General features: G+C 31.6%; 1 protein-coding gene and 1 long non-coding RNA gene across 4 annotated transcripts; both read left to right on the top strand.

Annotated features, from left to right (window-relative positions):
* The first annotated feature begins 9,177 nt into the window (after positions 1–9,177).
* Positions 9,178–25,883, top strand: LOC143258241 (uncharacterized). Its single transcript, XR_013032220.1, has 5 exons — positions 9,178–9,328; positions 13,580–13,672; positions 15,290–15,375; positions 17,587–17,656; positions 24,525–25,883. It is a non-coding gene; the product is annotated as an uncharacterized LOC143258241 (long non-coding RNA).
* A 2,557-nt stretch (positions 25,884–28,440) lies between these two features.
* Positions 28,441–41,262, top strand: LOC143257267 (3-oxoacyl-[acyl-carrier-protein] reductase FabG-like). Of its 3 annotated transcripts, none has more exons than XM_076515701.1 (10): positions 28,441–28,821; positions 29,116–29,195; positions 30,417–30,556; positions 32,905–32,997; positions 34,615–34,700; positions 36,271–36,364; positions 36,731–36,800; positions 37,768–37,804; positions 40,005–40,059; positions 40,903–41,262. In XM_076515701.1, the coding sequence occupies exons 2-10, from the start codon at positions 29,138–29,140 to the stop codon at positions 41,056–41,058; spliced, it is 789 nt and encodes a 262-aa protein (XP_076371816.1). In that variant the 5' UTR covers positions 28,441–28,821; positions 29,116–29,137; the 3' UTR covers positions 41,059–41,262. The 3 variants fall into 3 exon arrangements, with proteins under 3 accessions (XP_076371816.1, XP_076371818.1, XP_076371819.1); XM_076515703.1 differs by lacking the exon at positions 28,441–28,821 and adding an exon at positions 28,910–28,928; XM_076515704.1 differs by lacking the exons at positions 28,441–28,821; positions 29,116–29,195; positions 30,417–30,556 and adding an exon at positions 31,944–32,609.
* The last annotated feature ends 24,150 nt before the right edge of the window (positions 41,263–65,412 follow it).

The raw sequence follows: 65,412 nt of genomic DNA on the forward strand, positions 1-65,412 counted from the left end.
GTTTGTTACTTTATTTAGTGTTTTGGTGTTTTCTATGGTTATGTTGTGGTTATTTGATTTTCAGTGTTCGGAAACATGTGAAGGTCACTTTTTTATTTTTTGAACCTGGTTTACGTTTTTCTTCTTTTTTTTCCAACATAAAAGTCGTGTCAGTTATCACATTGTATTTTATAAATAATGTTGGTGTGGTGTTTGTCAGTGGAGTTTTTACATAGTATAGACCTCAGTTTTGTGCCTGGTTTTTGAATAAATTTGGTATTAACTGAAATGTCATGTTTAGTCACAAGATTTTGCCAAATGTTGTTTATTTTTCTCCTGATGTTGGGAATGTATGGTGAGCAGCCGTGTATGGTTTCGTGATTTTTTAATTAAATTTAAATGATTTTTTAAAATCATAGGTTATATATACTTTTGTTAGTTGATTTTTGTCTAGGTGTGTGCCTATAATGTTTTATACGCTTTGTGGAGGGAACTTATTGATGTTGATGAAGAATTGTTTTATTTTCTCTACTTTGTCGTTAATTTTATCTGGTGAACATAGTTTTATGGCTGTGTTTATTTGGTATCTTAGTATGTTGAGTTTTTGTTTTGTTTCATGTATTGAGCCCTTATGAATGTATAGTCTAGTGTGGGTAATTTGAAAAAATTAAGTGTGTGTTTTGTGGATATGAATCTCTCTTCATATCTGTACCAGTAAAGTGGTGAATGTAATGCTGTGTTAACTGCTCGTGTGTCAACTTGTGTTTAACGACAAACGCACCAAACTTACTTTAAGTGTTCAGAGATAGGACTTACGATACCTAAAGTCATCTCTTTTTACCATCAATCTATGATTGGATACTAACAATCACACATACTTCCCTTTGTTTTACAAATCCAATCTGTGATCATAAGACTAATTACAGTGTGCTACACATACTGTACTGCCCTCTACATTCAGCAATTTCGTTGTTCCAAATGTTAAAATATTAAAAGTGAATCTTTCTTATATTTAGTACACAAGGAATTACACTTTCTTCTTATTTTCTAACAAATATTAATTCCAGTAGTTTTTATGACCATGTTAATGATAGTTAAGCGATAAGCCTGAAAAGTTATAATACTAAAATTCAGGAGTCGATTCCTATGGTGACAACAGTACAGATACACACATCAGCAGATTCCACCTTAAAAATAAAAAAGCATTCATTTGTTCTAGAGCAAGAAAAGTAAACCAAACGAAGTTTTATCTCTCTGTCTCTATCTTGTTTTTTTTTGTAATATTTTCCCGTTATTTGTTTTTATGGGTTTAATCGTTAAGCATACTTTGTAAGTAAACACGCCTGCAAGAAAACTAAATCACAAAATATAAACCAGTGTCTTGAAGCGTAAAACAATTCAGAACCAAAGTAAGAAAGTTGAACAAAATAACATATTTTTCATGTCTTTGTTGAAATATTTCACAAACAGTTTTATTTCGCTGTCACTAGATGTCAGGAAATTAAACCAACTTTTCCCCGGAGCTCCATAATTGTTTGTTGGGTTATTGTTCATGTTATTTTGTTGTTGTTGTTTCATTTTTGATAATCTTTTAACTGCAAAACTACACAATGTACTATTTGTCTTCTGACAACGGTTGGAATCAAACACTTAATTTTTGCACTGCGAGTCTAAAACCTTATTGCTTTTACTGTGTGGGAAACAGCTCTGGAACCTGCATTAACAATTTTGGATCGTGGTGTCCTTATCTATGCCATGTCATGAAACATTAAGACGATTTTAAAAGGTCAACCAGACATGATGTAAGTCTCGAGTAGCTTTTAAGGGTCGTTGCTTGTAATTTTCTGCATCCGAAGACGTCATTTCCCTACCTCACTCAGATTACGCCAGAGGTACAAAATTTGACACACGTTTCCTATTTGTTTTTTTTTTTTATGGAAACAACAGCACTTCTTCAGAGGGTATCTATAGGAGTAATTAACAGATACTAATAATAATGGTGTGTTTGCTTTGAGTCGTATAACATATTTAAAGACATCCTTACGTGAGACTTTCTCGTACCCTTAGTAGCTTTGAAAGAATACATTTATTGACTGGGTATATTTGATTTCAAAACCATAAGAAAATAGTACTTTTATATTAAGTTGCAAAAAAACAAAACAGATTATTTTCCATAAACACGAATAGTGGGCATGTTACGACACATGTGTTGTAAGTTCAAGTTGCTCCTCGCATGTTCCAAAGTCTTCACATTGTATGTTTTCTCAGGATATGTAGCAGTTTCGAAATAAATTATTCATTTGTGAAACAACTTCCACGGTATTCTCAAATCTATACATTACTCACATGCTCAGGATTAAAGCATTGGTAACTTCTTTGTCTGTAACTGACATGTTCGGGGTTTCAGTGTGATTTATTTTGTTTGTTGATGACATACCTTTGACTTCATATGGGATACTTTCTTTGTATGCTGCTGAAATATCCTGGGTTCCAATATGGGATACCTTATCTGTTGCTTACATGTTTAGCATCCTCCAAAAGAAAACCATAACTTTTGTTTTTAAGTGACATGACCTTGATCCCATGTAGAATACATTGTTACTGACATATTAGGGGCTCCATAAGGAATATCTTAGATAGCCAGAATGTACTGGCGAGGGTGCGATATCTTGTGTGTTCTGGTGGTATTTGGTTGTCAGATTATTTTGGTGGTATTGGATAGCCAGGGCGTTTTTGTGGTACTGGATAATTAGGTTGTTGTGGCTGGGATGGATAAATTATTGGATTATCTGTATATGGATTTTCAAAATGTACTTTTCCAAGTTTTTTGTTCTCGTGGAAGAAGAAATAAGAAGACTTGGAGTCTACAGAATATTTATAATCACACGTCAGGATCTGCTGGTTGGACACTGTACCTGGTGGACAGTACACACTTTCCATTCGGCCATTTTGACAAACATGAAAAACTTGAAGTTTGAAGGAACAGAAAATAATATTAGTAATATGTCAGTTAATATAATGATATCTCTAGATAGCTCGACTTCGTCGACAAACTCGAAACTGAAAACCAAATACCTTTAAATTGAAACGAAATAATTTTAATTTTAACTCTTTATTGGAAGAATAGACTAAAACTTAAAGTAAAAATAATATAATTATCAAATAAGAAATGAACTAATGTAGAAATTCGGAAAAATTTGTTAATTTGTTATTAAGCCTAAAGGTGCATAATGAACTGTCTGAATTTTGGCTGCTGTGTTACGAGACCTTACACTTAACACTAACCGTCAGGGCCCAGTTTGATGAATATATCCCCCCTCCCTTTAAGAACTTGGTTCTATTGTTATTTATTCAAATTTATTTGTCAAAACTAACACAGTGCAAATGTAATATGAAAAAAATAATAAATGGATTTTAATGGATTTTGTTTTTTATGTATTTGGCTTTTTCGCCCACAATACAATTTTGTAGAACAAGAAAATAATTAACATTTACAACTGTCCCGACTTTTATTTAACTATAACATTAAAAATAAATACACGACTCTAGGTCAAAAAATTCAACACTGGCAGAGCTACTGTTTGTTAGGCCCGGCATGGCCAAGTGGATTAAGGTGTTCGATTCGTAATCTAAAAATTACCAAACATGCTCGCCCTTTCAGACGTGGGGCGATATATGTGTTGGTCAATTCCACTATTCGTCAGTAAAAATGTATTCCAAAAGTTGGCGTTGGGTGGTGATAACAAGTTGCATTCCCTTTAGTTTTACACTGCTAAATTAGAGACGGCTAGTGCATGTAGCCCTCATGTATCTTTGCGCGAAATTCAAACAAATAAATTGTCTGTCAACAAAATTATTTTGTATCATTTGTTTGTTTTAAAACACTCAAGTAAAATCATGATACAGAAAAGTAGTGTATTGTTATATCATTAACTTATTCTTGTTTTTCCTATTTTTATACTTTAAATAAGTGAATGGCTATAAAATATTATTCATGCCCTGTTAAAATATGATTTTAGGTTTTGCTTTAAATAGGAAAATGATAACATATATTCTATCATTTTAAAGCTACACAAGTTCAAAGCCATGAAAATAAATGAATAGTTTTCACTCACCCAGCTTGTATTGGAAAGAGATAATATCTCTGCAATATATTTTAAACAAAAATCATTAGATATATTTCATCAATTATCAATAATGAAAATTTATATAACCCAACTTAAAAAATAAAATATTACTTCAGATGTTTGTTATTAATTATAAATAATGAGCATTTATATAACCCCAAATAAAAAAAAACGAAATTATGTTAGATACTGGTTGTTAATTATTATAATGAACATTAATATATTCCTTTTTAGAAGTGTTGAATTACATTTGATGTCCATTGATATTTATTAAAAGAAACGTTTACATAACTCTATTTAAAAATACAAATTACGTTATATACCGGTTAATAACTATTAGTAATCAATGTTTATTGGTTTAATTCACATGTGTTTATAATATTTATCTTAATTTTGAATTTGTGAGAAGTGTCGTAATGTGTCAGTGTCGTGTTTTTTACTTGTGAAATACGGTACATTACGTAACCCTAAGTCAGTAGACAATGTTCAGAAAGCCTAATGTGTAGCTTTACACTAAAAAATAACAAGAAGGAGAAGGTGAACATGAAACTTTAATTCTCTGGTAATTAACACTAAAATGCCATCCATTTGGAGGTTTGCTAGGAATATAATTATTTCTAAACTAGTGACTTAATTTTAAATGGTGGTAAATTAACAAAGTCGTTGTACAGTTCAGTCTCCTATATCCTGCTTTAGGCCTTATTTACATACTTGTGCAGTCAGTTTTATTTTAATATTGTATTGTTGTTTGTAACTTTATCTGTTAAACAACTAAGTTATTTGCTTTGTTATATCACTAGTTCTGATTTCTATTATCACACAAATCTATAGTTAGTTTAATGAACAATATTAATATTAAGCTTAGTTTTAACACATTTGATGTATAGGCGTGTTAAAATTTCAATAACAGGTTGTTGCCGTCTTTTAGTTAAAAAAAATACTTTACCTAAATTATCTATCAGATAATTAACAAACTTATTTATAGCCTCATATATCTTATAATAATGAAAAAATCTCTTGTAAGTTCTTATAACAATACATGAAGTAAATAATTCAGATACTACTGTGAGCGTTTGTATAATTTTTATACAAAGGTAATTAAAAAGCGGAATATGTTTCCATGACGTCGCATGGTATGGATAACATAAGTTATACAATTAGTGCAAAAACGGTCTGAGTTAGAAAAAAAAACAAACAGAACAACTTGTAGCGAATTTCAAAAGAAGGAATTTCAATGATATGATATTCTGTTTCTTGTAAGCACGTGCACTGGGTGACAGCCACTAAACGTACTCTAAAGGTGTCGAGCATTTGAATAGCCATACGTTATTTTTCAGTTCCTGATATGTATAATATATTTCTCTAACTCTCTGAGAGCTTCTCCGAACAAGTTTCGTGCAATGGGGGTGTTTTGTGGTGATCTAATTGCGTAAAGCTGTTCTGAACACAATACTTGCCGTTCTGAGGACCCAGAAACCGAAAATATAAGGCGCTAAGTTAGAAACTGTATTAATTTAATCACACTTGGATTATGGAAAAGACCCCACATCTTTTTGTTTCGTGCCAGCTGTATTTCTTGAACACTTGCAAAATGCAGGGTTGCAATCACCCATCTCTACTGAGAGCCTTGAAACATAGTTATTACTGTACTCTGTGGTCTGTACTAAGAAACAGTAAAATTACTCTCTGACATTTTTCACAAGTTACTTACAGTAAGTATTAACTAAGTATCCTTATCTCATAATTCTATTCCACTAATTTATTACCATCAGTTCCACTGCATATATAACAACAATCGTTTAAAGTTTGTATATACAATATAAACAACACTTTATTGGTTTACGTTTTATATTATTAAAATTAGGGTTCGATTCCCTTCGGTGGGCTCAACAGATAGCCCCATGTGGCTTTGCTATAAAGAAAACACTCTTACAATAGAAAATGTGATTTTGTTGTTACTTTTGTAAAGTTTGAGTACTTGACAGAAATGATGAACGTGATGGAATTTCACGCAAAGTTACACGACAGATATTTGCGTTATCCATCCTCAAAGTAGCATTCTGAAGCTACTCTTGGGCTACTCTTTTTCCCAACAGTATCATAAAGTAGCATTCTGAGGCTAGAGGGAAGGCTACTCTTGGGCTACTCTTTTTCCCAATAAATAGTGGTATTGACTGGCATATTATAACGCTCCGACGGCTGCAAGGGCGAACAGACTCGGTGAGCCGCGGAGATTCGAACCCGCGACACTTCGATTGTGAATTGAGTACATTAACCACCTGACCATGCCGGGCCTTCAAAACTGGAGAGTTAGCAGAGTGCATGTTGTTTAATTAGTTTCGCTCAGTTTACAGTTAGGTAAGACCTGCTAGTAAGATACTTTGTGATAACCCAAAGTACCATATAATTCCTCTTCTTAAACACGAGGCCGACCCTCATGTGTCATCTTAGAGTTGAAAATGAATAATAGTTTTACTCAGGTTTCTCTTTTGGTAATTTCAATTTTTTTGTTATTATTTCATCGGCTCGGATTCGCTATCGTTAATTTAAACAAGAATTTGCAAGAAACAATTTTTAATTTTTTACAAATTTTGTTAATGGTCATTACTCAAACACTACATTAATTAAACATGATTTATCATAATTTAAAATGACCTCTCTTACGTCTTGGAACACGCGGTGTGATTCTGTTCTTAGGTCCCGAAAATGTTGAGGTGCTATTTTGAGAAGATATTTTAAATAGAATACCTAACACAAAGGGAGGATATAAGAAGTACGGGCGGACCCGGTGGTATATGGGGAAAACACTTTTAATATCTTAAAAACCCTAACTTTACCAAAGTGTGAGATTAATAGTACAGTAACCTGTTTCACTCTCCCTCTTGTAACCGGACAAGTTCAAGATTTCGTAATACATGTGTATTATGGTTCTAAATGTTCTTGTTATTAAAACGATTTTTATTCAATCTCAGTAAGTTAAATTCATTTTCTGTAGACTTCTGATAGTTTTGTTGTAATATATGTTATGTAACCCTCATCGTGACTCTTACCCTTTATATTACAGGTTTAGATACATTGCCAGCCCTACGATTTTTAATGACCATTGATACTTTACAAAATAACGAACAAACTAACCCTAAAAAAGAGAATAAGAATTACAATTAAATTTTGAGTACACGAACATATGAATTTCGATTAATAATAATTATTGATAGACATCTATTGTAAAATGTTAAGTTGGATAACTCAATATTTAATATATACTTTGGGAGATCTAGTAATATTCCTAGAAGTAGTCTCATAACAAATCGACCTTTCCTCTGACAGACAGTTACTGTTGCCATATGACTTACCTGCCAATATACAAGTTCATCTAAAACATTTAGATACACAACGATCAAGTTAGAAAATCATAATTACTGTTATTTCTTAACACACTGTTATTATCTTAGTGGATAATCCCATACTGACTATCGTAGGTTGTTGGATCTTCAGCATCTATATACAGGTACAAACTGTGACTTATCTATACATAAAAACGTGTATTTTTAATTGAATTATTCAGAGGTTTGTTATCAATAATTTTTAAAGGATATTTAACGTAATTCAGTATTTTTAATTAAATTATGTAATATATCATAATAATACTCAGTTTTTATCTGAACTGAAAATACTCATGCACGTACACAATAGGTATATGTAAAATTAATTGTGATAGACGTTTTGTAGAACATCATGTTGAAAGTTTTTTTTAAAAGTTTAGCTATCAGTTTTGAAATAACATAATCAATTTATTTATTGCTAGTATTACATACTATAATGTTTAGCCCCAGTTAAACTAGCACAAAACACGAACACAAATTGATAATGACGTAATTGATGTTAGGCCTATGACAAATTGACTTATATATTTCGGTGTGTGCGATTAGAATTATTTTGTATTATTCAAGAAATCACGTATTTAAAAAAGGTTTATTGCAATAAATATATTAATTTAATATAAATGTAAAATGGTTTGGTTTTTGGAATTTCGCACATAGCTACTCGAGGGCTATCTGTGCTAGCCGTCCCTAATTTAGCAGTGTAAGACTGGAGGGAAGGCAGCTAGTCATCACCACCCACCGCCAACTCTTGGGCTACTCTTTTACCAACGAATAGTGGGATTGACCGTCACATTATAACGCCCCCACGGCTGGGAGGGCGAGCATGTTTGGCGCGACTCGGGCGCGAACCCGCGACCCTCAGATTATGAAGTGCACTCCTTAACGCGCAAGGCCGTGCCAGGCCCTTAAATGTAAAATGTAGTATTTTATGTAATAATATATAAAGATTGATTACTGAAAGTAATAACAAGTATCTGATGTATTTTTATATGATCCTAGCCTGCTTCGTGTACAAGATATTTATTTATTAAAATAAAATTACGTATTATAACCTAGCTTTGCTGGTAGATAGATCTATGTGACCAGAAAGTTACCACATACAACAACATCTGACTGTGTAGAAGTGCTTGAATGTTTTGGTTAAATTTTGCAGGTTCTATGTACTGTTATTATACACCTGAAAACAAATTAAAAGCTGGTAGACCAGAAAACTGTCATATGTAACCACAAACAGTGTAGAAGTATTAAACTTTTCTCAGTTAAATCTTGCATGTCGATCTCTCAGAACAGAATCAAGCTTATGTTCACTTCAGATGAAGATGCATCATATCCTGGTGGTGTTATTTACAAACTATATACACCTGATTAGTTTACACTGGTGACAAAGAAATATTAATTTACAGATATAACTGAAATCACACTATTGAACCCTTAATAATTAATATTAAAACAGATAATATTTAAAGGAAGTTCCCTGTTACGTAAAATTTAAAACTTATTTGTTATTAAATATTAATGTATCCATCCGCCACATTTTGTGTTATTTCGATCACCAGCTCTCAAGGTGCCAGGTTATTCTGGTGAAAACGTTGTAATTATAACTATTATGTACTTTATATTCCACAATAAAATAGTTCAAAGTCATATTTTATCAGTCAATTGGTTTGTGAATGATGTAGATCGAACGGAAAGTTTCAAAAACAGACAAACATTCTGGGATGAACCTAACCAACCAATGAATAACTAGAAGCTTGCCTGATTAACGAATCAGCAACCAGCAGTTTGTCTGACTGTAAAGGTAAAGAGATCTACAAACAGTCTGAAGTCCACTAATTCCTGGTAAGTCTATATTCTGCATGAAATAATGTGATATGTAAATGTGCTTCAAATAAAATTTCGCTGAATTGAACGAAGCTCATATTTTTAATAAAAATATTTTATTTGTGTGAAAATTTGTTTATTGTGTTTTTCTCTCTGCTATAGGTATTACATTTGTGTTATTGTTTGAAGGTTATTTATATTTAGCGCAATATAATTAAAGCAGTGTGGTATTTTTGTTGTTGTTTTGTTTTCTCAAACCATCATTTTTAAAACGGAGTCATACGTTGTTGGGACCTGTGAATAAAATTGTATGTTGCTGTTTGTATCTAGATTACATGTATAAATATATAGGATGTCAACCTCTATACCTACGGATAAGAAACTTGACCAGAACGTGGCGATAACCACAGTATTGTACAATTATATAATAAAATCATATATGTTCCCTTACCCTTTCAATTCCAACTATACATCTGATAAATATTTCTTTTTCCATTACCAATTAATCAATAATATTTTACAATCAATGTAATATATTTTTATTTTTCCTATTTGTAAAATTCTATGAAAAACTATTTTTCTTCTTGTAAAACAAACAGTCTCGTTTGGATAATAGGAAACAATATCTAAACGTTTATTTAGATAGAATAATTCAATTATTTTCTGCTTTTTATGACTTTAGTGACTGGTTGCAAGATCTCTGTGAGCGGGTGATAATGGCGCGAAACCGTGTGACTAAACTGAGTGTTGGTATAATATACCGAAAATAAAGATGGTATCACACAGCCTAGAAGGAGTAAATATATCGATTCTGAATTAAGTTATTTTCTGTTATATCAAAAAATTTTTGATAAAAAATAAACCTCTTTATTGAACATTCGTAATAAGAAATCAACAAATATTTTCAATTTCTCATGTGTATATATTTCACATAGACAAAATACAATATTAGGTTATACTTTTGTACGCAACGTAACATAACAGCCATTTTTGGAACAGTCTTACCAATCCTGATGCAATTTAAGAAAAACTAACTTCACTCAAGATAAATATAAATGAATACCTTTTTATTTAAACCAACGTTTCGCCTTCAGACAAACTTATTGACTTTTATATATATTGGGAATTGTTAATCTACAAGATGTTTACAAATTATTATTCATTGAATACGTCATGAATTTGTTTCATGAATGATTTAAATTTTGTTTGAGTCACAGATGGTCAAGCTTTATTTCACAAAATGTGTTTATTTCAGTAAGGTATGAAATGTAAGGTTAAGGTAAGCTGTGGGGTTGGGGAGTTTTACCTACCTCGTCATTTGTCACGGGCTGTACACTAGTAACAAAATAAACGTTTTATAAAATAAACAACATTCATATTAATATTGATGAACTAAGTGTTCATTGTTTACAAGTTTGTTTAAAGCTTTAAACTATTTTTTCTTCTACAAATTAAGATACTTAAGTGTATATCTAAACATTTAGGTGCTAGTTCAGGAATAGGTAGAGCCACTGCCGTGTTGTTCTCACGCCTGGAAGCGAGACTAGCTTTGACTAGAAGGATTGTTTTGGAATTTCGCTACTCGAGGGCTATCTGTGCTAGCCGTCCCTAATTTAGCAGTGTAAGACTAGAGGGATGGCAGCTAGTCATCACCATCCACCGCTAACTCTTGGGCTACTCTTTTACGAACGAATAGTGAGATTGACCGTCACATTTATAACGCCCCGACGGCTGAGAGGGCGAGCATATTTGGCGCGACGCGGATGCGAACCCGCGACCCTAAGATTACGATTCCCATGCCTTAAGGCGCTTGGCCATGCCGGGCCTGAGTGGAAGGAACCAAGAAAATTTGACATAATCTGCTAAAAAATGTGAAGCAATTTCACGTTATAATCTAAAGGTTTGACCAAATATAATATACCGTGGAAGCATTTAATACCTATTGTAAATGTGTAACCAACACTAGATACCATAGAAGTATTTAATACATAATCTACATGTTTGACCAATCATTGTATAACATAAAAGTTTTTAATACATTAGAAATGTTTGGATAAAAAATCTGAAGAAAACAACCTTTACCTTCATATATCCATATATATATTTATTTTAATCAATGTTTAATATTCAAACAGTTGTGTACATTATATCTGATGAAGCCGCAAAAGCGAAACATTCGTTAATACATCTATATGTATATATATATGCAGTGCATAGGTCGTTTTTTCTTGAACTTTTTTATAAAAATATGTAAATCCCTTCAGCATGTACTACCTAAAATGTATGAGATATTTACATAACAAATATTGCTCATTTAGTAATTTATAAATGACGTGATATTAGTTTTTGATTGAGCTAAAACATGTTCTTATAAATTGGAACTGTTGTTTCACGGATGTAGAAACTAATCAGAAAGTCTGTCTTAGTTTGACCTTTAGTTGAGTAGCAAAATAAAATATATATATTTGATACCACTTCGGTATTATTCTGGGTCTGCGAAGAAAACACATGGAAGTATTCTCATATCGTGGTTCTATAATGTATTCTTTCAAGTTTACTTAAACTACTTTCGACTCAGATTGTTTGTTTACCATCAGACAAAAAAACACCTGCACATTAGAAATCAAATTACTAATAGTTTCAAATATTCGATTTCCAAACGTCTAAATCTAGTGAAATGTGGTTAGTATACAAAAAGTTTATAGTAATTGAAACTTAATAAATAACAATTAATACATCATGCATTATAATTAAAATGCTCAATTATAATTAGAACGTAACCAAATATAATTGGAACGTAATAACTCACAATAAATCGTAAATAATTTAGTTTTCAAAAATTGTTATTTTTACTTAAATCTCTACTTCTTTAAGTAAACACCAGATGGCGAAAAATAATCAATCACTTCCTATGAAATTATTTTTGATAATATAAAGTTTATTTATTTCAAATGAATTCCCAAATATAAATAAGAACACATCTTCACTACAATTAAGTCTGTTGTATTATTCTATTCTCTGTTTATTTTATGGTCTCTGAATTTATTTTGTGCTTTTAATATGTATTCTAATTAATGTTATAGAATGTGTAAACTTTATATCTGTATCTAATAATACATTATGTTTAACACAGCTTGCTGGAGATTGAATGTGTACATTCCATAAACTAAATGTTTTTGTCATCGTTCTTGAGTTCATCATAAAACTTTGAATCCCGTCGATTGAATTTGTTGCTAAAATATTTGTCTTTATAAATACGCTAATTATCTATGATAACGTTGCATGGTAACTATGTATAATACAAGCAGAGCCTATAACAGTACGTTGTGTTAACTATTATACTTCCAACAAAATACACTGTACTGAGGTTGACAACACAAGTAACATACTCCTGCCGAGTAGTATATCGGATGTTTATTTTATGTGAACAGTTTGTAAATTCTGTTGATGTTGGTACGCTTGCATATAAAGCAACGAAAAAAAACAACAAAAATTACAAACGGAAAGTTGTTGATTTGTATGTGTGCAAAATACGTTTTATTAGCATATAAGGTGTTTCATGGCTTAATGTTTTTTTATGTTAAACACAAACCTAAACAATACTATCGAAACTCGATTTTTAGCGTATAAGCTCTCGAACGCTACCTCCGAGATAAACGGAAAGAGCCACGTGACGTTATTAAAGATTGTTAACTTTAAATTATTAATTTTAACTTCAACAAAACGTGATTTCACGTGATCTTTAACAATGTTGGTTTAACGTTACCATGATATCACGACTAACAATACTTTGATTTGTTCACTATCTGTATGGTAATTTTTGGACAAATAATCTTGAAACTCTCCTTATTATTATTTCTTTTTCAAACATTCATTCATTACCAGAGTTTTATTCTATTTTAATGATCCCCGCCCAATAATATGGTCTCCAGATCTTTCAATACCTGTGGTGACAAGAGCACCGACAACCATTGTGTAAGTTTATTATAAGCTTCTAAACAAATCGGATTTATTTGAAATAATTTTATTTCTTGATTTAGTTTTCATAACTTACTACATTTAATATAACAATACAAGCGGTAAAATTGTATAGCTATTATGTAGCTGTGTTTTATATTATTTAAGTATGAAATAATGTTCTTGGGGTTCCTTTGTTACAGAAATTACATCATACAGTAATTTAAGGCAAAAATTTAGTTTGATACATACGGCTGAGTATTTTTATTCCTGTTTTCTAACTTAAAATGTTCACTTTATTTTGTATTGTAGCCTTTGTGTATCGTCGGTGATTTAACCATAGAATCAGATATTGAACGGATTATGAAGTCAACAATTGACACCTACGGAAGACTGGATATTCTGGTGAGTTTAGTTATTAGAAAAAATATAGATTAACATATTACGTCTATAACGTTTTCTTCTTTCCTTTTCAGTACAACACCTAGAAATTTGAAGGCTAGCGTTCCACGATACAATGTAACACAAATTTTTTCCTGGATGGTATGTGTTACTTCTTAATTGCTTATGTTTTAAAAGTACAGAAAATGACCATTATTCCCTTCAAAATTTGCTCTCGTGACCTGGATAACGAAATTTAGAAATTAATCTATTTTCTGTGTAAAAACTGGCAATTTTGCACATTTTTATTTACATAAGGTGTGAATAAAACAACATGTGAATCAATATTTTTATGTATTTATGCTAAAGTTATACAAAATTGAACAAAAATGTTTAGAAGTGAGTAGTTTTTCGAGATTTGCGACTGTAATGTAAATCACTTTCACGTATCAGCCCCCAGATATATTCTCCCATCATATTTTCGTTATACGCTTCCAGGTCACAAAAGTAAAGTTTGAAGAGAAATATAGGTGTTTTCCATCTACTTTAGGCATAAATAATTGCGAAATAACACTTTATGCCCGGGAACAAAATAGCAGTAAAAATTTTATGACATAGGGTTACTATTACAAGTCAAAGTTTAAGCCTAGCAGATATCTTTTAACAGGCACATAAAAAGATCAGCACTCTCATTGAGAAAACTAAACTAGTACAGTTTTTAGATAGAGTATTTATGCTTAGCCTCTAGTTACCGATTTTTTTATGTATTATAGTTACGTCCGAGTAAATGTCCCATTTTTCTAATTATATATTGTATTTTATGTAAAGTTGGTAGTTTTATTTATAAATAATAACCATAATGTAAGTTTTGTTAGAGTTCCTTCACTGAACACATACATTGTCCAAAGCGACGACCTAATTGTATGACCCAATACCAGCTGCCCTTCCGTCACCTTTGTTATGTTTTGTAGAACCTTTAGAACGTGGCTCCTGTTACTTTTTTCAGTCTAAATGTCGATTCCTACTTAACCTACAAAGTACCAAGACGTTCTTGGGTTTCTTCTGTTACACAAAGAGCAAATCGTTCTGGAATAGCCAGTGTTTTACTACTGTACTCAAAGCATCTCTTGTTTAACGGTACAATTAAATATTAAAGAAAGTCCGTTCGTTGAAGAGATGAAAATCTTTTCATACTTTAATAAACAGGAATAAGGACACATTCTGTAATGTAATATACCCTGAAATTCATCTGTACTTGTAAATCACTTCTTTTTAATTGAAGTGACACAAAAGGATCAGAGATTCCAGGCTAAGTGATTGCAGATTATGGAAATTCTTACTTAGATATATATATATAATAATAACGATCTGTACTCACTAAAAGTAAGAGGTATGGAGAAAATAGAAATTACCTCATGTGAAGAGATCATCATAGCGAGTGTTGCGTAGTAACAAACTCAATCAGCTTCAGAAGTTTCAGTTATAACCCTAAGAGCTAGCAAAGCACTAGAAACCAAAATGTCTAAAGTTGTGTGAAAGAGTTAACATTTTACATGACTTTAATTTTTCATTCTTAAAGGTCAAAATAATAGGAATGTAAGAGGAAACTTGGAACATTAAAATGTGTTATTTTTGTTTTAGGTTAATAATGCTGGAATAGTAGCACTGGACTCAGCTTAAGATGGTTCTTTAGGGACACTAGATTTGGTGTGGAAAACCAATGTTCGGTGAGGAAGCTAGCATGTAGTAGTTATACTGAGAAATACGGAATACATACACATAACAGACACACACACACATATATGTAATTCGACAAACAAAGAGTGGACTGTGTATATTTACTATTTGTATTCAATACTGTATGCACATAGTAGAATTTCTTTCTAGTTAAGCACAAAAACGATATGTCCTCTAATCATCCCAGGTTTCAAACCCAGTTTATAGTGTTGTAATTCTGTAGGCATACTTCTATGCCACTAGACGGTATATTGTACTTGTATAAAAAAACAATGAAACATTGTACATTAAATAAAAACTAGCTGTGTTACTCAGTGTTGCAGAGTTTTCGAAAAGAAAAACACCTTACTTTCTCTGTTTCCCCGTTCCATATTTCGATAGGTAGAAAAATATTTTGTTTATTTATGAAAAAATTTAGCGTTAATTTTAAAAATAAACCATGAACCTGTTTTAAATCATGCTTTCCTCATAGACGATGATTTTCATTTTTTCTTTACTAGTAAGGATAAATAGGCCCTTATAGATAATATTTTGATTATATTGTACACGTATGAGTGTCCGTTTCAGTGAACAGGATAAGCCTAGTTTTATCCCCCATCCACCGTCATCCCTCCAGGAATATTAAAATTTCAAACGTAAATATTTTTTTTATATTATGTTTAATTTGCTTTAATGTTTATTTGATATAATTTTATGAATGCGATACCGTTTTCACATTTTGAAATTAATAAATAAAAACATACTATAAACAAAATGCAATATTTACTTTATAATGTATCAAAGAAAAAATCCGTTTCCAGGTATTGAAGCATCCGGAAGAAAAAAAAATGTAGAATAATATATATCAGTTGATTTGATTTTAATCACATTTTACATAATAAATATTATAATGTAAACCTTTTTATTTTTTACATAGTCTGTTTTATGGTAGACATTATGCTTATATTTTATAGGTTGGCTTTACTGTTTGTTTTTTCTCATACAACATTCTAATTCTTCATGTATCTCTTCCGTGTTTGAATTATATATATGATGAATTAGTAGGTATATAGTTAATAACTTTAACTAATTGGGCCTGTAATTAAATATTAGCTCAAACTTACCGAAAAAGTGCCAAGTGAGCAAAGAAATTATTCGTGTTAAATATATGATGACGATACAATTACTGCTTCGGGTAGCAGACGACAGATGAGTATATCAACATAAAATTGTTGTTTGTGCACCTTCACGAGTGAGAAATATGACGTGCGCAGAAAAGCATGAAAAGAACAATGAATCAAACAAACAAACAAACACAGATACTTGGAGCATTATATGTACAAAATGAAAGAACGTTATACACATATTATGTGTAAAGATAAAGAAAATATTGTAAGGCTGAATTTTAAAAGTTCCAACCTCTAGTTTGTTTTGTACAAATTTCGTTACTTTTCATGTATTAGAATATTGTTTTTTCTATTAAAATAAAGCAATATGTATCTTACGTTATAATTCGATATTAAATCTACCTAAAATAAATGATAGATTTAGTGGATATGGATAGTAAATAGTAATTTATAAGCAATTTTCGACAAGGAGAAACGCTTCGAAGCTTTCCAGGATCGTTGTAAAATAGTTCGGTAATAAAAATATTCTGTAGAGATATGCAACCTAGCGCCATATTGGTTTTGATAGTGAAGTCATCTGTTGCTTTAATGATTAGTTTAAAAACATTCTAAGTATTTTTCTTCTATGTTTACCAAGTTCTGTGTACCATTTGACGATTTTAGCTGTTCCTCACCTGATTGAAAGTAAAGGTTCAATTGTCAACATTTCAAACGTTCTCAGCAAAAGGGGAGTAAGTAGTCTAATATGGAAGAGCAAGTGAAAAATTATAGATTGTGATTTGATTGAAACGTGGTAACGAGTGATACATTTTTTCCATTACTTTTCAGATTGTAATTTGTCTTGTTTCATTTCTTAATAGCATGTTAATTTATCCGGATTTTTATCACAGTCCCATTTATCGCGAGTTTTTAATCATAAAATATTTTGGAACTTTCACTGTTGGCAAGAAAAATGCCAACAGAATAACAAACATGAAAGAAGTTAAACTTAATTGAAATCTCTTGACACATTTAGTTATCTCTATTGTAGTTTTTAAAGCAAAACATGACATCTTGGTAGTTTTTATATTATAACAATTTTATCAATTTTTGTAGTGTGCAAGAACCCTGTCCAATTCCATGTCAAAAGGCGCTTTAGATCAGTTTACCAGAAGTGTGGCATTAGGTGAGTTTATTAACAAATACATAAATATTGAGGAACAAACATAGTTTTATATAAAAGCATCTGGGACTGTTCATAAATTTTAAGTTATTTTTGAAGTAAGGTTTTGTTTATTTGTTCATTTTCATCGAAAGCTATAGATTTCTTCGTCTGAGTGATTAACTTATGTTTCATCGTTAATTTTGATTACAATATATCCACCTACAAATTATTATTTACACAACATTACCAAAATTAAGCCCAAAGTGACAGTTTTTTTTAATTCTGGATTAATGAAATATAATTACTGAAACGTTCGTCAGAAGGAGTTAACTACATCAGTTGTTTGTAGAGCACATTCATTTAATTAAAATCATAAGCGTAAAATAAACGAATTAATTATATGGAATAACACATATTTTACTCTTTATTTTTTCAAGATGATTTTTTATTAGTACTTTATATTTAATTTTATTATAGAATAGTTGAATTCTAACTTCAGTTACTGAGGTTGTTGTTAGTGTAAGCTTCACAATTGACTGAAAAAAATGTCAAACTCTACTAATGCTTTCTTTCAGTATTAGTTTAAAGAGTTTGTAAAAAATTATGTTTTCTCCATTGAGCGATAGTAACTGTCTTCTAACGTTAAAAAACGAGTGTAATATTACTACACCGTATTAAATATGTAACAGATTATTCTGAATACAATTTATTGGTATATTGTCAATACACTGTATAATCACTATAAACATAACCTAGGTTTTTATATTATTTACTAAAATAAGAGTGAATATTCCTCAAAGTAATCTCGATTATTTATTACTTTTTGAACTATTTTTTGTATTAACTTAATTTCATATCCTGAGAAAACTTCTTCTCGAAGATAGTTTGATATAAAAAATTGAAAAATCTGGTAGCAGTGTTTTTATTAAAAGCAGTGTAACGTAAACCAGAGAAATAGATATATATCACCGGTTGAATTGTCTTTAAAATTTTCTTATTTTTCCAGACCTTGCTTCCAATCAAATCAGAGTGAACTCAGTAAAGTGTGTTTTATGTGTTCATAACCTATATTCAAGTGTTTTGGATACATGTTAATTTGTAATTTGTTTTATTTATAACTTGGCTAAATTTATTGTTGTCGTATTCACACTGTGAATCTGCGGTACAGGCGGTGAATATTTTGTTTTTGTATCCTCTTCTGTTACATGTCATATACATGTTGCGGACGATAGTGTTTGCCCCAGCGATTGTCTGTGTCCAGTTTGAACAGCTATGCACGCAGGCAAACCTCAACATTTTTAATGATGCAAGAACAAGAACTAATCACACTCATTTACATTTCAAAACTAAATATTACTTAAATAATATAAATGTAGATTTACAGTATGTTATTGTTGAGAGACTCTTAACATGAATGAAATACTCAGGAATTACTTTTTGTGGTGGAGGGTATAAGTAGCTAAGAACTTTGAGTGTTACCAGATAATGTCACACAATCAATCTTTCTAAAGTTTATGAAATAAATTTGTTTTTACTATATAATATATTTCAGCTGTTGAAAATTATGCTCCATAAGGAGTGTTTTTGTTTGAAGAGCTGTTTGTTCATATACAACAGGAAGGAAAAGTTCTTTTTAGGCATTCAGGAAAGAGATATCTTTCTTCTCCTATTTGGGGAATCTATACCTTCTCAAATCTCTTACACTTGCCATCACTGACCTCAGTGTTTATGATTGGCAGACATAGATGATCCTACTATAGTTACCCAAGTGTTGGCGGTGGGTGTTATTGATTAGTCTATGAGTTCAAAATTATGTAAGTTTAATTTGATGCTAAATTTGTAAAAAAATAGTCATCCAGTTTTGATCTATGTTTTTATTATCTAAAGACAGTTAATCAGTGATAATTTTGAGCTGTTTCCAGAGCTGAAAACAATACAATTATTTTGAGGAGTTACCCATCTCCTGATAAATTAACAAAAGTTTAAATTAACGTATTTTATGAATGCTTCACAAATTCTGGAGTACTGTAATCCCAACTGAACAAAATTACAATTAATTATAAACAAGATAAGGTATAAGTTAATCTGTATTGTTTGAATTGTTAGTTACCCTGTTAATTACTGTCGGGAAGATCTAACGTTCGAGATTTGATGCTGTTAACACGTTCTGCACTATCAGCTATGGATCCGTGACATAGCAGCACTCAATCCCGTTTTACAAATCAAAGATTCAACCAAGCCTTTATGATGATGTGTGCTACTTGCTGTGTGGGTCCGGCATGGTTAAGGCGTGCGACTCGTAATCTGAAGGTCGAGTGTTCGCATCCCCGTCGCGCCAAACATCCTCGCCCGTGGGGGCGTTAAAATGTTACGGTTAGGGACCGCTAGCACAAATATCCCTCGAGTAGCTTTTTTCGAAATTCCAAACAAACAAACAAAACTTGCTGTGTGACTGTTTGTTTGTTTTGGAATTTCGCACAAAGCTACTCGAGGGCTATCTGTGCTAGCCGTCCCTAATTTAGTAGTGTAAGACTAAAGGGAATGCAGCTAGTCATCATCACCCACTGCCAAATCTTGAGCTTGGCCAGGTGGGTTAAGACATGCGACTCGTAACCTGAGGGTCACGGGTTCGCATCCCGGTCTCGCCAAACATGCTCGCCCTTTCAGCCGTGGGGGCGTTATAATGTGACGGACAATCCAACTATTCCTTGGTAAAAGAGTAGCCCAAAAGTTGGCGGTGGGTGGTGATGACTAGATGCCTTCCCTCTTGTTTTACACTGCTAAATTAGGGATGGCTAGCACAGATAGCCCTCGAGTAGATTTGTGAGAAATTCCAAACCAAACAAACCAAGCCGGGCCACTACTTTTGTTGAAGCATGTCTAATGGGGGTCAATGTTCTTATAGATCATTTGAAAAAACATGAACGTGTTTGAAACAGTTATATTCTGCGTGACTTTGTAAGATTAAATAGACGACAATTCAAAAAAGGGAATATTTTTCAAAAAGTGAGAAGAGAAGCCTGTAAAAATATGAATCAGACAGAGACGCTAAACATGTATTTTGTTTTTGTCACTAGGCCTTTTCCAAACATATTACTTCTACATAATCAGAAAGTTTCCATATGTTGCTGAATATATAGAGAGATCAAAATTGTTTCATTTTATATGTTAATCTACATAAACATTCTTATTCTACACCTGGGAACAAATCACGTGATAAGTAAAAGCTAATTGTCCGTCTTGCAAATGTTTTCTCTATAGAACTCTAAAAGTCCAAATGTTTACACAACTGTTTCCTATCATGTAACAATTCTGAATTTTCACACACATGTAATTATCACCATTTTCTTGTTTAGTTTCTTAACTCTAAGGTTTCAGGCTGCCATCCCATAAATTTTTCCACGTAATCTACAACGAAATAAGATTTTAAATTTTTTTTTTTTAATTTCAACTATTTCTGATGCTGCTTTAAATAATTTAGTATTTCAAAAATATATACTATTTTAATATCATTGTGTTAAATATAGAAAGCCTCGAAACAATAACACAAAAGACGTCTATTACTTTAAAACCTCACAAATGCATTTTTTACACAGTTTGAGTTAGAAAAAACAAACAGAACAACTTGCAGCGAATTTCAAAAGAAGGAATTTCTCAGATATGATATTCTGTTTCTTGTAAGCACGTGGACTGAGTGAAAGCCAGTAAACGTACTCTAATGAGTGTCGAACATTTGAATAGCCATCCGTTATTTTTCAGTTCCTGATAAGTATAATATATTTCTCTAACGCTCTGAGAGCTTCTCCGTACAAGTTTGGTGCAATGGGGGTGTTTTGTGGTGATCTAATTGCGTAAAGCTGTTCTGAACACAATACTTGCCGTTCTGAGGTCCCAGAAACCGAAAATATAAGGCGCTAAGTTAGAAACTGTATTAATTTAATCACACTTGGATTATGGAAAAGACCCCACATCTTTTTGTTTCGTGTCAGCTGTATTTCTTGAACACTTGCAAAATGCAGGGTTGCAATCACCCATCTCTACTGAGAGCCTTGAAACATAGTTATTACTGTACTCTGTGGTCTGTACTAAGAAACAGTAAAATTACTCTCTGACATTTTTCACAAGTTACTTACAGTAAGTATTAACTAAGTATCCTTATCTCATAATTCTATTCCACTAATTTATTACCATCAGTTCCACTGCATATATAACAACAATCGTTTAAAGTTTGTATATACAATATAAACAACACTTTATTGGTTTACGTTTTATATTATTAAAAATTAGGGGTTCGATTCCCTTCGGTGGGCTCAACAGATAGCCCCATGTGGCTTTGCTATAAATAAAACACTCTTACAATAGAAAATGTGATTTTGTTGTTACTTTTGTAAAGTTTGAGTACTTGACAGAAATGATGAACGTGATGGAATTTCACGCAAAGTTACACGACAGATATTTGCGTTATCCATCCTCAAAGTAGCATTCTGAAGCTACTCCTGGGCTACTCTTTTTCCCAACAGTATCATAAAGTAGCATTCTGAGGCTAGAGGGAAGGCTACTCTTGGGCTACTCTTTTTCCCAATAAATAGTGGTATTGACTGGCATATTATAACGCTCCGACGGTTGCAAGGGCGAACAGACTCGGTGAGCCGCGGAGATTCGAACCCGCGACACTTCGATTGTGAATTGAGTACATAAACCACGTGGCCATGCCGGGCCTTCAAAACTGGAGAGTTAGCAGAGTGCATGTTGTTTAATTAGTTTCGCTCACTTTACAGCTAGTTAAAACCTGCTAATAAGGTATTTTGTGATAACCCAAAGTACCATATAATTCCTCTTCTTAAACACGAGGCCGACCCTCATGTGTCATCTTAGAGTTGAAAATGAATACTAGTTTTACTCAGGTTTCTCTTTTGGTAATTTCAATTTTTTTGTTATTATTTCATCGGCTCGGATTCGCTATCGTTAATTTAAACAAGAATTTGCAAGAAACAATTTTTAATTTTTTACAAATTTTGTTAATGGTCATTACTCAAACACTACATTAATTAAACATGATTTATCATAATTTAAAATGACCTCTCTTACGTCTTGGAACACGCGGTGTGATTCTGTTCTTAGGTCCCGAAAATGTTGAGGTGCCATTTTGAGAAGATATTTTAAATAGAATACCTAACACAAAGGGAGGATAGAGGAAGTAAGAACAGACCCGGTGGTATATGGGGAAAACACTTTTTATATCACAAAAACACTAACTTTACCAAAGTGTGAGATTACTAGTATAGTAACCTGTTTCACTCTCCCTCTTGTAACCGGCCAAGTTCAAGATTTCGTTTTACCGACGAAGTTTGAAACTGTGTAGTTTTATCGTTTTCTGTCAAGCCCACAAAGGGAGGCGGTGTTTTTGAGAGCGTTGGTAAATAAGTCATAAATATGTGTCATCACAACCACAGTATAAGACGAGAAAAACGAGGGAAGGCAAAACACAAGAATGATGAATCAGCATTGTTTTCTTTGGTGAATTTATTCACCGTGAAAATAGAAGAGAAAATAATGATGACTATTTCTCAAATACAACACACCAGTTGCAGCAAAAGTTTATTACGACAGGTCACATAATAACTTAAGTCACAAGAGTTTGATACAATCCTGTTCAACTCGTATTTCTTGTCACACGCGATAAAACAACCAGGTGATTTAAGGTTAGGAAACTTACACAGTTGTTTCGGACGATACACTTTTCAGTTTGTCAGTTACAGATAATATGAAATCGTCACATTGTGCATTAAAACACAAACTGACCAATAGAATGACCCATCAAAGATATATTTTTCTTAAGAAACCTGATTAGTTAAATAATTTTTATAGTATTTGTATTTATTTGTATTATCATAGGCAAAAGAAACGTTTGAATAGAATAATAGTTTTTCTTAAGCAATACTTTGATTCATTAAAATTAAATACTTAGAGTCTGTATAGGCTAACCGTAGTTTTTAGAGTTAAAAAGTTGACTTGTATGGGTTTTTAAAAATGTGATTTTGCGCATTCTTTCTATGAAACGGGAAATTAAAAGTTTATCACCAGTTGCTGATGTGTCGTTCACGATGTAGACATTAACATCTGAGCTTTTTCACATTGGTGAAGTTTAACCAACGCTTGACGTGGTTTATGTAACAAGGTTAACAAAAGCCTGCTGTGGTTTATAAACAAGTTGAACCAACGCCTGACGTTGTTTGTATAACATATTTGAACCAATTTCCGATATGGCTTATATAAGAAATCGAACCAATATCTGAAGTGGCGTGCATAACGAGTGTTCGATGTTGTTCAGGTAACAAGGTAAACGATTGTCTGATGTTGTTTATATAACAAGTTAAACAAGTGCCTGGAATAATGATTGGAAATCAGTCACTATTTATACATAAAGAATGATAATTTTGCAGGTTTTAGCTTTATAAAGACAAACTTATACTGAATTTCAAGCACCATTCTGCTTTGAAAATTTTCTCATTTGTGATTGTAAAACTTTGAACACTCATATTTTGTTACTGTCCGAACCTTTTTCTTTCCGTTTGGAAAGTCTTTATATTGATTAAACAATATTGTATCACTATGTTTTGTATCAGACACAAAATAGATATTTCTTTTAGTATTTCATCTTTATACATTTGAAAATAGGCTTGTCGCTTTCTGGTTTTAGAAATATTTATTTATTTACCCTCAATGTCACTAGTTATCCATACATTCTATATCCCTGTTCACTTATGGTTGGGTAATCTTTGTTTATTTTACTTTCTAAGTCTTATAAGATTAATCTGTTTAACAAATCATAACGATAAACTCTATCTAATGTATTTAGTAATTCAACTGCTTTATGTTTTTCTTGTAGAGAGGATCTAAGATCAAGTGGTTCCTGTTTATCACTGGCTCTTGGTGTTTATCACTACCAATTAATATCTCTTCATTGGTGTTATACTGATTGATTGTGATACAGACAACAGTCCTTCATACATTTTAGTTGAAGTATTTCAACAGATGAAAAGTAGTAATGTATCATCTTTGTGTGTGAATTCGTACAATGGAGATCATACTGATATTATGTTTGATTTCAGAAATCTAGTTCAAGGTGAGTAGGTTACATGTTACATTATGTCTTTTTCACAATTTTCTGTCTTAACGTAATTAGCCCTGATGCCTTATATATATATATGAAATATTTTTAGTATACTGTTCATGTTGTATAAATATCTTGGTTCACTTGCAGGTATCTGTTGTATATAAAGGTTAAACTTTTATAGATCTTTATTTTACATTTCTCTTTATGTATTTTTTCTTGAACAAAATACACCTGTGTATTTCATTTAACTATAGCAATACAATATGGGTTGTATTTGTATAAATGGGGTATTTCTTAACAAAAACAGAAACATGACTTTTCCAAACAGAGATGGAATTATAGTCAAGTTATGCTGATAAACTATTTGTGCTTCGACCACAAAATGTGAAAGTCACTTCAGCGTTCATTACTACTACAAAGATTCTTGCTAATTGCTACAAAACGATGTCATTTATTATCAGCTTAAACAGTAATGCGTTACGTTAGTAACAAGAAGGTGTTTGTGTGTTTTCTTATTGCAAAGCCACATCAGTCTATCTGCTGTGTCCACCGAGGTGAATCGAACCTCTGATTTTAAAGTTATAAATCCGTATACGTAACGCTGTACCACAGGGGTACTAAACATAAGATAGTGCCTCCCACTGGCTCAGCGGTATGTCTGCGTACTTACAACGCTAAAAATCGGGCAGAGCACAGATAGCCCATTGTGTAGCTTTGTGCTTAATTCAAGACAACAACAACAACACAAGATAGAAATATATTATGAAGATTATGAATATTGTTTAAAAAGCTTCTTGATTTACAACTGTAACGCCCCGTGGGGGCGTTATAGTGTGACGGTCAATTCCACTATTCGTTGGTAAAAGAGTAGCCCAAGTGTTGGCGGTGGATGGTATTGACTAGCTGCCTTCCCTCTAGTCTTACACTGCTAAATTAGAGACGGCTAGCACAGATAGCCTTCGAGTAACTTTGTGCGAAATTCAAAAAACAAACAAACTGTAACAAAGCTTTTGTAACTCTTCTTGTGACCTTGAGAGCGTTGATCGCGAAGAGCATAAACAGGAACATTTTCCAACATGTCTCTCTTCTTAGGAAATCACCATTATACAATCATTTTTCATATTTTTTTAATCTAAGTCACATTTTTCCTTAATTCTAATAATTGTTCAATATTTGAAACATTTGCAAAGCCGCAAAATGCTTCAATAAACATTATATAGATTCTTTAATAAATCAGGTAAATCATACAGTGATCTTTAATAAACACAAGACACAACGAACACTTCCAAATAATGTTTAAAGCCTAAATAAATATTTAAATTATTAATTAAATATACGACCGACCACTATTTATTTATTCGGTCGTAACTGTATTTATCATATCTGTGGTGTCAAAGTAGTATTTCCACTTTAAAAACAAATCTTATCTAACACCAACAGTCTAGACACTAAGTAAATATGTAAATCAGTATATGTATGTATGTATTGTTAAGGTACGTTCATACGAAGACGAACATCCGATAGACAATAGTATTATTTGTTTTTGTTTGTATATTAATGTACATATGCAATATCTGAGAAACAACTTATTCTGCAAACGTAATACATGTGTATTATGTTTCTAAATGTTCTAGTTATTAAAACGATTTTTATTCAATCTTAGTAAGTTAAATTCATTTTCTGTAGACTTCTGATAATTGAGTTGTAATATGTGTTATGTAACCCTCATCGTGACTCTTACCCTCTATATTACAGGTTTAGATCCCTTGCCAGCCCTACGATTTTTAATGACCATTGATACTTTACAAAATAACGAGCAAACTAACCCTAAACAAAGAGAATACAAATTACAATTACATTTTGAGTACACGAACACATGAATATCGATTAATAATAATTATTGATAGACATCTATTGTAAAATGTTAAGTTGGATAACTCAATATTAAATATATACATTGGGAGATCAAGTAATATTCCTAGAAGTAGTCTCATAACAAATCGACCTTTCCTCTGACAGACAGTTACTGTTGCCATATGACTTACCTGCCAATATACAAGTTCATCTAAAACATTTAGATACACAACGATCACGTTAGAAAATCATAATTACTGTTATTTCTTAACACACCGTTATTATCATAGTGGATAATCCCATCATGACTATCGTAGGTTGTTAAATCTTCAGCATCTATATACAGGTACAAACTGTGACTTGTGGATCGCTTGTTCATTCGTCTGCTTTTAATAATTCCGCGCAAACCAATACGAGAGCCATCTGTGCTAACTGTCCCTAATTTACACTCAAGACTAGAGGGAAAGCAGCTATTCATCGCCACACTACCAACTTCTGGTCTTCCCTTTTTACCAACGAATTGGTAAAAACGAATTGGTCAGATTGACCATCACATCGTAACGCCAACTGGACGATCATGTTTAGTAAGGCGTAGGCTCGAACCTGCAACTTTCCGATTACGACGTGAACGCATTAACCACTTGGTCATGCCTGAATTGTTTTTTCGCTTTCAAGATCTCTCACTAATGCATTGTTATTTAAGAGTATATGATTTAATTTTCTTTTTAAATAGTCACATGAACATCACCTATCTATACATAAGAACGTGTATTTTTTAAATATAATTATTTAAAGGTTCGTTATCGATAATTTTCAAAGGATATTTAACGTAATTAAATATTTTTAGTTAAGTTAAATAATCTAGCATAATAATACTCAGTTTTTATCTGAATTGAAAATATGCATGCACGTACGCAAAGGGTAGATGTAAGTCTAATTGTAATAGATATTTGATGAAACAACGTGTTGAAAGCTTATCAAAGTTTTTTTAAAAGTCTATCTTTTAGTTTTAAAATAACATAATCAATTTATTTATCTCTAGTACCACGTACGATAATGTTTAGCCCCACTTAAACTATCACAAAACACGTACACAGATTGATAAAGGTGTAATTAATGTCAGGCCTAAAACAAATTGACCAAAAATTTCGGTGTGTGCGATTAGAATTATTTTGTATTATTCTAGAAATCCCGTATTTAAAGAAGTACTACTGCAATAAATATATTAAATTGTGAGTAAGATATAGTATTTTTAAGTAATAATATGTGAAGATTGATTACTAAAATAAATAACAAATATCTGATGTATTTTCATAGAATCATAGCCAGCTTCCTGTTCAATTTGTTTATTTATTAAAATAAAATTGCATATTATTATTATAACACAGCTTTGCTGATAGATGTATTTCACAAGAAAGCCTACTATATACAACAACCACTGACAGTGTAGGAGTGTTTGAAAATGTTTTAATTAATTTTTGCAGGTTGATTTATGTACTGTTATTCTACACCAGGGAACACATAACGTGATTACAAAAGGCTAACTTTATTGGTAGACCATAAAACAGTCATATGTTACCACAGACTGTGTAGAGTTATTGAACGTTTTTCAATTAATTCTTGTGTGTCTAGCTCTCAGATCAGAATTATGCCCGAGTTCACTTTAGGTGAAGATGCATAATATTCTGGTGGTGTAACTTACAAACTATCGACACCTGATTAGTTTACACTGGTGAAAAAGAAATATTAATTTACAGATTTAAGTGAAATCACAAAACCATATTAATATTTAATATCAAAACAGTTAAATAATTAAATAATTAAAGGAAGTTCCGTGTTACGTGAAACTTAAAAATTATTTATTATTGAATACTAATGGATCCATCCGCCAGTTTTTCGTGTTATTTCGATCATCAGATAACCACCTACAGTATCTCATGGTGCCAGGTTAATCTGGTAAAAACGTTGTAGTTATAACTATTGTACACTTTACATTGCATTATTAAAAAGTTTAAAGTCATCTTTTATCAGTCACGTGGTTTGTGAATGTTGAAGATAGAACGGAAAGTTACAAAAAAAGACTAACATTGCAAGATGAACCTAACCAACCAATCAGTAACTAGAAGCTTGCTTGATTAACGAATCAGCAACCAGCAGTTTGTCTGACTGTAAGGGTAAAGAGATGTACAAACAGTCTGAAGTCCACTAATTCCTGGTAAGTCTATTATTCTGCATGAAATAATGTGATATGTAAATGTGTTTCAAATACAATTTCGCTGAACTGAACAAAACTTATATTTCTAATAAAAATATTTTATTTGTGTGAGAATTTGTTTATTGTGTTTTTGTATCTCCCTATTGGTATTACACTTGTGTTATTGTTTGAAGGTTATTTATATTTAACACAATATAATTAAAGCTGTTTTATTTTCTCAAACTAACATTTTTAAAATGGAGCCATACGTTTTTGGGGCCTGAGAATAAATTGTATGTTGCTGTTTGTTTCTAGATTACTTGTATAAACATATAGGATGTCAACCGCTAGACTTACGGATAAGAAACTTGACCAGAAGGTGGCGATAATCACAGGTATGTAAAATTATATAATAAAATCATGTATATTCTCTTACCCTTTCAATTCCAACTATACATCTGATAAATATTTCTGTATCCATTAACAATCAATAAATAATATTTTATAATCAATGTATCAATGTAATGTATTTTCATTTCACCTTGCTATATTTGTAAAATTCTGTAAAAAACTATTTTTCTTCTTGTATAACAAACAGTCTCGTTTGGATAATAGAAAACTATATCTAAACGTTTATTTAAATAGAATAGTTCGTTTATTTTCTGGTTTTTATTATTTTAGTGACGGGTTGCAAGATCTCTGTGAGGGGGTGATAATGGCGCGAAACCGTGTGACTAAACTGAATGTTGGTATAATATACCGAAAATAAAGATGGTATCACACAGCCTAGAACCAGTAAATATATCGATTCTGAATTAAGTTATTTTCTGTTATATCAAAAATGTTTTTGATAAAAAATAAACCTCTTCATTCAACAATAATCAACAAATATTTTCCATTTCTCATGTACATATACTTCACACAGACTAGGTAAAATATTAGGTTATACTTTTGTTGCTATGCGACATAACATAATAGCCATTTTTGGAACATAGTCTTACCAATTCTGATGCAAGTTAAGAAAAAAAAGGACCCTTCACTCCAGATAAATATGAAAGAATACCTTTTTATTTAAACCAACGTTTCGCCTTTAGACAAACTTATTGACTTTTATTTATATTGGAAATTGTTAATCTAAAAGATGTTTACAAATTATTATTCACTGAATACGTCATGAATTTATTTCATGAATGATTTAAATTTTGTTTGTATCACAGATGGTTTGTTTGTTTGTTTTGGAATTTCGCACAAAGCTACTCTAAGGCTATCTGTGCTAGCCGTCTCTAACTTAGTAGTGTAAGACTAGAGGGAAGGCAGCTAGTCATCACTGGGTGATGACTCTTGGGCTACTATTTTACCAAAGAATAGTGTGATTGACCGTCACATTATAACGCCCCCACGGCTGAAAGGGCGAGCATGTTTGGCGCGACCAGGATGCAAACCCGCGACCCTCAGATTACGACTCGCACGCATTAACACGCTTGGCCATGCCGGGCCGGCTCACAGATGGTCAAGCTTCATTTCACAAAATTCATTCTTCACATGTTTGTTTGAAAGCTATAAACTCTTTCTTCTTCTACAAATTAAGATACTTAAGTGGATATCTAAACATTTAGGTGCTAGTTCAGGGATAGGTAGAGCCACTGCCGTGTTGTTCTCACGCCTGGGAGCGACGCTAGCTTTGACTGGAAGGAACCAAGAAAATTTGTCAAAATCTGCTGAAGAATGTGAAGCAGTTTCACCTTATGATCTAAAGGTTTGATCAAACATAATATAACATGGAAGTATTTAATACCTATTATAAAGGTTTAACCAACACTAGATACCATAGAAGTATTTAATACATAATCTACATGTTTGACCAATCATTGTATAACATAGAAGTGTTTAATACATTAGAAATGTTTTGATAAAAAATCTGAATAAAACGACCTTTACCTTCAGATATACATATATATATTTATTTTAACCAACGTTTAATATTCAAACAGTTGTGCACATTATATCTGATGAAGCCGCAAAAGCGAAACATTCGTTAATACATCTATATATATATATATGCAGTGCATAGGTCGTTTCTTCCTCAACTTTTTATCAAAATGTGTAAATCCCTTCAGCATGCACTACCTGAAATGTATGAGATTTTTACATAACAAATATTGCTCATTTAGTAGTTTATAAATGACGTGATATTAGTTTTTGATTGAACTAAAACATGTTCTTATAAATTGGAACTATTGTTTCACGGATGTAGTAACTAATCAGAAAGTTTGTCTTAATGTGACCTTTAGTTGAGTAGAAAAATAAAATATATATATTTGATACCACCTCGGTATTATTCTGGGTCTGCCAAAAAAAAACACATGGAAGTATTCTCATATCGTGGTTCTATAATGTATTCTTTCAAGTTTACTGAAACTACTTTCAATTCAGATTGTTTGTTCACCAACACACAAACGAACACCTGCATATGAGGAATCAAATTACAAAAAGTTACAAATATTTGATTTCCAAACGTCTAAATCTAGTGAAATGTGGTTAGTATACAAAAGTTTTTAGTAATTGAAAGTTAATAAATAACAATTAATACATCATGCATTATAATTAAAATGCTCAATTATAATTAGAAAGTAACCAAATATAATTGGAACGTAATAACTTACAATAAATCGCAAATAATTTAGTTTTTAAAAATTGTTATTTTCACTTAAATCTCTACTTTTTTAAGTAAACACCAGGTGGCAAAAGATAATCAATCACTTTCTATGAAATTATTTTTGATAAAATAAAGTTTATTTATTTGAAATGAATTCCCAAATATAAATAAGAACACATCTTCACTACAATTAAGTCTGTTGTATTATTCTATTTTGTCTCTGAATTTATTTCGTGCTTTTATTATGAATTCTAATTACTGTTATAGAACGTATAAACTTTATATCTGAACCTAATAATATATTATGTTTAACACAGCTTGCTGGAGATGGAATTTGTACATTCCATAAACTAAATGTTTCTGTCATCGTTCTTGTGTTCATCATAAAACTTTGATTCCCGTCGATTGAATTTGTTGCTAAAATATTTGTCTTTATAAATACGCTATTTATCTATGATAACGTTGCATGGTAACTATGTATAATACAAGCAGAGCCTATAACAGTACGTTGTGTTAACTATTATACTTCCAACAAAATACACTGTATTAAGGTTGACAACACAACGAACATACTCCTGCGGAGTAGTTTATCGGATGTTTATTTTATGTGAACAGTTTGTAAATTCTGTTGATGTTGGTACGTTTGCATATAAAGCAACGAAAAAAGAAATTACAAACGGGTAGTTGTATATTTGTATGTGTGCAAAATAAGTTTTATTACCATATAAGGTGTTTCATGGCCTAATGTTTTTTTTATGTTAAACACAAACCAAAACAATAGTATCGAAACTCGATTTTTAGCGTAGGAGCTCTCGAACGCTACCTCCGAGATAAACGGGAAGAGCCGCGTGACGTTATTAAAGATTGTTAACTTTAAAACATTAATTTTAACTTCAACAAAACGTCATTTCACGTGATCTTTAACAATGTTTGTTTAACGTTACCATGATATCACGACTAACAATACTTTGATTTCTACACTATCTGTATGATAATTTTTGGACAAATAATCTTGAAACTCTCCTTATTATTATTATTTTTTCAAACATTCATTCATTACCAGAGTTTTATTCTATTTTAATGAACCCCGCCCAGTAATATGGTCTCCAGATCTTTCAATACCTGTGGTAACAAGAGCACCGACAACCATTGTGTAAGTTTATTATTAGCTTCTAAACAAATCGGATTTATTTGAAATAATTTTATTTCTTGATTTAGTTTTCATAATTTACTACATTTTAATATAATAACACAAGCGATAAAATTGTATAGCTATTATATAGCTGTGTTTTATATTATTTAAGTACTTAATAATGTTCTTGGGGTTCCTTTATTACACAAATTACATATTACAATAATTTAAGGCAAAACTTTAGTTTGATACACACAGCTCAGTATTTTTATTCCTGTTTTCTAACTTAAAATGTTCACTTTATTTTGTATTGTAGCCTTTGTGTATCGTCGGTGATTTAACCATAGAATCAGATATTGAACGGATAATGAAGTCAACAATTGACACCTACGGAAGACTGGATATTCTGGTGAGTTTAGTTATTAGAAAAAAATATAGATTAACACATTACGTCTATAACGTTTTCTTCTTTCCTTTTCAGTACAACACCTAGAAATTTGAAGGCTAGCGTTCCACGACACAATGTAACACAAATTTTGTTCCTGGATAGTATGTGTTATTTTGTAATTACTTGTGTTGTAAAAGTACAGAAAATGGCCATTATTCCCTTCAATCTTTGCTCTCGTGACCTGGGTAACAAAATTTAGAAATTAATCTATTTTCTGTGTAAAAACGGGCAATTTTGCACATTTTTATTTACATAAGGTGTGAATAAAACAACATGTGAATCAATATTTTTATGTATTTATGCTAAAGTTATACAAAATTGAACAAAAATGTTTAGAAGTGAGTAGTTTTTCGAGATTTGCGACTGTGATGTAAATCACTTTCACATATCTGCCCCCAGATATTGTCTCCCATCATATTTTCTTAATGTGCTTCCAGGAAACAAAAGTAAAGTTTGAAGAGAAAAATAGGTGTTTTCCATCCACTTTAGGCATAAATAATTGGGAAATAACACTTTATGCCCGTGAACAAAATAACAGTAAATATTTTATGACATAGGGTTACTATTACAAGTCAGAGTTTAAGCCTAGGGGATATCTTTTAACAGGCACATAAAATGATTAGCACTCCCATTGAAAAAACTAAACTAGTACAGTTTTACGTAAAGTATTTATGTTTAGCCTCTGGTTATCGTTTTTTTTTATGTATTATAGTTACGTCCGAGTATATATCCCATTTTTCTAATTATATATTGTATTTTATGTAAAGTTGGTAATTTTATTTATAAATAATAAACATCACGTAAGTTGTGTCAGAGTTCCTTCTCTGAACACATACCTTGTCCAAAGTGACGACCTAATTCTATGACCCAATACCAACTACCCTTGTTTCACCTTTGTTATGATTTATAGAACCTTTAGAACGTGCTTCTGTTACTTTTCTAAGTCTAAAGGTGGGTTCCTACTTAACTTACAAAGTACCAAGACGTCTTGTGTTTCTTCTGTTACAGAAAGTGCAAATCATTTTAAAATAGCCATTGTTTTACTACTGTACTCAAAGCATCTCTTGTATAACGGTACAGTTAAATATTAAAGAAAGTCCGTTCGTTGAAGAGATGAAAATCTTTTCATACTTTAATAAACAGGAACAAGGACACATTGTGTCATGTAATATTCCCTGAAATTCATCTGTACTTGTAAATCACTTCTTTTTAATTGAAGTGACACAAAAGGATCAGAGATTCCAGGCTAAGTGATTGCAGATTATGGAAATTCTTACTTAGATATATATATATAATAATAACGATCTGTACTCACTAAAAGTAAGAGGTATGGAGAAAATAGAAATTACCTCATGTGAAGAGATCATCATAGCGAGTGTTGCGTAGTAACAAACTCAATCAGCTTCAGAAGTTTCAGTTATAACCCTCAGAGCTAGCAAAGCACTAGAAACCAAAATGTCTAAAGTTGTGTGAAAGAGTTAACATTTTACATGACTTTAATTTTTCATTCTTAAAGGTCAAAATAATGGGAATGTAAGAGGAAACTTGGAACATTAAAATGTGTTATTTTTGTTTTAGGTTAATAATGCTGGAATAGTAGCACTGGACTCAGCTCAAGATGGTTCTTTAGGGACACTAGATTTGGTGTGGAAAACCAATGTTCGGTGAGGAAGCTAGCATGTAGTAGTTATACTGAGAAATACGGAATACATACACATAACAGACACACACACACACACACACACATATATGTAATTCGACAAACAAAGAGTGGACTGTGTATATTTACTATTTACTGTATGCACATAGTAGAATTTCTTTCTAGTTAAGCACAAAAACGATATGTCCTCTAATCATCCCAGGTTTCAAACCCAGTTTATAGTGTTGTAATTCTGTAGGCATACTTCTATGCCACTAAACGGTATATTGTACTTGTATAAAAAAACAATGAAACATTGTACATTAAATAAAAACTAGCTGTGTTACTCAGTGTTGCAGAGTTTTCGAAAAGAAAAAACACCTTACTTTCTCTGTTTTCCCGTTCCATATTTCGATAGGTAGAAAAATATTTTGTTTATTTATGAAAAAATTTAGCGTTGATTTTGAAAATAAACCACGAACCTATTTTAAATCATAACTACCTCATAGACGATGATTTTCATTTTTTCTTTACTAGTAAGGATAAATAGGCCCTTGTAGATAATATTTTGATTATATTGTACACGTATGAGTTTAGATACGTGTACAACACCTAGTTGTGTCAGAGTTCCTTCACTGAACACATACATTGTCCAATGTGACAACCCAATTCTATGACCCAATACCAGCTGCCCTTCCTTCACTTTGGTTTTGTTTTGTAGAACCTTTAGAACGTGGCTCCTGTTACTTTTCTAAGTCTAAAGGTGAGTTCCTACTTTTAGTAACGAAATTTAGAAATTAATCAATTTTCTGTGTATAAACGGGCAATTTTGCACATTTTTATTTACATAAGGTGTGAATAAAACAACATGTGAATCAATATTTTTATGAATTTATGCTAAAGTTATACAAAATTGAACATAAATGTTTAGAAGTGAGTAGTTTTTCGAGATTTGCGACTGTAATGTAAATCACTTTCTCGTATTTATTCGTGTTTATATATATGTTAACGATACAATTACTGCTTCGGGTAGCAGACGATATATGCGTGTATCAACATAAAATTGTTAATTGCGCACCTTCACGAGTGAGAAATGTGACGTGCGCAGAAAAAGCATGAAAAGAACAATGAATCAAACAAACAAACACAAATACTTGGAGTATTATATGTACATAATGAAAGAACTTTATACATATATTATGTATGAATATAAGGAAAATATTGTAAGGCTGAATTTTAAAAGTTTCAACCTCTTGTTTCTTATGAACAAATTTCGTTACATTTCATGTATTAGAATATTGTTTTTTCTATTAAAATAAAGCAATATGTACCTTAACTTATTATTCGCTATTAAATCTACCGAATATAAACTGTAGAATTGGTGGATATGGATAGTAAATAGTAATTTATAAGCAATTTTCGATAAGGAGAAATGCTTCGAAACATTCCAGGATCGTTGTAAAATAGTTTGGTAATAAAAATATTCTGTAGAGATATGCAACCTAACGCCATATTGGTTTTGATAGTGATGTCATCTGTTGCTTTAATGATTAGTTTAAAAACATTCTAAGTATTTTTCTTCTTTGTTTGCCAAGTTCTGTGTACCATTTGACGATGCTAGCTGTTCCTCACCTGATTGAAAGTAAAGGTTCAATTGTCAACGTTTCAAGCGTTCTCAGCAAAAGGGGAGTAAGTAGTCTAATATGGAAGAGCCAGTGAAAAATTATAGATTGTGATTTGATTGAAACGTGGTATGGAGTGAGATATTTTTTCTATTACTTTTCAGAGTATCATTTGTCTTGTTTCACTTTTTAATTTCATGCTAATTTATCCGGATTTTTTATCACAATCCTATTTATCGCGAGTTTTTAATCATAAAATATTTTGGAACTTTCACTGTTAGCGACAAGTTTGGTCGTAATCCTGAATAAACATGAAAGAAGTAAAACTTAATTGAAATCTCTTGACAGATTTAGTTTACTCTGTTGTAGTTTCTAGAGCAAAACATGACATATTGGTAGTTTTCATATTATAACAATTTTATCATTTTTTTAGTGTGCAAAAACCCTATCCAATTCCATGTCAAAAGGCGCTTTAGATCAGCTTACCAGAAGTGTGGCATTAGGTGAGTTTATTAACAAATACATAAATATTGAGGAACAAACATAGTTTTATATAAAAGCATCTGAGACTGTTCATAAATTTTAAGTTATTTTTGAAGTAAGGTTTTGTTTATTTTTTCATTTTCATCGTAAGCTATAGATTTCTTCGTCTGAGTGATTAACTTATGTTTCATCGTTAATTTTGACCACAATATATCCACCTACAAATTATTATTTACACAACATTACCAAAATTAAGCCCAAAGTGACAGTTTTTTTAATTCTGGATTAATGAAATATAATTACTTAAACATTCGTCAGAAGTTGACAACACCAGTTGTTTGTATAGCACATTCATTTAATTAAAATCATAAGCGTAAAATAAACGAATTGATTATGTGGAATAATACACATTTCAATCTGTATTTTCTCAAGATGATTTTTATCAGTACTTTATATTTAATTTTATTATAGAATACGTTAATTCTATCTTCAGCCACTGAGGTTGTTTTTAGTGTAAGCTTGATAACTGACTGAAAAAAATGTCAAACTCTCCTAATGCTTTCTTTCAGTATTAGTTTAAAGAGTTAGTAAAAAATCTGTTTTCCCCTTTTAGCGATAGTAACTGTCTTCTAACGTTAATATACGAGTGTAATATTACTTCATCGATTTAAAAGTGTAACAGATTATTCTAAATAGAATTTATTGGTGTATTGTCAATACACTGTGTAATCTCTATTACACATTATTTACGTTATTTATTATTCACTAAAACAAGAATGAATATTCATAAAAATAATATCGATTATTTATTACTTCTTGACCTATTTTTGTCTTAATATAATTTCACACTTCTTTTCGATGATAGTTTAATATAAAAAATTGAAAAAGCTGTATACAATGTTTATATTAAAAGTAGTGTAACGTAAACCAGAGAAACAGATAATTATCACCGGTTGGATTGTGTTTAAAAATTTCTTATTTTGCCAGATCTGGCTCCCAAACAAATCAGAGTGAACTCAGTAAAGTAAGTGTGTTTTTATATGTTTATAACCCATATTCAGAAAAGTGTTCGAATATATATTAATTTTTAATTTGATTTATTTAAAACTGGGCTCAGTTTATTGTTTGTCGTATTCGCACTGTGAATCTGCGGTATGGGCGGTGAGTATTTTGTTTTGATATCCTATTGTTTCAGATATCATGTACATGTTGGGAACGATGGTGTTTATCACAACGATCTTTTGTGTTCTATTTGAATAGCTGTGCACGTAGGCAAACTTCAACATTCACTTTTATAATAAATGGAGAACAGGAATTAATCACACTGTCATTTACATTTCAAAACTTGACGTTACTTCAAGAATATAAATGTAGATTTACTGTATGTTATTGTTGAGTGACTCTTAACATGAATGAAATACTCAAGAATTATTTTTTGTGGTGGAGGGTATAAGTAGCTGAGAGCTTTGACTCTGAGTATTACCAAGAATGTGACACAACTAACTTTTCTAATGTTCTTGAAATAATATAAATTGTTAGACTGAATAAAACTACTGCCATCACTTGGGAAGAATACATTTTATTTCACTGTATAATGTTTTTGATTGTTGAAAATTGTGCTCCATAAGGAGTGTTTTTGTTTGAAGAGCTGTTTGTTCATATACAACAGGAAGGGAAAGTTCTTTTTAGGCATTCAGGAAAGAGATATCTTTCTTCTCCTATTTGGGGAATCTATACCTTCTCAAATCTCTTACACTTGCCATCACTGACCTCAGTGTTTATGATTGACAGCCATAGATGATCCTACTATAGTTACCCAAATGTTGGCGGTGGATGTTGTTGATTAGTCTATGAGTTCAAAACTATGTAAGTTTAGTTTGATGCTAAATTTGTAAAAAAATTGTCATCCAGTTTTGATTAGCTTGTTTTGGAATTTTGCACAAGGCTACACGAGGGCTATCTGTGCTAGCCGTCCCTAATTTAGCAGTGTAAGACTAGAGGGAAGGCAACTAGTCATCACCACACACCGCCAACTCGTGGGCTACTCTTTTACCAACGAATAGTAAGATTGACCGTAAAATCATAACGCCTCCACGGATGGGAGAGCAAGCATGTTTGACGCCACGCGGGCGCGAACCCGCGACCCTCAGATTACGAAGCGCATGCCTTAACGTGTTAGGCCATGCCAGGCCGTTTTCATTCTCTAAAGACAGATGATCAGTGAGAATTTTGAGCTGTTTCCAGAGCTGAAAACAATACAATTATTTTTGAGGAGTTACCCATCTCCTGATAAATTAACAAAAGTTTAAATTAACGTATTTTATGAATGCTTCACAAATTCTGGAGTACTGTAATCCCAACTGAACGAAAATACAATTAATTATAAACAAGATAAGATATTAGTTAATCTATATTGTTTGAATTATTAGTTACCCTGTTAATTACTGTCGGGAAGATCTAAAGTTCGAGATGTGATGTTGCTTAACACGTTCTCCACTATTAGCTATGGACCCGTGACTTTGTTGCACTCAATCCCGTTTTACAAATCAAAGATTCAACTGAGCTTTTATGATGATGTGTGCTACTTGCTGTGTGACTATCTATCAACCAGTAGTTCAACATCTCAAGTGTTTTATTTGGCCAGTTAGGCTGATCTGATGCAGAAGATACCATTCGGGTTGTGAGTTCCACTTCTTTATAAAAAATACACTTTATATTTTTGGAAACCGTCTTCAAATGAGAGAAAAATATAGGAAGTTCGCAGAATGAAATTTTCAACTCTTATACAGATTTCTAAGGAATTTCACTAAACACACATGAAAGTTTTTCTGAGCATGATCCTCTTTTTATTTGTAGTTCCAGACAGGACTTGAGGGAGGTCAGCGAGGTTACACGTTAACAGCGCCCTCTGTCACTTTCTCTGGTAATTCTTGTGTGACATATACTATTCCCGTTGTCACATTCAAGACTATACATGTATTTCTTACTCTATTTATAAATGATAATTTAAAAGGATATCTATATTTATATTTAGTTTGATTTCTGTTATTAGTTTTAATTTATTTTTTTCGTATTTCTAATACGTTCAACATAAAATGTTTGAAATCTGTCAGAATTTATAAAGAATGAAATACTTTGGTTGGTGTTACCCAGCTGTTAAAGTTTGTAAATAATGTTTTAAATATTTCACATGCTAATACTCTCTGCTTATTTTTTTTTTGCAGTCCTGGAGTTATTGAAACAAATATATTTTCAACTCTTGGATTAGACGCAAAGGAAGTACGTGAAAAGTGAATCAGTTTGTTGATATATAACGAAAATACGATTTATTTAAAGTTAGAAAAAGTCAGTAGATTTATAGAAAATACTGGTCACTCTTTTTAATTAAAAGGGAAAATATAGTGTGAAACCAGCATAAACTGTTGGCATTTGTTAGAATATTTTTGTTTACTATTGTTTGAAACCCAAATGTTATTAGGAACGTCCTAACCAACAAAGTAATGGATCTGTAAACTACTCGGTTCATGAGTGTGTTTTCTTACAATTTTGTCACATCTGGCTAGTTTCAGTCTTCTTCAAGAGGAATCGAACCGATGATTTTTGGGTTGTAAATCCGAAGAGTAACCACTGTCCTACCGTGAGATTATTTGATCCATAAATAATGTAGAAGAATGAGTTTTTTACTATTGATCGTGTCAGTATATGTGAGGTTACAATAAATCAACACATTTCATAAAACTAAATAATTTGTACCATACTGATAATAATCATAATGGTTTATAATTCATTTAAAATTTTGATATTGCACATAACATGACATAGATACATTTGTTGGAGTATTACATTTTCACGAAGTCGTAAAACCTACAACAGTCATTGAAGTACCGGGAATCAAACCAGAATAAAAACGAACCGGGAATATTTATTTTCAACTCTACACCAGATACACACTTACCGTAATTTTCAACTATATTCCAGAAGTTTCTCCAATCTGTTTGGTTTAGTTGAATAAGTTATAAATGTATATGTTAGTACGATTTATATATACACTTACATTTCACTTGATAACATCGAAACTTCACGTTAGATGCAAATAAATATCTTTAAAAATATATATTACAGATAATGGAAAAAGCAGCCCAGTCATATCCGCTTGGTCGTGGTGGACAACCACAAGAGGTCGCCAGTGCAATCGCTTTTCTCGCTTCTTACGAAGCTTCGTTTATAACCGGGGAAACTGTGGTGATAGATGGCGCTAAAACTGTCTCTTACCCATAAGTTTGTTTTCTGTTTTTCTTCTACCACAATGTAACCTAAGTTACTAATTTATTCCGTATGTTCCTTATTTGTGTGATGGTAGTTAAGGTGGTGATTTAACTGATCTAAGTCTATTGGTTGACTGTTCTGATCTTTCTAACATTTGTTTTTATTTTTGAAGTAATACACTTTATTGCTTTAAATAAAACATTACTAATTCATTCAGTTCAGCCTCCAGTTATTTATTTTGAATAAAATGGTCATTAAGAACAAGAGAAACCAATTGTAATATGTTTTATTGAATTTTTATATTAAATCGTACATCAGCTTGGTGACATCAACCAAAGTATTCTATTCTAGATCAATTTCAGTCACAAATGTTCTAACATAGAAAAAGTACTTTTGTTTGTTTTTATTTTTTGTTTTTTTGTTTATCAATTTCACACAAAGCCACTCGAGAACTATGGGCGTTAGCCGTCCCTAATTTAGTAGTGTAAGACTAGAGGGTATGCAGCTAGTCATCATCACCCACCGCCGACTCTTTGGCTACTCTTTTACCAACGAATAGTGGGATTGACCGTTACATTATAACGCTCCAACGGCTGAAAGGACGAGTATGTTTGGTGCGACGGGAATGTGAACCCAAGCCTTCAGGTTACGAGTCGCACGCCTTAACCCAACTGGCCAAGCCGGGCCACTACTTTTGTTGAAGCATGTCTAATGGGGGTCAATGTTCTTATAGATCATTTGAAAAAAAATGAACGTGTTTGAAACAGTTATATTCTGCGTGTCTTTGTAAGATTAAATAGACGACAATTCAGAAAAGGGAAGATTTTTCAAAAAGTGAGGAGAGAAGCCTGTAAAAATATGAATCAGACAGACACGCTAAACATGTATTTTGTTTTTGTCACTAGGCCTTTTCCAAACACATTACTTCTACATAATCAGAAAGTTACCATATGTTGCTGAATATATAGAGGGATCGAAATTGTTTCATTTTATACGTTAATCTACATAAACATTGTTATTCTACACCTGGGAACAAACCATGTGATTAGTGAAAGCAAACTTTGCTGGTAGATGTACCAGATCAGAAAACTGTCATATGTAACAACAAACTGTGTAAAAGTATTGAGCTTTTCTCAGTTAATTCTTGGATGTCGATCTGCCAGATCAGAATCAAGTCCATGTTCACGTTAGGTAAAGATACATAATATCCTGGTGGTGTAACTTACAAACTCTTGACACTCGGTCAGTTTATATTGGCGAAAGAAAAAGTTTATTTACAGAGATGGCGGAAATCACAATATTGAACCTTTAGTATTTATCTATTAGCCACTACCCATAATTCAATCATTCAGGGTCTTAAATCATATTTATAGATCTATAGTACAAACACTACACTTGTATTTACAACTCTATATTGTAGGCACTACAACTGTATTTCGAACTCTGTATTACAGACATTTCCATCGTATTTATAGTTCTATAGAACAGACACTACAGTTGTACTTGGAACCTCACATTACAGACACTTCAATCGTATTTATAGTTTTTAATTACAGACACTACGATTGTATTTACAATTGTCACGTTACGGAGTCGTCGCTGATGTGCGGGCAGACCTTGTGGGCTGAATCTGTTTAACCGTTGAAGCTTCTACTCTTACTACCCGAAGTCGCGTGCAAAATTTATTTGTAAGGGAGGATGTCGTGGCGAATGGAACTCATATGTACTAATTCAAGGCTTTACTGTTCAAACAAAAGAGACTCGAAGCTGGGATGTCTAATAAAACACTTTATTTATTCTTTCAAACATTTAACACTACACACATATATATAGTCTGACTTGCTAAGATTTATTATAAACAATTCGTTATCCGTGATGACGAGAAAACCCACTTGTAGAGAAAATTATACATTTTAAAACAGCTGGTATGTTTAGAGAAAGCACTAATGAAGGAGCGAACAACGTTTTGACCTTCTTCGGTTATTGTCAGGTTCACAAAGAAAGAAAGAGGTAACTGACTGATAGCTGACCACAGGTTTGAAGGGGGTTGTGCAACTGAGTTTAGGAATATAGAGAACGTGCTTAGACGTTTGATTATATTCATTAATATAGGTATAAAGGTGACCTTTGTGTTGGTTTTTTTTTTAGTTGAGTTGTTGTATAAGTGAGGCTTCTTTAATTTTGTGTTTGTTCATGTTTGTTGCTTTATTTAGTGTTTGGGTGTTTTCTGTGGTCATGTTGTGGTTATTTGATTTTCAGTGTTCGGAAACGTGTGAAGGTAACTTTTTTTATTTTTTAACCTGGTTTCCGTTTTTCTTGTTTTTCCAACATAAAAGTCGTGTCAGTTATTACATTCTACTTTATAAATAATGTTGGTGTAGTGTTTGTCAGTGTAGTTTTTACATAGTGTAAACCTTAGTTTTGTGCCCGGTTTTTGAATAAACTTGTAATTAACTGGAATGTCGTATTTTGTCACAAGATTTTGCCAAATGTTGTTTATTTTTCTCCTGATGTAGGGAATATATGGTGTGCAGCCGTGTATGGTTTCGTGATTTTTTTTTAAATCATGGGTTATATTTACTTTTGTTAGTTGATTTTTGTCTAGGTGTGTGCCTATAATGTTTTATACGCTTTGTGGAGGGAACTTATTGATGTTGATGAAGAATTGTTTTATTTTCTCTACTTTGTCGTTAATTTTATCTGGTGAACATAGTTTTATGGCTGTGTTTATTTGGTATCTTAGTATGTTGAGTTTTTGTTTTGTTTCATGTATTGAGTCCTGATGAATGTATAGTCTAGTGTGGGTAATTTGAAAAAATTAAGTGTGTGTTTTGTAAATATGAATCCCTCTTCATATCTGTACCAGTATAGTGGTGAATGTAATGCTGTGTTAACTGCTCGTGTGTCATATTGTGTTTAACGACAAACGCACCAAACTTACTTTAAGTGTTCAGAGATAGGACTTATGATACCTAAAGGCATCTCTTTTTATAATCAATTTATGATTGGATACTAACAACCACATATACTTCCCTTTGTTTTACAAATCAAATCTGTGATCATAAGACAAATTACAGTGTGTTACACATACTGTACTGCCCTCTACATTCAGCAATTTCGTGATTCCAAATGTTAAAATATTAAAAGTGAATTTTTCTTATATTTAGTACACAAGGAATTACACTTTCTTCTTATTTTCTAACAAATATTAATTTCAGTAGTTTTTATGGCCATGTTAATGATGGTTCAGCGATAAGCTTGAAAGGTTATTATACTAAAATTCAGGAGTTGATTCCTATGGTGACAACAGTACAGATACACACATCAACAAATTCCACCTTAAAAATAAAAAAAAACATTCATTTGTTCTAGAGCAAGAAAAATAAACCAAACGAAAATTTATCTCTCTGTCTCTATCTTGTTTTGTTTTTTCCCGTTATGTGTTTTTATGGGTTTTATCGGTAAGCAGTTAATTTATTTCTCATTTCATACTTTGTAAGTAAACACCTTTGCAAGGAAACTAGATCACAAAATATAAACCAGTGTCTTGAAGCGTAAAACAATTCAGAATCACAGTTAAAACGTTGAACAATATAACATATTTTTCATGTCTTTGTTGAAATATTTCACAAACTGTTTTATTTCGCTGTCACTAGATGTCAGGAAATTAAAGTAACTTTTCCCCGAAGTTCCATAGTTGTTTGTTAGGTTACTGTTCTTGTTATTTTGTTGTTTAGCATCCTCTATAGGAAACCATAATTATTGTTTCTAGTTGACATGATCTTGATCCCATGTAGAATACATTGTTGCTGACATATTAGGGGCTCCATGAGGAATATCTTAGATAGCCAGAATGTACTGACGAGGGTGCGATACCTCATGTGTTCTGGTGGTATTTGGTAGTCAGGTTATTTTGGTGGTATCGGATAGCCAGGGCGTTTTGGTGGTACTGGATAGTTAGGTTGTTGTGGTTGGGATGGATAAATTATGGGATTATCTGTATATAAATTTTTAAATGTACTTTTCCCAGTTATTTGTTCCAGTTCATGCCCTGTTAAAATTTGATTTTAGGTTTTGCTTCAAATAGGAAAATGATAACATATTTTCTATCATTTTTAAAGTTACACAAGTTCAAAACCATGAAAATAAATGAATAATTTTCACTCACCCAGCCTGTATTGGAAACAGATAATATCCCTACAATATATTTTAAACAAAAATCATTAGATATATTTCATCAATTATCAATAATGAACATTTATATAACCCAACTTAAAAAATAAAATATTACTTTAGATGTTTGTTGTTAATTATAAATAATGAGCATTTATATAACCACAAATAAAAAAAAACAAAATTATGTTAGACACTGGTTGTTAATTATTATAATGAACTTTAATATATTCCTTTTTAGAAGTGTTGAATTACATTTGATGTCCATTGATATTTATTAAAAGAAACGTTTACATAACTCTATTTAAAAATACAAATTACGATATATCGGTTAATAACTATTATTAATCAATGTTTATTGGTTTATTCCACATGTGTTTATGATATTTATCTTAATTTTGGGTTTGTGAGAAGTGTAGTATTGTGTCAGTGTCGTGTTTTTTGCTGTGAAATACGGTAAATTACGTAACCGTAAGTCAGTAGACGACGTTCAGAAAGCCTATTGTGTAGCTTTACCTTGAAAAAATAACAAAAAGGAAAATCTGAACTTGAAACTTTGATTGTCTGGTAATTAACACTAAAATACCATCCTTTTCGTGGTTCGCTAAGAATATAATTATTTCTAAACTAGTGACTTAGTTTTAAATGGTGGTCAATTAACAAATTTCTTCCACAATTCAGTCTCCTATATCCTGCTTTAGGCCTAATTTACATACTTTAACATGCAGTCAGTTTTATTTTAATATTGTATTGTTCTTTGTAACTTTATCTGTTATACAACTAAGTTATTTGCTTTGTTATATCACTAGTTCTGATTTCTATTATCACACAAATCTGTAGCTAGTTTAATGAACAATATTATTATTAAGCTTAGTTTTAACACATTTGATGTATAGGCGTGTTAAAATTTCAACAACAGGTTGTTGCCGTCTATTTAGTTAAAAACATACTCTGCCTAAATTATCTATCAGATAATTAACAAACTTATTTATAGCCTCATATATCTTATAATAATGAAAAAATCTCTTGTAAGTTCTTATAACAATACATGAAGTAAATAATTCAGATACTACTGTGAGCGTTTGTATATTTTTTATAGAAAGGTAATTAAAAAGTGGAATATGTTTCCATGACGTCGCATGGTATGGATAACATAAGTTATACAATTAGTGCAAAAACGGTCTGAGTTAGAAAAAAACAAACAGAACAACTTGTAGCGAATTTCAAAAGAAGGAATTTTTCTGATATGATGTTCTGTTTCTTGTAAGCACGTGGACTGAGTGAAAGCCAGTAAACGTACTCTAATGAGTGTCGAGCATTTGAACAGCCAGACGTTATTTTTCAGTTCCTGATAAGTATAATATATTTCTCTAACGCTATGAGAGCTTCTCCGTACAAGTTTGGTGCAATGGGGGTGTTTTGTGGTGATCTAATTGCGTAAAGCTGTTCTGAACACAATACTTGCCGTTCTGAGGACCCAGAAACCGAAAATATAAGGCGCTAAGTTAGAAACTGTATTAATTTAATCACACTTGGATTATGGAAAAGACCCCACATCTTTTTGTTTCGTGCCAGCTGTATTTCTTGAACACTTGCAAAATGCAGGGTTGCAATCATCCATCTCTACTGAGAGCCTTGAGACATAGTTATTACTGTACTCTGTGGTCTGTACTAAGAAACAGTAAAATTACTCTCTGACATTTTTCACTAGTTACTTACAGTAAGTATTAACTAAGTATCCTTATCTCATAATTCTATTCCACTAATTTATTACCATCACTGGGTGTAAAACAACAATCGTTTAAAGTTTGTATATACAATATCAACAACACTTTATTGCTTTACGTTTTATGTTATTAAAAATTAGGGGTTCGATTACCTTCGGTGGGCTTAACAGATAACACCATGTGGCTTTGCTATAAAGAAAACACTCTTACAATAGAAAATGTGATTTTGTTGTTACTTTTTTAAAGTTTGAGTACTTAACAGAAATGGTGAACGTGATGGACTATCACGCAAAGTTACACGACACATATTTGCGTTATCCATCCTCAAAGTCGCATTCTAAGGCTAGAGGAAAGGCTACTCTTTTTCCCAACGAATAGTGGTATTGACTGGCATATAATAACGCTCCGACGGTGGCAATGGCGAAAAGACTCGGTGAACCGCGGAGATTCGAACCCGCGACACTTCGATTGTGAATTGAGTACATTAACCACCTGGCCATGCCGGGCCTTCAAAACTGGAGAGTTAGCAGAGTGCATGTTGTTTAATTAGTTTCGCTCAGTTTACAGTTAGTTGAGACCTGCTAGTAAGGTACTTTGTGATAACCCAAAGTACCATATAATTCCTCTTCTTAGACACGAGGCCGACCCTCATGTGTCATCTTAGAGTTGAAAATGAATACAAGTTTGACTCGGTTTCTCTTTTGGTAATTTCAATTTTTTTTATGATTATTTCTTCGGCTCGGATTCGCTATCGTTAATTTAAACAAGAATTTGCAAGAAACAATTTTTAATTTTTTACAAATTTTGTTAATGGTCATTACTGAAACACTACATTAATTAAACATGATTTATCATAATTTAAAAATACCTCTCTTACGTCTTGGAACACGCGGTGTCATTCTGTTCTTAGGTCTCGAAAATGTTGAGGTGCCATTTTGAGAAGATATTTTAAATACAATACCTAACACAAAGGGAGGATAGAAGAAGTACGGGCGGACCCGGTTGTTTATGGGGAAAACACTTTTAATACACAAAAACCCTAATTTTACCAAAGTGTGAGATCAATAGTATGGTTACCTGTTTCACTCTCCCTCTCGTAACCGGACAAATTCAAGATTTCGTTTTACCCAAGAAATTTAAAACTGTGTAGTTTTATCGTTTTCTGTCAAGCCCAAAAAGGAAGGCGGTGTTTTTGAGAGCGTTGGTAAATAAGTCGTAAATATGTGTCATAACAACTACATTGTTAAGGTCAGAAAATTTACACAGTTGTTTCGAACGATACACTTTTCAGTTCGTCAGTTACAGATAATATGAAAACGTCTCATTGTGCATCAAAACACAAACTGACCAATAGAATGACCCATCAAAGATATATTTTTCTTAAAAAACTGATTAGTTAAAGAATTTTTATAGTATTCATATTTATTTGTATTATCATAGGTAAAACAAACATTTGAATAGAATAATTGTTTTTCTTAAGTAATACTTTGATTCATTAAAGTCTGTTTGGGCTAACCATAGTTTTTAACCGAGTTAAAAAGTTGACTTGTATGGGTTATTAAAAATGTGATTTTCCACATTCTTTCTTTGAAACGGGAAATTAAATGTTTATCACTAGTTGCTGATGTGTCGTTCACGATGTGAGACATTAACATCTGAGCTTTATCACATTGGTAGGCTGTTATCTCATGAATAACATGATAACATACAAATATATCCTAATTAAATCGTAATCAGTGAAGCTGAATATTAAACTTTTTTTTTTCCTACGACAAGAAAAGTTAATTACAATTACGACGGCTGGTATGTCTATTAAAACTTACTAATAAAGCTGAGAACAACTTTTCCACCTTCTTAGGTCATTTTGTGTGTTATTACACATGCCAGCAGCCCTAGGACACTGGATAAAACACATAACCACATCTTTCTTGGTGTTGGATGAATATTTACAATGTTATAAGTTATTAAGTGAAAACATAATTTTATAGTTGTACACATTAAAGTAGTTTCACTGATACCTAGAAAATAATATTTGTTTGTTTCTAATTATTAATTTAAAGTGTAACGTACTAAAAGTATGACGGTTACAGTTACATAATTTAATTGTTTTGATGTTTTACCAGATGACAAGTTTAGACGTTGATTTTTAGGTTGAGCCAGTGTCTTATGTAGTTTGTTTAATAGGTGCAACCAGTTCTGGTGTGTTTTATATAATAAGTTGAACCAATATCCGACATAGCTTATATAAAGATTTGAATCAATTCGTAGTGTAGTTTATATACCAAGTTCACCAATGCACGGTGTAGTTTATATACTAAGTTAAACCAATGTCTTATGTAGTTTGTAAAAGTTGAACAAACCTTTGATGTAGTTTATAAAATAAGCTGAACCAATATATGATGTGGTTCATATAATAATTTGAACCATTGTCTGACGAGGTTTATATAACAATTTGAACCAATGCCTGGCGTGGATTATATAACATGTTGAACCAATGTCTGACGTGGTTAATGGAAAATGTTAAACAAATGCCTGATGTTTTTTACATAACAAGTTGAACCAATACATTGTTTGGTTTATATAACTAGTTGAACTAATGCTTCACGTGGTTTATTTAACAAGTTGAACCAACTCGTGACGTAATTTATGTAACACGTTTAACTAATGTCTTGTGTAGTTTGTATAATAAGTTGAACAAATGCCTGATGTGGTTTATACAATGTGAACCGACGCCTGACGTGATTTATATCAAAAGTGGAACATACACCTGACCTTGTTTGTTTAAGAAATTGAACTAACGCGCTTACGTGGTTAATGTAAGAAGTTTAACGAAGGCCAGACGTGGTTAATGTAACAAGGTTAACAAAAGCCTGCTGTAGTTTATATAACAGGTTAATCAACGCGGTTTATATTAGAAATTGAATCAATGTATTATGTTGTTTGTATACGTTGATATGCTTTATGAAACAAGTTGAACTAACGCATGACGTGGTTTGTATAACAAATTGAACCAATTTCTGATATGGCTTATATAAGAAATCGAACCAATATCCGAAGTGACGTGCATAACGAGTGTCCGATGTTGTTTATGTAACAAGGTAAACGAGTGTCCGATGTTGTTTATGTAACAAGGTAAACGAGTGTCTGATGTTGTTTATATAACAAGTTAAACCAATACCTCGTGTGGTTTATGTAAGAAATTGAACCAATATCCAATTTTGCTTATATAACAAGTTGAACAAATGCCTGAAATAATGATTAGAAATCAGTCACTATTTATACATAAATATTGATAATTTTGCAGGTTTTAGCTTTATAAAGACAAACTTATCCTGAATTTCAAGCGTCATTCTGCTTTAAGAATTTTCTCATTTGCGATCGTAGAACTTAAAACACTCCTATTTTGTTAATGTCCGAATCTTTTTCTTTCCATTTGGAAAGTCTTTATATTAATTAAACAATATTGTATCAGACACAAAATAGATATTTCTTCTAGTATTTCATCTTTATACATTTGAAGATAGGCTTGTCGCTTTCTGCTTTTACAAATTCTTATTTATATACCCTTAATGTCACTAGTTATCCATACATTCTATATCTCTGTCCACTTATGGTTGGGTAATCTTTGTTTATTTTACTTTCTAGGTCTTACAAGATTAATCTGTTTAACAAATCATAATGATAAACTCTATCTAATGTATTTAGTAATTCAACTCATTTATGTTTATCTTGTAGAGAGAGTTTAAGATCAAGTGGTTCCTGTTTATCACTGGCTCTTGGTGTTTATCACTACCAATTAGTATATCTTCCTTGGTATTATATTGATTGATTGACATGCAGACAACAGTCCTTCATACATTTTTGGTGAAGTAGTTATGTATCATCTTTGTGTGTGAATTCGCACAATGGAGATCATACTGATATCACGTTTGTTTTCGGAAATCTAGTTCAAGGTGAGAAGGTTACATGTTACAAAATGTGTTTTTCACAATTTTCTGTCTTAACGTAATTAGCCCTGATACCTTATATATATATGAAATATTTATAGTATACTGTTCATGTTGTATAAATATCCTGGTTCACTTGCAGGTATCTGTTGTATGTAAAGGTTAGACTTTTATAGATCTTTATGTCACATTTTTCTTTATGTATTCTTTTTTAACAAAATACACCTGTGTGTTTCATTTAACTGCAGCAACACAATGTGGTTTGTATTTGTTTAAATGGGTTATTTTTTAATGAGTACAGAAACACCACATTTCCAAAGGAAGATGTAATTATTGTCAATTTATACTATTAAACTATTTGTGCTTCGAACACAAAATGTGAAAGTCACTTCAGCGTTCATTACTACTACAAAGATTCTTCCTAATTGCTACAAAGCGAAGTCATTTATTATTAGCTTTAACAGTAATTCGTTACGTTGGTAAAAAGAAGGTGTTTGTGTGTTTTCTTATCGAAAAACCACATTGGGCTATCTGCTGAGTCTACAGAGGTGAATCGAACTTCTGATTTTAGAGTTATAAATCCGTAGACGTAACGCTGTACCACAGGGGGACTAAACATAAGATAGTGCCCCCCAGTGGCTCAGCGGTATGGCAGTGGACTTACAACGCTAAAAACCTGGTTTCGATACCCGTGATGGTCAGAGCACAGATAGCCCATTGTGTAGCTTTGTGCTTGATTCAAGACAACAACAACAATACAAGATAGAAATAGATTATGAAGATTATGAATATTGTTTAAAAAGCTTCTTGATTTACAACTGTAAAAAATATTTCTAAATAGACGAATATCGAAGATTGTACTTTATTTTTATATTTTATTAAACACTAATCTGTAACTACAAAATACTGTAAATCAATAATGATACTTTCCAAACATATGACAATTTAATAATAATTTAACGATTTTACTCCATATCTTAACAATATAACGTTTTGAAATTATTAGAAAACCAGTGATTGAAACATTGCCTTTATTCTAGGATGAAAAGAAGTTTCGGGTCACAGCTATTGGAGTATAACCATTCCACTAACTCAAATAACTTGGCAGGTAATTTGGTTTTTAAATCTAAAAGGGCTTTCGGGTTTGGATGCATACATAACCAGGAACGATCAATTTTATTGGCCCTGCTTGTCAAATTCAGGTTTAACATTTTAGTGGCAATGTTGTTTTTTTAGGTTTAATATTTTAGTGTCCATCGACGAAAATCGTTCTCTTGATTTTAGCGTTATAAACTCGAAGACTTATCGCTGTCCTCGCGGTGGACGTTTACAACTTGGATTTGATTATAAAGAATCTGGATCAACTGAGAGTTTTTAATTATGAATTATGGTTTAAATATTGAAATTACTTCTGATATTTGGACATTTTTTGGTTGTGGAAATATGGAAACAGGATGAAAGACGGAGATCCTGTTTTTGAGTTATAATCTCTTCATCTGTTACATTGGCAGGAATTTCAGTTTAAAACCATTCAAATTTACTTAAACTGAAGAATGGTCACCATGGCCTGATGGTTAAAGCACTCGACTCGTAATCCGTGGGGATGTTATAATGTGCGGTTAATCCCACTTTTCGTTAGTAAAAGAGTATCACAAACGTTGACGGTGGGTGGTGATCACTAGCTGCCTTCCCGAAAGTATTATAATGCTAAATTAGAGACGGCTAGCGCCGATAGCCCTCGTGTGCCATTACGCGAAATTCCCAAAAACAAACGATCGGTCTCTGTAATGAAGCTTTCGTGACTTTGAAAGCGTTACTTGTGGTTAGAATAAACAGGAACGTTTCTCAACATGTCTGTCTTCTTAGGAAATCTCCATTATACAATCATTGTTTATATTTTTTTAATGTAAGTCACACTTCTCCTGAATACTAATAATTGCTCAATACTTGAAACATTTGAAAAGCCGAAAATTACTTCAATAAGCATTATATAGATTCTTTAATGAATCAGGTAAATCACACAGTGATCTTTAATAAACACAAGACACAACGAACACTTCCAATTAATGTTTAATGTCTAAATAAAGATTTAAATTATTAATTAAATATACGACCTACCACTGTTGGTTTATTTAGTCGTAATTGTATTTATCATATATATGGTGTCAAAGTAGTATTCCCACTTTAAAAACAAATCTTATCTAACACCAACAGTCTAGACACTAAGTAAATATGTAAATCAGTATATGTATGTATGTATTGTTAAGGTACGTTCATATGAAGCTGAAAATGCCGACTATATTTAAAGTTCTGGGAAGTAAAGTACATCCGATAGACAATAGTATTATTTGTTTTTGTTGGTATATTAATGTACATATGCAATATCTGAGTAACAACTTATTCTGCAAACGTAATACATATGTATTATGTTTCTAAATGTTCTTGTTATTAAAACGATTTTTATTCAATCTCAGTAAGTTAAATTCATTTTCTGTAGACTTCTGATAGTTTTGTTGTAATATATGTTATGTAACCCTCATCGTGACTCTTACCCATTATATACAGGATTAGATCCCTTCCCTGCCCTACGATTTTTAATGACCATTGATACTTTAAAAAATAACGAGCAAACTAACCCTAAACAAAGAGAATTGAGATTACAATTACATTTTGAGTACACGATAACATAAATATCGATTAATAATAATTATTGATAGACATCTATTGTAAAATGTTAAGTTGGATAACTTAATATTAAATATATACATTGGGAGATCTAGTAATATTTTTAGAAGTAGTCTCATAACAAATCGACCTTTCCTCGGACAGACAGTTACTGTTGCCATATGACTTACCTGCCAATAAAAGTCACATAAGTTCATCTAAAACATTTAGATACACAACGATCACGTTAGAAAATCATAATTACTGTTATTTCTTAACACACCGTAATTATCATAGTGGATAATCCCATGCTGACTATCGTAAGTTGTTGGATCTTCAGCATCTATATACAGGTACAAACTGTGACATATCTATACATAAAAACGTGTATTTTTAAATAGAATTATTCAGAGGTTTGTTATCAATAATTTTTAAAGGATATTTAACGTAATTCAGTATTTTTAATTAAATTATGTAATATATCATAATAATACTCAGTTTTTATCTGAACTGAAAATACTCATGCACTTACACAATAGGTAAATGTAAATTTAATTGTGATAGACGTTTTTGTGATAGAACATCATGTTGAAAGCTTATCAAAGTTTTTTAAAAAGTTTATCTATCAGTTTTAAAATAACATAATCAATTTATTTATTGCTAGTATTACATATCATAATGTTTAACCCCAATTAAACTAGCACAAAATACGTACACAAATTGATAATGACGTAGTTGATGTTAGGCCTATAACAAATTGACATAAATTTCGGTGTGTGCGATTAGAATTATTTTGTATTATTTAAGAAATCACGTATTTAAAAAAGTATTATTGCAATAAATATATTAATTTAATATAAATGTAAAATGTAGTATTTTATGTAATAATATATAAAGATTGATTACTAAAAGTAATAACAAGTACGTGATGTATTTTTAAACGATCCTAGCCTGCTTCGTGTACAAGATGTTTATTTATTAAAATAAAATTACGTATTATAACCTAGCTTTGCTGGTAGATAGATCTGTATGACCAGAAAGTTACCACATACAACAACAACTGACTGTGTAGAAGTGTTTGAATGTTTTGGTTAAATTTTGCACGTTCATCTATCGATGTACTGTTATTATACACCTGAAAACAAATTAAAAGCTGGTAGACCAGAAAACTGTCATATGTAACCACAAACAGTGTAGAAGTATTAAATTTTCTCAATTAAATCTTGCATGTCGATCTCTCAGAACAGAATCAAGCTTATGTTCACTTCAGATGAAGATGCATCATATCCTGGTGGTGTAACGTACAAACTATCGACACCTAATTAGTTTACACTGGTGACAAAGAAATATTAATTTACAGAGATAATCGAAATCACACAATTGAACCCTTAATAATTAATATTAAAACAGTTAAATAATTAAAGGAAGTTCCCTGTCACGTAAAAGTTAAAACTTATTTATTATAAAATATTAATGTATCCATCCGCCAGTTTTTCGTGTTATTTCGATCACCAGTTAACCACCTATTGTTATTGTATCTCAAGGTGCCAGGTTAATCTGGTGACAACGTTGTAATTATAAGTATTATGTACTTTATATTCCATAATAAAATAGTTCAAAGTTATATTTTATCAGTCAACTGGTTTGTGAATGTTTCACTGTGTCGGTATTTGGGTATTGATGTTGTTAAATACCCAGGAGGGTCAGGTACATTTGACCTCTTCCTCCCTCCCGAACGATTATAGCGTCTGTCTTTAGGTTTTGTTTTGTTTTTAAGCTTTGGGCCAGAGTAAAAGTATAACATCATACTCAGGCCCATTTCAGGGCTCAGTCCATGCGTGGACGAACAAGTTTTTTTTTCTTCATTTAATTTTTTTTATTTATATATTTTTTTGTATTTTCATATATATATATATATTTTTTTTTTGTATTTTTCTCCTTTTTCTCGATTGAGAGAATGCTACTACTACTTGTAGTAACACACACAAAAAAGAAAGTAATAATAATTATTATTATTCAATACTTGAATAATAATTCAAAAAGAGAAAAAAAATAAATAAAAATAATAATGATTAAAAAAGAAAATAATAATTATAATAATAAAAAGAAACAAGGACTAAGTCTCTAGTGCATAGTGGCCAGCTTGTGTTACATTTCTTAAATATATGTCAAAAGGGGAGAGGTATTTAGGACCATTTACATCATGTACGTGATATCTGTCGAGATCACACATTAAGTCATTTTTATGCCAATTCTTATTGAAATATTTTAGAGAATTATGCAAGAGTCTTTCAGATATTGTATCTATGTTTGCATACTTGTGCATGAATGTGGTTGAGGTGCTATGTTGTAGATCAAACGGAAAGTTTCAAAAACAGACAAACATTCTGGGATGAACCTAACCAACCAATGAATAACTAGAAGCTTGCCTGATTAACGAATCAGCAACCAGCAGTTTGTCTGACTGTAAAGGTAAAGAGATCTACAAACAGTCTGAAGTCCACTAATTCCTGGTAAGTCTATATTCTGCATGAAATAATGTGATATGTAAATGTGCTTCAAATAAAATTTTGCTGAACTGAACAAAGCTTATATTTCTAATAAAAATATTTTATTTGTGTGAGAATATATAATTTGTTTATTGTGGTTTTGTCTCTCGCTATAGGTATTACACTTGTGTTATTGTTTGAAGGTTATTTATATTTAGCGCAATATAATTAAAGCTGTGTGGTGTTTTTGTTGTTGTTTTGTTTTCTCAAACCAACATTTTTAAAACGGAGTCATACGTTGTTGGGACATGTGAATAAAATTGTATGTTGCTGTTTGTTTCTAGATTACTTGTGTTAATATATAGGATGTCAACCTCTATACCTACGGATAAGAAACTTGACCAGAACGTGGCGATCATCACAGGATTTTCCAATTATGTAATAAAATCATATATGTTCTCTTATTCTTTCAATTCCAACTATACATCTGATAACTATTTCTTTTTCCATTACCAATCAATCAATAATATTTTATAATCAATGTATCAATGTGATATATTTTTATTTCACCTATTTGTAAAATTCTATGAAAAACTATTTTTCTTCTTGTAAAACAAACAGTCTCATTTGGATAATAGGAAACAATATTTAAACGTTTATTTAGATAAAATAATTCAATTATTTTCTGCTTTTTATGATTTTAGTGACGGAGTGCAAGATCTCTGTGAGAGGGTGATAATGGCGCGAAACCGTGTGACTAAACTGAGTGTTGGTATAATATACCGAAAATAAAGATGGTATCACACAGCCTAGAACCAGTAAATATATCGATTCTGAATTAAGTTATTTTCTGTTACATCAAAAAGTTTTTGATAAAAAATAAACCTCTTTATTGAACATTCGTAATAAGAAATCAACAAATATTTTCAATTTCTCATGTACATGTACTTCACATAGACTAGGTAAAATATCAGGTTATACTTTTGTTGCTATGCGACATAACATAATAGCCATTTTTGGAACATAGTCTCACCAATTCTGATGCAAGTTAAGAAAAACTACCTTCACTCGAGATAAATATAAACGAATACATTTTTATTTAAACCAACGTTTCGCCTTTAGACAAACTTATTGACTTTTATATATATTGAAAATTGTTAATCTAAAAGATGTTTACAAATTATTATTCAATGAATACGTCATGAATTTATTTCATAAATGATTTAAATTTTGTTTGACTCACAGATGGTCAAGCTTTATTTCACAAAATGTGTTTATTTCAGTAACTTATGAAATGTAAAATTAAGTTAAGCTGTGAGGTTGGGGTGGTTTTACCTTCCTCATCGTTTGTCACGGGCTGTACACTAGTAATAAAATAAACGTTTAATAAAATAAATTAAAATAAACAACATTCATATTAATATTGATGAACTAATTGTTCATTCTTCACATGTTTGTTTGAAAGCTATAAACTCTTTCTTCTTCTAAAATTAAGATACTTAAGTGTATATCTAACACTTTAGGTGCTAGTTCAGGAATAGGTAAAGCCACTGCCGTGTTGTTCTCACGCCTGGGAGCGAGGCTAGCTTTGACTTGAAGAATTGTTTTGTTTGTTTTGAAATTTCGCAAAAAGCTTAAACTACTTTCGACTCAGATTGTTTGTTAACCAAGACACAAACAAACACCTGCACATTAGAAATCAAATTACTAATAGTTTCAAATATTCGATTTCCAAATGTCTAAATCTAGTGAAATGTGATGAGTATACAAAAAGTTTATAGTAATTGAAACTTAATAAATAACAATTAATACATCATGCATTATAATTAAAATGCTGAATTATAATTAGAACGTAAACAAATATAATTGGAACGTAATAACTTACAATAAATCGTAAATAATTTAGTTTTCAAAAATTGTTATTTTTACTTAAATCTCTACTTCTTTAATTAAACACCAGATGGCAAAAATAATCAATCACTTCCTATGAAATTATTTTTGATAAAATAAAATACCTTGATTTGTACACTATCTGTATGATAATTTTTGGACAAATAATCTTGAAACTCTCCTTATTGTTATTTCTTTTTCAAACATTCATTCATTACCAGAGTTTTATTCTATTCTAATGATCCCCGCCCAGTGATATAGTCTACAGATCTTTCAATACCTGTGGTGACAAGAGCACCGATAACCATTGTGTAAGTTTATTATTAGCTTCTAAACAAATCGGATTTATTTGAAATAATTTTATTTCTTGATTTAGTTTTCATAACTTACTACATTTTAATCTAACAACACAAGCAGTAAAATTGTATAGCTATTATATAGCTGTGTTTTATATTATTTAAGTACTTGGGGTTTCTTTGTTACAGAAATTATATCATACACTAATTTAAGGCAAAAATTTAGTTTGATACATACGGCTCAGTATTTTTATTCCTGTTTTCAAACTTAAATTGTTCATTTTATTTTGTATTGCAGCCTTTGTGTATCGTCGGTGATTTAACAACAGAATCACATATTGAACGGATTTTGAAGTCAACAATTGACACCTACGGAAGTCTGGATATTCTGGTGAGTTTAGTTATTAGAAAAATATAGATTAACATATTACGTCTATAACGTTTTCTTCTTTCCTTTTCAGTCAACACCTAGAAATTTCAAGACAAGCGTTCCACGACACAATGTAACACAAACTTTGTTCCTGGATAGTATGTGTTATTTCTCAATTACTTGTGTTGTAAAAGTACAGTCAATGGCCATTATTCCCTTCAAACTTTGCTCTCGTGACCTGGGTAACGAAATTTAGAAATTAATCTATTTTCTGTGTAAAAACGGGCAATTTTGCACATTTTTATTTATATAATGTCTGAATAAAAGAACATGTGAATGAATATTTTTATGTATTTACACTAAAGTTATACAAAAATGAACAAAAATGTTTAGAAATGAATAGTTTTTCGAGATTTGCGACTGTAATGTAAATCTCTTTCACGTATCAGCGCCCAGATATTGTCTCCCATCATATTTTCTTAATGTGCTTCCAGGAAACAAAAGTAAAGTTTGAAGAGAAAAATAGGTGTTTTCCATCTACTTTAGGCATAAATAATTGGGAAATAACACTTTATGCTCGGGAGGAAAATAACAGTAAGCATTTTATGACATAGGGTTACTATTACAAGTCAAAGTTGAAGCCTAGCGGATATCTTTTAACAGGCACATAAAAAGATTAGCACTCCCATTGAAAACACTAAACTAGTACAGTTTTTAGATAAAGTATTTATGTTTGGCCTCTGGTTATCGATGTTCAATTTGCTTTAATGTTTATTTGATATATTTTTATGAATGCGATACCGTATTCACATTTTGAAATTAATGAATGAAACATACTATGAACAAAATACAATATTTACTTTATAAAGTATCAAAGAAAAAATCCGCTTCCAGGTATTGAAACATTGGGAAGAAAAAAAATGTAGAATAATATATATTAGTTGATTTGATTTTAAACTCATTTTACATAATAATTATTATAATGTAAACATATTTATTTATTACCTAGTCTGTTTTATGGTACACATTATGCTTATATTTTATAGGTTGGCTTTACTGTTTGTTTTTTCCCATACAACATTCTAATTCTGCATGTATCTCTTCCGTGTTTGAATTATATATATGATGCATTAGTAGGTATATAGTTAATAACTTTAACTAATTGGGCCTGTAATTAAATATTAGCTCAAACTTACCGAAAAAGTGCCAAGTGAGCAAAGAAATTATTCGTGTTAAATATATGATGACGATACAATTACTGCTTCGGGTAGCAGACGATAGATGAGTATATCAACATAAACTTGTTGTTTGCGCACCTTCACGAGTGAGAAATGTGACGTGCGCAGAAAAAGTATGAAAAGAACAAGGGATCAAAGAAACAAACACAAATACTTGGAGCATTATATGTACATAATGAAAGAACTTTATACATATATCATATGTAGAGATTAGGAAAATATTGTAAGGCTGATTTTTAAAAGTTTCAACCTCTAGTTTGTTATGAAAAAAATTCGTTACTGTTCATGTATTAGAATATTGGTTTTCTATTAAAATAAAGCAATGTGTATCTTACATTATAATTCGATATTCTATAGGGATATGCAACCTAACGCCATATTGGTTTTGATAGTGATGTCATCTGTTGCTTTAATGATTAGTTTAAAAACATTCTAAGTATTTTTCTCCTATGTTTACCAAGTTCTGTGTACCATTTGACGATGCTAGCTGTTCCTCACCTGATTGAAAGTAAAGGTTCAATTGTCAACGTTTCAAACGTTCTCAGCAAAAGGGGAGTAAGTAGTCAAATATGGAAGAGCCAGTGAAAAATAATAGATTGTGATTTGATTGAAACGTGGTATCGAGTGGTACATTTTTTCCATTACTTTTCAGATTGTAATTTGTCTTGTTTCATTTCTTAATAGCATGTTAATTTATCCGGAATTTTATCACAGTCCCATTTATCGCGAGTTTTTAATCATAAAATATTTTGGAACTTTCACTGTTGGCAAGAAAAATACCAACAGAATAACAAACATGAAAGAAGTTAAACTTAATTGAAATCTCTTGACAGATTTAGTTAACTCTGTTGTAGTTTCTAAAGCAAAACATGGCATCTTGGTAGTTTTCATATTATAACAATTTTATCAATTTTTGTAGTGTGCAAGAACCCTGTCCAATTCCATGTCAAAAGGCGCTTTAGATCAGTTTACCAGAAGTGTGGCATTAGGTGAGTTTATTAACAAATACATAAATATTGAGGAACAAACATAGTTATATATAATAGCATCTGGGACTGTTCATAAATTTTAAGTTATTTTTGAAGTAAGGTTTAGTTTATTTATTCATTTTCATCGAAAGCTATAGATTTCTTCGTCTGAGTGATTAACTTATGTTTCATCGTGAATTTTGACCACAATATATCCACCTACAAATTATTATTTACACAACAGTACCAAAATTAACCCCATGTGACAGTTTTTTGAATTCTAGATTAATGAAATATAATTACTGAAACGTTCGTCAGAAGGAGTTAACTACATCAGTTGTTTGTAGAGCACATTCATTTAATTAAAATCATAAGCGTAAAATAAACGAATTAATTATATGGAATAACACATATTTTACTCTGTATTTTTTGAAGATGATATTTATTAGTACTTTATATTTAATTTTATTATAGAATAGTTGAATTCTAACTTCAGTTACAGAGGTTGTTGTGAATGTAAGCTTCACAACTGACTAAAAAATGTCAAACTCTGCTAATGCTTTCTTTCAGTATTAGTTTAAAGAGTTTGTAAAAATTATGTTTTCTCCATTGAGCGATAGTAACTGTCTTCTAACGTTAATATACGAGTGTAATATTACTACACCATATTAAATGTGTAAGAGATTATTCTGAATACAATTTACTGGTATATTGTCAATACTCTGTATAATCAGTATAAACATAACCTAGGTTTTTATATTATTTACTAAAATAAGAGTGAATATTCCTCAAAGTAATCTCGATTATTTATTACTTTTTGAACTATTTTTTGTATTAATTTAATTTCACATCCTCAGAAAACTTCTTCTCGAAGATAGTTTGATATAAAAAATTGAAAAATCTGGTAGCAGTGTTTATATTAAAAGCAGTGTAACGTAAACCAGAGAAATAGATATATATCACCGGTTGAATTGTCTTTAAAATTTTCTTATTTTTCCAGACCTTGCTTCCAATCAAATCAGAGTGAACTCAATAAAGTGTGTTTTATGTGTTCATAACCTATATTCAAGTGTTTTGGATACATGTTAATTTGTAATTTGTTTTATTTATAACTTGGCTAAATTTATTGTAGTCGTATTCACACTGTGAATCTGCGGTACAAGCGGTGAATATTTTGTTTTTGTGTCCTCTTCTGTCACATATCATATACATGTTGCGGACGATGGTGTTTGCCCCAGCGATTGTCTGTGTCCTGTTTGAACAGCTATGCACGCAGGCAAACCTCAACATTTTTAATGATGGAAGAACAAGAACTAATCACACTCATTTACATTTCAAAACTAAATATTACTTAAATAATATAAATGTAGATTCACAGTATGTTATTGTTGAGAGACTCTTTAATATGAATGAAATACTCAAAAATTACTTTTTGTGGTGGAGGGTATAAGTTGCTTAGACCTTTGACTCTGAGTGAAACCAAGAAAGTAAGAAAATCAATCTCTCTAAAGTTCATGAAATAAATTTGTTTATACTATACAATATTTTTCAGCTGTTGAAAATTATGCTCCATAAGGAGTGTTGTCGTTTGAAGAGCTGTTTGTTCATACAAAATAGGTGCTCTCTAAGCATTCAGGAAGGACATATCTTTTTTCTCCTATTTGGGGAATCTATACCTTCTAAAATCTCTTACACTTGCCATCACTGACCTCAGTGTTTATGATTGACAGCCATAGATGATCCTACTATAGTTACCCAAGTGTTGGCGGTGGGTGTTGTTGATTAGTCTATGAGTTCAAAATTATGTAAGTTTATTTTGTTTCTAAATTTATAAAAAAATAGTCATCCAGTTTTGATCTATGTTTTTATTATCTAAAGACAGTTGATCAGTGATAATTTTGAGCTGTTTCTAGAGCTGAACCTAAACATGCTCGCCCTCCCAGCCGTGGGGGTGTATAATGTGACGGTCAATCCCACTATTCGTTGGTAAAACAGTAGCTCAAGAGTTGGCGGTGGGTGGTGATGACTACCTGCCTTCCCTCTAGTCTTACGCTGCTGAATTAGGGACGGCTAGCACACAGAGCCCTCGAGTAGCTTTGTGCGAAATTCCAAAACAAAAAACAAACCAAGCCGGGCCTCTACTTTGTTGAAGCATGTCTAATGGGGGTCAATGTTCTTATATATCATTTGAAAAAACATGAACGTGTTTGAAACAGTTATATTCTGCGTGACTTTGTAAGATTAAATAAACGACAATTCATAAAAGGGAAGATTTTTCAAAAAAGTGAGGAGAGAAGCCTGTAAAAATATGAATCGGACAGAGATGCTAAACATGTATTTTGTTTTATCACTTGGCCTTTTCCAAACATATTACTTCCACATAATCAGAAATTTTCCATATGTTGCTGAATATAGAGAGGGATCGAAATTGTTTCATTTAATATGTGAATTTACATAAACATTGTTATTCTACACTTGGGAACAAATCACGTGATAAGTAAAAGCTAATTGTCCGTCTCGCAAATGTTTTCTCTATAGAACTCTAAAAGTCCAAATATTTAGACAACTGTTTCCTATCTTGTAACAATTCTTCATTTTCACACACCTGTAATTATCACCATTTTCTTGTTTAGTTTCTCATCTTTAAGGTTCCAGGCTGCCATCCCGCAAATTTTTCCACGTAATCTAGAACGAAATAAGATTTTAAAATTTTATTTTTTAGATCTCAACTATTTCTGATGCTGCTTTAGAATATTTAGTATTTCAAAAATATATACTGTTTTAATTTCATTGTGTTAAATATAGAAAGCCTTAAAACAATAACACAAAAGACCTCACAAATGCATTTTTTTCACACAAAATAATAATATTAGCAGAAATAATCGGACTTTAGACTATTTATACGTCACCTCATTTTTACAGTTGGGCAAGTGATTCATTGCTGGTTTGTTACACAGAACAAGCTGCTGGTTGCTGATTCGTCAATCAGGAAAGTTTAGCCTCAAATGTTAACCTTCTTTAATAGTAATGCGACAACTCGGCATGGCCAAGTGTTCAGGACGCTCGAATACAATTTAAGAATCGCTGGTTCGAATCCCCGTCCCAATAAGCATGCTCGTTTATTCAGCCGTGGAAGCATTATTATCTGATAGCCAATCTTACTATTCATTGCAAAGTTAGTTGGGGTGGATAGTGATCACAACCTGCTTTTCTCTAGCATTGCATTGCTAACTTAGGAAAGGGTAGAGCAGATTGTCCGCTTGTATCTCTGCCCGAAATTAAAAAAAAACAACAATTGTAAGGCAAAGAAATGTACTGAACATAAAGGTAGTTACTTTTGGTTACCTTCACATTACAAGGACGTTCTACTCCACCTGTAACCTTTACCTTTGATCTAGGGTGAACTATTAGTCTTCGCCTGGGAACAAACCACGTGATAATAAAAGCTAATTTTACTGGTTGATCTACAGAACCAGAAAGTTACCATATGTTGTTAACTGTATAGAGAAATCAAAATTGTTTAATTTTATACGTCAATCTACATAAACATTGTTATTCTACATCTGGAAACAATCCACGTGATTAGTGAAAGCAAACTTTGCTGGTAGATGTAACAGATCAGAAAACTGTCATATGTAACAACAAACTGTGTAAAAGTATTGAGCTTTTCTCAGTTAATTCTTGGATGTCGATCTCTCAGATCAGAATCAAGTCCATGTTCACTTTAGGTAAAGATACATAATATCCTGGTGGTGTAACTTACAAACTATTGACACTCGGTCAGTTTATGCTGGTGAAAAAAAATTAATTTACAGAGATGGCTGAAATGACAATATTCAAACTTTAGTATTAATTTATTAGCCACTACCCATAATTCAATCATTCAGGGTCTTAAATCATATTTATAGATCTATAGTACAAACACAACACTTGTATTTACAACTCTATATTGTAGGCCCTACAACTGTATTTGGAACTCTGTATTACAGACATTTCAATCGTACTTATAGTTTTATAGAAGAGACACTACTGTTGTACTTGGAACTTTACATTACAGACACTTCAATCGTATTTATAGCTCTTAATTACAGACATTACAATTGAATTTACAATTGTCACGTTACGGAGTCGTCGCTGATGTGCGGGCAGCCCTAGTGGGCTGAATCTGTTTAACCATTGAAGCTTCTACTCTTACTACCCGATGTCGCGTGCAAAATTTATTTGTAAAGGAGGATGTCGTGGCGAATGGAACTCATATGTACTAACTCAAGGCTTTACTGTTCAAACAATAGAGACTCGAAGCTGGGATGTCATATATACAGTCTGACTTGCTAAGATTTATTATAACATATTAGTTATCCGTGATGACGAGTAAACCCACTTGTAGAGAAAATTATACATTTTAAAACAGCTGGTATGGATAGAGAAAGCACTAGTGAAGGAGCGAACAACGTTTCGACCTTCTTCGGTCATCGCAGGTTCACAAAGAAAGAAAAAGGTAACTGACTGATTGCTGACCACATGTTTAAAGGGGGTTGTGTAACTGAGTGTAGAAATATAGAGGGCGTGCCTAGATTTTTATTATATTTATTAATTTTGGTATA

This window comes from Tachypleus tridentatus, chromosome 7 (assembly GCF_004210375.1).
Source record: "Tachypleus tridentatus isolate NWPU-2018 chromosome 7, ASM421037v1, whole genome shotgun sequence".
Lineage (NCBI taxonomy): Eukaryota > Metazoa > Arthropoda > Merostomata > Xiphosura > Limulidae > Tachypleus > Tachypleus tridentatus.

What these genes read in the sequence shown, in the direction of transcription:
- LOC143257267 (XM_076515701.1), top strand. Translation starts at nt 29,138, where the DNA reads ATGTCAACCGCTAGACTTACGGATAAGAAACTTGACCAGAAGGTGGCG. An exon ending in GAAGGTGGCGATAATCACAG is followed by an intron (nt 29,196 to 30,416) that starts GTATGTAAAATT and finishes CTAAACATTTAG; the next exon opens with GTGCTAGTTCAGGGATAGGT. An exon ending in TACCAGAAGTGTGGCATTAG is followed by an intron (nt 36,801 to 37,767) that starts GTGAGTTTATTA and finishes TTATTTTGCCAG; the next exon opens with ATCTGGCTCCCAAACAAATC.